The following is a 71,073-nucleotide window of genomic DNA, read 5'->3' on the forward strand; positions in this document are numbered from 1 at the left end:
AACCTTTTTTAAAAAAATATTTTATTAATTATAAGCACCAGTAATCAACCAGGATTGTGCTATTACTAATAGCCAATGCTTGGCTGAACGCTGGCTGTTGAATATCGGCCGATCATTTTTTCCGTCGACGGCGACCTCGTATGGGTAATCTTTTCTTTTAGCTTCTGAGTAGAGTTTTTTTTTCCAGAGAATAAAATATAAATAAAAGAACTAAGTACTAGTTTCTTCGTCTAAAAAATATCGTTTTTTTACCGAAAATATTAAAATATAAAAATATCGTTTATTTACCGAAAATATTATAACTTCGGCAAAAAGAGCGTCTCCGTATAAAGGAGACGTAGTGACGAACGGGTTAATACATTCAAAATATACAAAATAATAATTTAAAAAAATATAAATTAAAAAATAACCTTTTTAAAAAAATATTTTATTAATTATAAGCACCAGTAATCAACCAGGATTGTGCTATTACTAATAGCCAATGCTTGGCTGAACGCTGGCTGTTGAATATCGGCCGATCATTTTTTTCCGTTGACGGCGACTTCGAATGGGTAATCTTTTCTTTTAGCTTCTGAATAGAGTTTTCTTTTCCAGAGAAAAAAATATAAAAAAAAGAACTGAATACTAGTTTCTTCGTCTACAAAATATCGTTTTTTTACCGAAAATAATAAAAGATAAAATTATCGTTTATTTACCGAAAATATTATAACTTCGACAAAAAGAGCGTATCCGTATAAAGGAGACGTAGTGACGAACGGGTTAATACATTCGAAATATACAAAATAATAATTTAAAAAAAAATTAATTAAAAATAACCTTTTCTAAAAAAATATTTTATTGATTATAAGCGCCAGTAGACAACGAGGATTGTGCCATTACTAATAGCCAATGCTTGGCCGAACGCTGGCTGTTGAATATCGGCCGATCATTTTTTCCGTCGACGGCGACTTCGTATGGGTAATCCAGTACTTTACCCGGGATAGGCTTTTGCTTGTAGATACCGGAGCGTCGGTCGTCAATATGCCAAAGGAAAACTTAACCCTAGATGTTAACCTAATCTTAAATTCTTACCTGGTTTTATGGAGCTGGCCAACGAAAGATGTAATCCAAATATATCGACTGGAATTGGCGTTGGAAGGAAGGGTGCGGTTGTTAAATCACAATCACAAAGTAGAATAACAATAAAGTATATTTTAAAATTTAAATTCAGATTTAAATGGTTACACAATAAACACCCTGTTGCACACACACAATTATTAACGAACAATGTTAACGAAATATTAATTTGGTAATAGATGAAAGACTTAGACTTGTAAAGATTCCAGATATCAATAATCACTATGAATAAAATGTTTAAAATCAATGACTAAGTTTTATTAAAAAAGAAAGAGAATTTAGTAACAAAATTTGAATAATCTGACTGTAAATCAGGCTAAGTCGAAATACCAAGTTAATATTTATAAACCGTTGATAATTGAATTAGATCACTCTGGGCAAATGCCATTCAACACATGAACACACGATATTTAACAAACGCAAGATTTAGATATCCACAGTAAGTAGATTATTATAATTGAAGTTAGAGAACTAGAACAATTCTAGATAATCTAGACAATTTTTAGACACGTACTCGATAATCATATAAGGTGGACTGTATAAGTTCAGAAACGTTCTAATTTTATCGTATTTAAACACGTACTCGATGATCATATATGGTGGACTGACTTCATGGATGAACGCAGCATCCCAAGAAGCATTCGTTTCGGAAGAATGGGAGTACCTCCCACTTACGCAAAAATGCTTCCTCTACTACTGACTTCCACACCGTGAGACCCAAGTCAAGGAGAAGAATTCGCTGACAATCACAATTCTCGGAACCGAATAAATATTAATTACTATCAAGCGCGAATTCTCCGAAGAGAAATAAGTCTCACTTACATCGGAATTTTATCAAGCGCGAATTCTCCGAAGAAAGATAAGTGTCAGTTACATTGGAATGTTATCAAGGGCGAGTTCCTGGAACTGCGCCGTCAGCAAAAATTTACGTGCAGACAGACTATGAGTAAGGAATACAATAAAGTGTGAATATTTTATGCACATTAAAATAATAATTTAGAAACAATCATTCCACTATAACGTCGACCGATAAGTCAGTACTGGAAGAACGCAATGTCGGTATTACCGACATTTACTTATCGACTAACCCAGTTACCGACCGACACTGTCGGTAATGCAGATTCCTCTATGAACGACAATGGATTCTCGATGCTCTACTTTACCCATTCTACAAAATGCAATTTATCGATGGTCGTTCATAGGAAATACAGAATTATCTTCACAAAAAATAATAATAATGAAAAGAAAAGAATAATTACCAAATATTTAAGTATATAATAGGAAAGCAAAGCAAAGTACATTAACGTGAACGAAAGTTATCTATTATGATTGACCTAATAACTAATGTACATACAAAGTATCGAATTTATATACTAAAACAAACAGTAGGAGATATATATATATAAAAAAAAGAAAAATTTATCTCGCAAGGATTTACATAGTTCTTATAGAAACTATTTTCACGCAAAATTACACGAACTAAAGTTTACCAAATTACTTTTACGCAAAATTAAACAGTCTTATAATATTCAGATACGACAAAGTTTACCCAATTTAAAATTTTTGGGTGTAGTGCACGAAATTCGAATTTAGACGTCACTGGACGTGACAATTGCCTATTTATTTTTATATTTTTCATCGTCAACTTTTTCTCCTTTCTCATGTTCATCACCTTGTTTTTCTTCTTCCTTTTGATCTTTCTTTCTCTTCTTCCTTTTTTTTTTATTCACATTCAATTTTTCAATATCATTAACTGTCACTAATTCTTTTTTAATTTATCTTCTACGTATTCTTTCTTCTCGAGAATCTATTTGATCTACAGGACAAGCACATTCTTTGGATGATCCTAAAGGAAGATTTTGACTAGGAATACTTGTTTTTTTTTTTAAATAAGTTCGAGTTGAATCAATAGCTATAACAATACACAAAAACAATATAGGCATGAGTAAATTTATTGATTTAACTATTTATAATAACCAGAAAAAATTATTGTTGAAAATACTTACGTGAAGGTAAAAAACCTAATTTTTTCATCACGACAAGCTATGTTTGTACAACCAAATACACAGCAATAGACTTTACTTTTATTTTTTCTTGCTGGGAATTCCGTAACCAAAAAAAATTCTTTATAACAATTTTTTAGTTTAACAATACTAGTTATTTTCAATTGTACTTTCAATAATAAATAAGCAAGTCATAAAATTAAAAATATATATATTTCCACATAAATATTGTGTAGTTTAAGTCAGCTATCAGCAATTTTATTGTTTACTCATAAAACATATGTGAAATTATTTATAAAATTGTAGTACTTTTTATTTTTTATTAATATTTCCTATATAAACAAATTATAACAATATTTGAAGTATATTTGATTAAAAATTATTTAAAAATGTTGATACTGAGTTTGATAGTTTTTATTTTTTGAATCTAATATTGACACACTGTTTCAGTTTCAATAAATGGCATAATGATTTTTACATACTATCGATTGTTTTCTTCAAAAATATGTTAATGCCGTACAGTATTCTATGACGATAAAGTACCTCCTAAAACGGTAGTGTTATTTTTATTTGCCAAAAAATATGGACTGCATTAAAATAAACGGCATGATTTTTTCTTAATTCATTGACCCTTATACTATTTAAAACAACAATTACATTTAAGAAATTGCTTTATGTTATTAATGTACGATAACTTAAACTTTTACAAAAATTGACAAATATTTCATTTTTTGTTTTCTCTATATTTTTTTTCAGAACAGTTTTTTTTAACAGCAATAATACAGAACAATTGTACTTAGCAATATAATGTTAAAAAACAAGTTGCCGTACAGAGTCAAATGATTTTACAGCTATAAAAATCAAATATACGATTAAATTAAGTTAATTATTGATATACATTCAAATTAACAACAATATTTAAACGGCATTACTTTAATTAGTACTTCTTAGTGAAAAAAAATAAACTGAAACTGATGCCGTTTTTCAGATCATTCCCCAGACCCGTAGAAAAAGGTTGATTTTAACCCTCGATTTTTTTCCCTTGTTGCATGATTTTTGCACGGCGTTGCGGAATAATCAATTAGAATAGGTATTTAAATTGTATGAAACCAACGCCGTTCATAATCAAATGATGTAATAGACCCGGGGTTTTGTCAGAAAATCAAAATTTTTTTCCGACTTTGTGGCTTACTATTTCTTAACAGCACTACGTGTTTTCTCATTTTTTTCGATGAATCTATAGGTGGTAAGAATGCCGTACAAAATCATTTGATAAAAAAGCACTCGGTTATTTTGTGCTTTTTAATTCTCACCTGCACTCAGTTGGACAGCTTACAAGTAACAGCATAGTGCTACAAATTATTATTTTATGCCCTTATATTGTCCAATATAGGTTTCCTGCAAGATCATATGACCCATCGATTTTTTAAGTCGGGCCTGTAGCCTCTTTCCTCGTCTTCTTTCCTGCTCATAAGGAGTCCTGAGAAGGACTGGAATGCACCGGAATACCCCCTGGGGTATTGAAGGAGGCATTGTTGACAATACTGCATCATTAGCAGTTGTATTATTGTTTTCTTGATTTATAAAAGGTAATATTTATTTAAAAATGGTAAAGAGAAATGTATTGTACATGGGTGTATAAGTGGACGAGTCAAGGATCGTAATAAGAATGCTAAATTAAATCAGAGGAATACGTTTTTATTCACTGTACCACAGGTAATATATCCTTAATTGATAATTATAAATTACTAATATAAAAAAATGCAATTATGTAAATGTTTTTTACCTCTATTTATGCTATAGAAATCTCTAGTCTTGTGAAAAGTGCAATTTACGATAATAAATTACCATTTACTTTTAATTGGACTCTTTTAATTTAGTTTTTCATCCTTTACCTAACTGCGATTAGGTAAGATGAAATTGAATAGATTTACATAAGAAGTTGACGATAATATCTTGGAAATAATTGTAAAATAATAAAAAATGTTTTCTTATTGCTTTAACGCGTGAGTACAATAGTTACATTCCCGTGACACTAAACTAGGTTTTAAAAACCTAATCCTAGTCACACTAACGCGCTCTAGTGGCAAAAATCTGTCCCGTCATTATCGTAAATTTCTAAAGCATTGCGTTCGTCTTCCTGTTATCTAGGCTCCGTGGGAAACAAGGATATTTGTATGTTTTTACATATATAAATAGAAATAAATAGAAACGATTCGTATACGAATGTCTCGCTACCGTAGAAGTACTTTCTCTTTTCATTATTTCTTGATTATCACACGCGACATCCTCGAAACGAGATATTCAATTTACTCAGGTAGACCAATATACAAATTATGGTAAAAGTAAAAGAGCTACTGCGTCAGTCTAATTATAAACCTGAAAAAAACGCAACCGAAGGTAAATTGTTCTAGAAATTATTTATTAATAAAATTAATTAATTTATTAATTCAATTAGATAAGAACAATGATGTATTTTTTCTTTAATAATTATAACTAAACGACATCATTTATATAATATTGAAAAATAAACTGGTTTAATCTTATCTTTCTTTATTAGCATTTTTATAGATAGCATAGCTTATTAGCATTAGCATTAAACTTCTTTATTAGTATATTACAATAACAAGTAGAAGCAATGTAAAGTAAAAAGGCTTCTTTAAGAAAAAACTAAATCTAGTCTAAATCAGTCTTGGTATCTTATAAATACGCTCAAGCTCGTTTACTCATCTTCAGTTTCAGTAAAGACGCGAAGTATAAAGAAACTTACTTTTAAATAGCATTTTTGTAATTATCCAAACAAAAGCAAAGTAGTATTTTTAAACGAATTAAACAACTTGTACTATTTCTAATTTGTTCAATTCAACATGGAATACATTGCATACTTTATTGTTTCAACAATAATAATTATTATATTATTCTACGTAATTGAATATTTAATAAATAAATTTCGAGAATCTAACATGGTAAGAAAATTTCCAGGCCCTAAAGCTTATCCTCTTATAGGAAATATGCATTTATTTCTTGGTGATTTGACAGGTATATTTTATTTTCATATTTCTAATATATTATACATTTACACCATTTTTATTGAATGAATCTGTTTTAATATTAGATAAAATGAATAAATTAATATAATACTCCGCAACCTATTCTTCGCCTTGGCGACTTTGGATAGGATCAAAATTAGTTCTAGTCTTCGATGATCCTGAAAATATTAAAGTAAGATTTATTTTAAATTTACTGCACTTTTTTTTACAAACGATTAAATCAAATAATATTTTTTTTATTTCGTATTTAATTATTTCAATTTATTATTTTATTTTTCAGATTATTTTAAAAAGCTCAAAAATTGATGAGAAAAGTTTCCTATATTACTTTATGAAACATTTCTTAGGCGATGGATTATTTACAGCGCCAGGTAAATGATAAGCTCACATGGTTTCTTTTTAATTAATATAAAACAACTACCAAATTCAAAGTATAATTAAGTATGTTTTAAATATTTCTTATAAAGTATTGCTGGTAATAATAGTTTATTTTTTTACGTTTGCATAAAACGTCTACACACCCACGAGTGTAAATAATTATATAAAGATATAACTGTCCCTAATTTTTTACTAATTAATATATAAAAAAAAAATAGAAAAAGAAAAAAATTAAAAAATATTTTCTTATTTGAAGCGTCATTATGGAAAATACATAGAAGAATATTAGATCAAAAATTCAATTCCAAAATGGTTTTATATTATATGAAGTCATTTAATAAGAATTCAAAAAGGCTAGTAAACATTTTACAAACTAGAAACGGAGAGAAGGTAGATATCTCTCATTACGTATATTTATGTACGTTGGACATCATATTTGGTGAGTCTTGGAAACTCCAGAATTTTTAAAATATCAAGATATGTAAAAATCTATAACAAATTACTTTTTTTTTTGTACTGACAGATAGCCTATTGGAATCTGATCTAAATTTGCAAAATATCCCAGACTGCAAACTTGATAAATATATGAGAAAGTAATAATCAAAAGAAAATTATTATATTTATAATATAATATAGTATAACTTTATATTTGTCTTCTTATTAAATTTTATTTTTATTCAGTGGGATGGATATGATTATAGAAAGAATGTCAAAATTGTGGTTGTACCCAAATATTATATTTAAGAATTCATCTTTAGGAAAGCGGTTAGATGAACATTTCGCATACATTAATAATATAACAAACGAGGTAAGAATAAAAAAATAACTGTTTGTTCCAAATTTTTTGGTTGTAACTATATAATACAGTTTTAGGAAAAATTATATTTTATTTATACTTCATATATATTTATATATAACTTTTATTCGTTAAGATTATAAGGAAAAAGAAAGAGTCAATACAGGAAGAGAAATTTACCCGTGAAGGAAATGGTCCATATGCGAGTAAGAATAATCATTTTCAAAAATATTCTTTTAGTAATGTATTTATGGATAGTTATCTTTGATATAAATAATAAATAATTTGTTATTATTCCTAAAGATAAAGTAAAAAATACGAGTCCATTTTTCGACGCATTATTTGAATCATTTTACAATACCGGAGAATATTCGGAGGCGAATATTCGTGATGAAATAAACACATTTATTTTTGCTGTAAGTTTTATTTTTTTAGATTAGATAAGATTTATTTTTATTTATAAATTGTTCTTTACAATTTTTTTATTTTTTAGGGAAGTGATACTTCTGCTGGAACTCTTACATTTTTATTTTTAATACTGCATCGTATTCGGAAGTTCAAGTATATAAAGATAACCATTAAGCATTATCAGATTTATCATAATCTTTTAGAAATCAAATTTATTTTTATACAAAACTTGTATTATTTATTTGTCATTTTTGATTGTAGAATGAAGTTTATAAGGAGCTGTACGATATGTACGGTTCAAGCAATGAGAATGATGATCCAATTACATACGATGATACTAAGAAAATGTATTATTTGGAACGAGTCATTAAAGAAACACTTCGTCTTTTTCCTCCTGTTCCATTTTTTGGACGAACATCATGTAGCGATATAATAGGTATTCATATACATAAAAAATACTATTCTTATTTTTTTCCAGTATTTAAATTAATGTTTTATGTAATAATAATATGTATTTAATTATTATATGAAGTGAACGACAACATTGTAGTACCAAAAAATACTTCAGTATTTTTTTCGATATATTTTATGCACCGAAAGGATAAATATTGGACGGATCCTTTACGGTTTAATCCTGATCGTTTTCTTCCGGGAAATTATGATCCGAAGTGTTTCATTCCATTTGGTTCTGGGAATCGAGGATGTGTAGGTAAGAGCACATTATTATTCTGACGTTCCGCCACGATTCGCCACCCAAAATTTTTCGCAGTGATTCAAATCCAGTTGCGCGAGACATCATTCCAGTAGTTCACCAAATAACAATAGAAACAATTATAAGTAGTACATATAGAAGAATAATTATTACTCGTAACCCTCGAACATTCGTTCTCTTTATCGAAATAAACTAGTGGAAGGACTGTCCCGTGCAAAGCACAAGTCGGAACCATAGAAACATTCCTTGAAGAATGTTTTCCTGGAAGAATAAATACCGGTTTACACATTAAAATCCGACACTACTCCAAGATTTTCCGTGGCATCAGTAATATTTACTGCTGAACCCCTAACTTCCTTTAACCAACGTTCAAGGGCAATAAAAGAGTAAATAAATGCTAAAGGGTAAATAAATGCTAAAGGAAAAGAGTCACGTCCGAGACTCGCTATGTAACCAACTAAAAGGTGTTAATAGCAATCGATATGTTTCGATTTTCTCGCATGGGCCCACTAATAAAAAAGGGAGATCTCCCGGGAAATTCCTCCACCTTCGCAAGCCTGTCATAAAACCACCGCCTATAACGCAGGTAGGCAACCCTTACCTGCATCCTGGGAATGACCGTCCCCCTTGCAACCGAATGTTAACCCCCTCAAGTCATAAAACCTTTTCCCGCGACTGAGTGCCGCCAGGCTAGGAGATGCTGGCAAAGGCCCAACGAAATGTTACTCTGTAGAACCTTCGAGAATCAAAGAATATTCTAAAATACTTTCGCGTCGAGACAATGTAATTTGCGACATTATGCGCCTGATTGAATATATGTAATTAAGGATACCTTAGGATAAAGAATGTCTTAGGATAAGGTACAAATAATTAATTTCTAGAATTGCGCTAAGTACGTAGCTAATCGAAGGATAATATAATGCAAACGTTCGAGAATAACGAATTCATGGTTGACTAAGTATTAACGAGATGTAAATGAGAATAATTGTAATAAGCATAAGGAAGATGTAACACACGAGTAGTAAGCTACGAGGTTATATGTATATGTAGGGAAATGTTAGATATATAAATGTATTTGTAGTCTATGCAGACAAGAGAATTTTCTCGAACGAGGATGCCTGGGACGCTTGGGCCAGTTAGGATTAAGAGTGGGGGTACCAGAGCTACCCCCTCCACGAAGGATTTTCGGGGGCTATATAAGCCAGAGTTCATCGCCCCCGCGGGCACTTACAGTTCAACTTACGGTTTTCCATTCTCCTACAGTTTGTCACTTGCAGTTTTCACTTTTAACTTATAGTTCCTTTTACAGTCCACACTTATAGTTTTACACTTTCAGTTCTCACTTATAACTTATAGTTTCTCACTTACGGTTTTAACGCATAACTTACCACTTATAGTTTATTTCAACATTTATAAATTCAGTTAGTCATTTCGATACTTATAATCTAACTTATAGTTAGGCTTCGATTTATATTTGGACGTTAACTAATAGCTATCAGCTACTCAATATTTAAATAATTAACTTCGGGTCTTTGAGTGTCTCGACCCCGTTGGAAAGAAACCAGCCCAAGCGGAGGCCGTGCAATCTCGGAAGCAACCAGCAACTATACTAAATACTGTAAGTCACAAATCATTTTTATCATCATTTAATTGTTGTTAAACCAGAGCTGCTGTCCTCTAATCTTCCCCCTACTTCAAAACCTTCCTCAATCCACCCTCTTACCGTACGCTTTTTGCCAGATTATATCACTATTCTAAACGAGAAACGAACCAGCCCGGTTAAACTCGGTGAAAGCAGAGTGACCACAACAGGCATTACTATTACTACTTAACTTACTTCGTCCTCTAGGACGTAACATTATGCATTTCTTATTTAGTTTCTAAACTTTTTATTGCCAAAGTACATGCCTTTTTAATATTACTGTTTTAGGTAAATCATTTGCCATGGCACAAGTGAAAACAATAGCTGCTAGTTTATTGAGAAAATTTACTGTTGAAATAGATAATCCAGTATCAGTTAAAAATGTTAGCGTAAAACTTTCCATTACTTTGAAACCAGCTTAAACTATACTTTTGAGATTTATCAGACGATAATATTTATTATTTTTGTCAGTACTATGTTCCAAATAAAACAATTGTAATAATTAATTTTTCTAATAAAAAATAAATTTTAAATACATAACATTTTCAATTTTTATTTAGAATATCAGTATTTGTGTTATTATCTATGAAATATACAATATTACCAATCAGAAAAAAAAACACATTTGAAAATATTACATATTTTAACAAGTTAATCGTAGTTAAATTAATTTTACATTTCTTTTATTTTTCTTTTCTATAAAAAATATTTTATAAATTTTTATCTTGAACACATTGGATCTAACATTCATCAATACACACACTCATGCGCTTATGCATATCAATTGGAAAGGAAAAAAATGCAAACATGCGCGTATACGCTGAACGATTTTTATATATATTTTATTTCAGTTCTACTTTATCTATCATTTGAAAAATACTATTTATTAATTAATTACTTAGTACACAGACTTTCAGGTAAAGGACTTCAGTTTCCTAAAAAGATTTGTCTTCCTAACATAACAAAAATAAAATTTAAAAAAGAATTATGTACTAATATATATAACGATATATAACTAATTCATATATAAATAGAATATTATTTCACCATAATCTAATCCCAATTCATGTTTGATAAACGTCAAACCAAGACTCTGTTAGTTCAGTAAAGTCAGTTAAAGAAAGAAACGGTAACTAATCTAAAATCACAACCAAATATTAGCCCTTATTAGCCCTTATTAGCCAATCATAAAACCTGTTTATTAAAGTCAGTGTTGTTATAAATATCGTTTAAATTGTCTACATCTTGTTTGAATGTAATCGATAAATTGATTTAATCGTGAATCGAATTTTTCGATACTTGAGAATAAGATTAAAATAGATAAGAAAAATTCGGATTTGAACGTCTCGCCAATGAGAATTACACATACATTGTTTCTTTATTATTTCATGTGACATTTTTGAAATGAAATATTTAATTTAGTACGGATCTAGCGCGGGTGGGCCAATTTATAAATTCTATAAAAGTTGTTGAGAATTACTACGTTATTCTAATTACAAACCTGAAAACACGCGGTCCAACTTAAATTGTTCTAAAATATTAAATAAACATTTTAATAAGAAAGAAAGAACTATGTATTTTTTCTCGAATAATTAAAACTAATAAGAACTATTTATATAATAATGCAAAACGATACGTCAAATTTCTTAATATTTCATGAATTTTTTTAGATAGTAAATAAATATAATAGAAGAAGTAAATAATGTAATAGGAATATACATATATAGCTTTACGTAGTAAACGCTAAAAGTATGTATGTAAAAAGTATTACGTATATACGTTTACGTAATAATTTTCTATTAGCACAGTACAGACCCTTTTTTTACTTCTTCGAATTTTAATAATTACATGAATGATAAATTGCAAATATTTGCAAACTGGTATTTATAAATGCTTACAATAAATAAATTAATACAAAAAAGTATTAATGTGTTTTTCTCATTTTTTTCATGTTCTCATGTTTTCTCATACGTATTTAAACGTTATAAGAATTATACATTTTTTTATATCATTCATTTTCTCATTTACATTTAAAATTGAAACTCACTTTACGTAAGAAGAGAACATTTCATTGACTGTTCAGAGCATTCATGTTTATTTTATACATAAGTTAGTTACACTCCTTTGGAGAGGGAAGAACCTAAATGGGACTTATTGGCTAATAATAGGAGGGTCCACCTATCAGGATCACCTGAAGGAAAATCTTATGTTTTTGGGAAAGGAAACAATGCATAAAGAAACGTGATCTACAATATCGGAATGTTATTTCCTTTTATGGTAACGTACGTGCTTAGATATGAATCAGAAACCTTAAAACGGCCCGACACTGTATAAAGGGTTTTAGTCCAGTCAAAATAGCCCTGAAATCGGGTTTTTGAGCTATACGGCTGAAAAAATATGGAAATTATCAGAAAAATGCGCACAAAACTGTGGGCAAAGTAAAAAAGTTCTCAACCACCGGGAAAGGGGTGAAAAAAATTAAAAACTACCCCAAAATACGATTTTTGGATTATATGTTGAAAATATCAAAAAAAGTTTCAAATAAAAGTTGTAGAGTATAAAATTTTAGGCCTATCTCTCTCAGACCATTTTTCCCCTAAAACGCACCCTTTCACCCCTACGACGGTTCAAAGTACTCAAAAAATGAAAATTCAATAAAAAATATAAAAATTGGACTTTATTAAGTTTTTGAAGTGAAAACTTCTTTAGAATGGGAGTGATCTGAAAAGTAAATAAACGGAAACGCAGCTATGTAACGGCTGCTATACTGAATAACGAGAGAGAAAGAGACAAAAATATAGGATTGAGCCTGCGAGAGAGAGACGGAATATGGCTATACAGTTTTTCCTATTCTCGGTCTACTCTTTATGATATGCTTCGTAGTTATCGCTCCTGGTTAAATATGTGTGTGTTTGTCTGCGACTGCATACTACAAAGCGTGGACACGTATTCTTTCGATACTCGAAATGTTTGTAGGTAGGAGCGATAGAAGGGTAGAAGGAATAAACAGAGATAAGCACGTAGGTATGCGACAAAAGTATAAGGACTAAACGAACCAACGGTCGAAATAAAGAAAGAAGGTGCGTGGTCTGTTTTTATTTTACCAAACGTGTCATATCTTTTCTATTTAAAAATTTTTCTATTTTATTAAAAAATTAGTATTAAATTCTTTATCTTGCAAATATTATAATTAATAATTATAAAATATATAGAATATAATCATTGTATTGTCTGCAATATTTTACAAAAAAGAGTGATTACAAGATACATCAGAGAAAAAGAATTAGAGAATACTGTGGAATAAATGAAAAGCAGCTAACAAATTCCATTCAAAAGCAAGTAAATTACTGTCACATTTTTATATTTTGCTTCTTTATAAAATATATTTGATGCATAAAGACAAAATATGTCTATTAAATTTGATTTTTATATGTTTTTATGAAAAATATCCAAAGAGATGTACTGACCCATGCATATATGAAAATTATATTACAAATTTTGATATTTGCGTATTTAAGAAACTTATACTAATTTTTCAATAAAATAAAATTATTTTGAAGATGTTGAACGCCCAGCGTGAATCGGTGGAGCTTACCACGGAGCTGAAATTTGAGACTCGTAGTGTACACAGTTCGATAAGCTGAGAGAGCGATACGATTCAATGCATTTTTTTAGATTTTTCGTTGTTCAGATCTTTATTTAGACAAGAGTATTTAGAAAGATAAGTTTGTGGTCCATAGAATAAGGACGAGATATGTTATAAATAATAAGGGTCTCGAAGTGTGGTAGGCTACAGAGTTGAAAAAACATTTCTAGAGAATATCTTTATTAGATCTTTCATTGCATTTTACCAGAACCTTCGTTCAGTCTAGCAGTATTTTCCATATGTTTTTCGTAACGTCTTTATTTAATCTATCCTAAAATGTTTGTTATATAGCGCAAGAATGTAGATGAGAACGGGAAATTGAAAAGCATACTAACAAAAAAAATTTTATGGTGCCTATCTATAACTATCGCATTCAGCATTCCATATTTATTGCTTGAATTTGGAAAAGTGTACGTTTTATCAGCTATTCCACCCAGAGACCATACCGGTGACTTTTATTATATATGGTAATAATATTATAATAAATAAACTCTACAATTATCTTATACTCTTGAAACTGTGCATTCGTCTGATTATCTCGAAACTTAGTTTTTTAAAGGTTTCACTTCTAACACGTGTGATCTGCACACATGATTTTTTTTTTTAATTTCATACACGTTTATAATATTACAGAAATATTATCAAGCATCTATACGTTTAGTTTATAATATTCAATATTTACAAAATATTACATTATATTTTCGAATATATTCAATCAGTTCATTAATTGTATTAAACGAAGGTTTATGTTGCATTAGATTATACAATTGAATATATTCAGTCAGTCCATTAATTGCATTAAACAAAACTCCATGTTGCATTAGATTATACAATTGAAGAATCCTGGATTTTGATCGCTTAAATCGTATTATATGTTGAAACAGATATAACAGTAAAATATACGTACTTAAAATCCTTTCTCTGATTAACATTAGGGATATCAAAAATTTAGAAATTTAGAAATTTACATAGCACAATGCTACGAGTCTTTCTTCGACGAGTCAAAAAGGAACACATTTAATTTAAATTCAACTTTCAAAATAATTCTTGCATTTTTTCTGGTATTTTTTTTCTATTTTTAAAAAAATTGATAAAAATTTTACGTTCACTTTTGAAAGGATAAAAGAAATTCGAGAATGAACAGGAAGCAGTTTTTTTTGTTTCGTATGAATAGAAAGAAAATTGAGACGTAGATAACGGAGAGCGATTACTATTAAAAGCGTGCATACAAGATGTTTCGATAATAGCTCCAGACGATATTCTTAAAAGTAAAACCAAGAAAAATATTCTTTCTTTTATCGTGATCTGATAGTGTAAGTATTAGTACATGAGAATGATTTGTGTTCGGTGTGTGCGGCGCTGCGTGCTTATGGCGTACGTGACCAAAAGCAGAATGATCATACGATCAATTGTCATTCGAAAAGATGCGAAGTGGGGATTCGAAAGAAAGGAAAAATTAAGAAGAATAACGCTCCAAAAAAATGACGAAAGATGGGAATAACGCGTATCATATACAGGGTGGGTCAGCACATTTTACCATCTAAATTTACGTTATTATTATTACGTGTAGCAGACAATGTTTCACATGGAATTGAATGGCTTTGAAAGGGGTTCATACTGATGGTACTTTTTTTTTGTAGATGGACGTGTAAAGGGCATATGAAGGTCATTAATGTTTTCTTAAACGGAATCATATATTTTTTATTGCATCATCTGATGCTCTTTCATATTAATTACAAAAAAGTAATAATCTATTTATGTAAAAAAATTATTACTTAAGGAGATATTTTAATTTGTATGTCTATTTACAAAAAAGGTTCTATGTGGCGACCATTTGCATCAGAACACTTTCTGAATCGAGAAATTAATGGCTCATTAACGTTTCTTAATGTATCTGATGTTATTTTCTTGCATTCATTGACGATACGATCCCTCATATCGGCCATTGTAGTCGGAGTCTCAGCGTAAACTTTATTTTTTAAGTAGCCCTATAAGAAAAAGTCAAGGGGCGTTAGATCTGGTGATCTAGCCGGAAAATGAATGAGCCCACCCCGTCCTATCCAACGATTTGGGAAGTGTTAGCCGCAGTTACGATAAATCCATCCGTTAGCTCTCGCGAAATCAAAAGACAAGCTGGAATTAGCCACAAAAACATTTTACGCATATTGATAAAGCACCATTTTTATAGAGCAGTTAATTTCCTACAAAAATTTGTATTGTGCACTTCTTAATAGTCATTTATTGTCGAGTTATAAAATTCATAAACAAAAATGAAATTTGTCTTAAAATAATCAAACTTAAATCTTCAATATCATTCAAATGGTGAGGTTTACGGAAAAAATATAAGATACTTTTTTTGTAGAGCATTAAATTTCCTACAAAATTCTTTCAGAACATTTTTCTGTACAATCAATTAATAATGAGGTATGAATTTTATTCTATTGGACTGAGAAAAAAATAAAAAACTGCTATGTGGAGGATCATCCTATTAAAATTAAGAGCTCATATTTGGTGAAAATTTTTTTAAGGTGTCTAGCAACCCATTTTTCCGTGGCACTTGTAAAAAAAAAAATAATTGATTTTTTTGACTCACCCTAATGTACATGTATATGTATATGTATGATCTCTCATTATATCTGTACCAGATCCTTTGTTCAGTCCAGCAGTATTTTCCATGTTTTTCGTAACATCTTTATTTCGTCATTCCTAAAATGTTTTGTTAGACAGCGTAAAAATATAGATGAAAACGAGAAATTGAAAACCATGCTAACAAATAAAATTTTATACTTGAGTTTCAAAAAAAGGATATTCTATATTTATTTAGTTTAGTTTAGTTAGTAGTTAAAGACGCATTATATTTTCCTCGATAAACATCCTACGATTTTGGTGTCTATCTATGACTATCGCATTTAATATTCCATTTTCATTGCTTGAATTTGGAAAAGTTAATTTTTTATCACCTATTCCACCCAGAGACCATATCGGTGCCCTTCGATATATATGGTATTAATATTATAATAAATAAATTCTACAATTAACTTAGTCTTGAAACTGTGCATTCGTCTGATTCTCTCGAAACTTAATTTTTTGAAGGTTTCACTTCTAACACGTGTGATCTGCACACATGATATTTTTTATTGTTAATATTTTTTAATAACTCGTTTTATAACTGTAAATAATATAAAAAAATATAAAAAATTATTTTAAATAAATTTCTGTACACATTAGTTGTTCTTTCACAAAGCAGTCGTTTTGACTGCTTTGGGTAATATAGGTATATATAAAGTCTCGGTCATTCAAGTATTAACCCTTTCCCGTACTTTAGCGAGTCTGACTCGCGATGAGATACTTGGACCAAACATGAATATTGCGATTCAGACTCGCGACCAGATACTTAGGCCAAATGTAAACATAACAAGGCCGTTACGGTCATGTTTGAATGTTAATACCTTATGACAATTAGTCACGATTCTTATCGTTGCTGTTACGAACCATTTCAATTATTAAAATTTAAGAAATCCCTTCAAAATGCAAGATACAAAAGTGTTAAATGAAGGCATTGATAACAAATCCTCTAATAGTGACGCGATTATGCCAGTCGCAAAGCGTATAAGGCGTATGATTATAGATGAAAGTAGTAAAGAGGAAAGTACGACACAGCAATTATGGATTTGGTAAAAAGTAAAAAACACGCAAATAGTTTGGAAGTATTCTGAACATCATGGAATAAAAGCGTCTGTCTTGAATAATTTAAGCGACAATCCAAGATTACTAGATCTATTCTTTATTACATTTGATAACAAGTTTTGGAAAATTCTGATTACGGAAACAAATCGCTTTGCAGATGAGACAATACACGACGAGCGTAAAAAACGGTATGTGGACGACACTTGTTATCCTGTCACTTTAGACGAAATCAAGGCCTATTATGCACTATGTATTTTGATGGATCAAGTAAAAAAATCAAATATTCAACTTTATTGGATGTTTGTCGCAGGGAAATGACCTATAAAATTTTTTCGAAGTAGTCACCAGTGTACTTAGGATATAAACAAACAAACAATTTCTCTAAACAAAGTTTAATAATTTAGGTGACATAAATCTCAAAAAAAATAATTCCTGTAAATCTAACATTTTTTTTAATCATTTCTATAGTTTTATCATTTCCCTAATCTCATCATCCAAAATATAGTGATAAGATTTTTAAAAATCTTTCAAAAACCTTTTTAGAAATCATTTGCAAGTTTCTAAACGCGGACTTTTCCACCTTGTAGAAATATTTTTTAGAAATCTCTTTGAAAGACTTAAAGCTTTCCAAGAAATGTTTAAGAAAATTTTTAGAAAGTTTTAATGTTATGTGGGGAAATAGGAATGCGCGAAATGTAAAGTGGCTTTAGGAAAGTACTAGAATGTTTTAAGTATCATACCACGGAGGATTTGTAGAGTTGTACATATTTTCTTTTTAGATATTCATTCAGTTTTATGATTAATTTTTTTTAAAATAATATGCTATTTACTTTTAGGCGTAGTATTATTACACTTCTGAGAGGACCAAACTACATTTGAAGACGCTTCTTGACATATTGTTTATTCATGCAATGCAATTTTGAAACAATATGTAAACAATGATTACAATAAGAAATGATATGATCAAAACAGAAAGGATTAATAATTAGATTAAATTACTATATTGTATTTTGGATATAAAATAATAAAATCTTTGTTTATTACAGAGAAACAGTTCATGTGTTAGTAATACAAAAGAAAACCTCTATCAATTTCTAAAACATCTTATAAAACAACATTCAATGTTGTTATTCACACTGTTGTTTCTCAGTTACCTTTACAATTTCGTTTTAGATTCTCAATTAATTCTACCTGTGCACTTTGTGACTTATATCAGCTTACATCACGGAGCTTAGATAGAAGGAGCATTTTCACTCGTACCATTGAGTAAATTTTTAAAATGTTCAGCAGCCACCCTGTTTCTCTTGTAAACCCACAATAAATGATTGAATCTATTTGTTTGATTTATTCATTTTAACTTTCGATGTTTGCTAAGCTTTAGCGATTCCTTCGTTTCCATCAATGATTCTAAGAGCTCTATTGAGGTAACATTTGATCCTTTTGGTGGCGTAACCAACGAATAAGAGCACAGTAACCTAAGTACTTGCCCAAAAATTATGGGATCTGAGTGTTCATTGCATCCACAAGCATTTCTGATAATTCTAAAGAACAGCTATAATAGATCGCAAACATAATAATTGTTAACATCAATTCCAATGTTACTGTATCATCAAAGATTACATAAATTTGATTATAAATACTTACTTCCAACTTATCTTGATTGAGACAAGCAGTCATCAAATAATCAAAATTGCTTTTTTCGTGTAAAAAATTCAATAAATCGATTGTTCCTCTTAAAGTTATTTTGAATCCTGTTAAAGTGCTTTTAGTAATTGCAAGATAGTTATTTCCAGGGTTATCATCATAATCTATCTTTTGCATTTTCTTCAATTTAGAACCTCTTCAGCTTCAAAGCTTTAAATTCATTTTCTGATATCCTTCTGGGTTTATATGTTGCGTTATTAATTTATAGGATATTTTTAAGTTGGATCTAAATTGAAGTTCATGTTGATATAAAACCTCCCAATGACTTTTTTTGACCATTCTATCTGGAGTCTGAAAATAATTTAATACTGTAATGATAATCACCTTAATTGACAAAACCATTGAACTCCATTGTTTTAGTATTTCATTTTACCGCTTCACTTAGAAGAAATTTCATCAATTAATAAAGTACCTGCAGAAATAATAAAAAGAAAAAAATAAATATAGAAACTTTGAAGACAATTAAATCAGTTACTCAAAATGGAATGACTATTCTACAGTATTTAAGACAGCAAAAAAAGCATTTTTAGCCTATGATAAATGGTTGAGTTAAAATGTAATAGATTTTAATATTATGTGATTGTGTTCATTTGATTAGTTTTTTAAAACAACTATTCTCAGCAATGACAAGCTAAATATTATTATCTCTGTTGCAATATAATTGTTTATTAATGGGTTTTTAGAATCTAAATTTAAACATATTGTTGCTTAATGTTAGTGAAGCTGTAATTTTTGTTTGCTGATTTTGAAAATACCTTTATTTTATTAATGGAGTAAAAAATAGTAATATTATTTAACATTTTATTTTTAGTTACCAATCAAAAAAGATAATTAGTACAGCCAAAGTTTATTTGGATTGTCATAAAATAAATTATATCCCTTTTGGCCCAACTTTCCATTCGTGATGCTTTCAAACGAAGAGTATCAAATATTGCTTTGGGAAAACCAAATGCGCTGTCTAGTTTATTAATATATCTGTTCAATGTGTCTTTGCAAGGTAATGGTAATATTTGATGTTCGCGTAATTTATCGTAGAGCGCAGGACCTTCAATTCGAATCATGACATTCATATACCGACTCAATAGTACGACGACGTAAACATTTTCGTTTCGTATGAAGTTTACATCTTCTTTCTTTTTCTTTGAAGATATTAATAACCTCTTCCGTAATGTACGACAAACCGAACACACATATTCTCTTTTCAATCGTTTATATTTTTTATCGGATAGTAAAATGCCTTGACATGCGGTTGAGCATCTATTAAAAAAATAGTAAAACATTAAAGCTTAATATATTAATTTTCAGTTGTATCTTAAAACTTGTATTTGACAAAAATGACGAGTATAAGATAAGTTAATGAAGAATTTATATAATCGTCAATGTACTTCCAAAATAGCTACAAAGCTTCATACAAGAAATATCAAAAGTTATTACAAGAGATCGATTTTTAAATTTTCCTTCATTTTTTGATTATTTTACGCAACAAATTTTCTCCAGCTAAGACGATTTAAAGAATGACCAAGGTTGTTTTGTAACAAGTAGTAATTTTCTTGGAGCAAAAAAAAGTTTGTTGATTCAAGAAAATTGATATTCAAAATATGTTTCGTTTTTTAAAATATTTTCATCAGTCAAGAATTTTTTGTTTTTTCGTACGACAAGTATATACCTGTCTTTTATAAGAATTTAATGTACTGGAAAATATTTATTTTAAAAATAAAAAAAAGTAATAGAAACAAACCTTCCGTTAACTCCAGCACCGCTACAGAACTGACAAGTTTCTATTTCTCGTAGCATATTCCAAAATGATGCTACCGATATTATTGAATAATTCAAATTAATAGGAACTTTCGTTGCCAAGATAGTTACCTATAAAAAAAAAATAATTTAAATAGCGACAAATGAAATCATAGCTTGTGGTCAAGCACGCACTTATAGTTAACTTGAAATACCTGAACGGTCAAATCATCACCAATTTTAATTGATAATTTTGTTTTGGCCAACACCAATTGTAGGACACTCCTTGTCGCTTACATTTCTTGTTTCGTGCAAATACTCATTATCAGTACAGTGATTGTTGGTACGAAAATGATTTGATGAAGTTGTATCACCATTCGTGACAACATTTGCCATTGCCATTGCCATTGCAACATTGGAATTGCACCCTTTTTTAAAGCAACTGTAAACCTTGAAAGTTCAAAGAATTTGCCATTTTGCAACTTTGTTTTTTCAAAGTTTTTAAGAATATCGTCACTGTTAAAATGCAACTCGCAGATCAAATTTTTGTGACAAGGTTGTTGAGATATTGCTGATCTCCATAGTTGCAACATTTCGGGGTCCTAGTTTGCATAAAACAATAACAAATATTGTAATTATTAATTAATGTATATATCACCGTTGAAATTTATTGACCACATCGATATAATTCAATTATTTACATTGAAATTGATATTGTACTATTCGTAATATTAAACTGCTAAAAAATTTAATTTTTGTTAGACAAATAATTTTTGTTTAACTGATAATATATTGTTCATAGGCTACCTTAAATATCATATGTAATTACTTTACTTTTTTATAAACTTTGTAATAAGCATTGTTTATTCATATACATTTTATTTTATATTATTTATTTCATATGGCAATTTTATATACGTCAATTTTCAAATACTCGCCAAGTGTATATTAAGATAATATACTACAGTCATTATATAGAAAGAACATTAAATGAAGATCAATTGAATTATATTTTGTAATCAATTTTATTTATTAGGAATAATTTAAAGTTACTGATATATGTAAGGTTATCTTACCTTTGGTACTTTAAATAAAGCTGTTTGTCATTGATTTAACTCCGATTTTAATTTCCTTTCAATTAAAGAGCCATTAAAACACTTTTTCATAGCACACTTTTTTACCATTTTCAACAATACTATTTTTATTTCTTAAAAAACGTAAAAATGTTAAACATCGTTAAAAAATATTTACCGACATGTATGTTTACGAATACGTAATGCTCAACGGTTTTTTGTGATGTCGCTAGAATCGAGGTGATCATCATGCCCGCCCTAGTGGCAGAAAAAAGTATTGGTGTTCGGTAACTTTTTTAGAGGACACAATTTATGATAAATTGCCTATATCGAGCGTGCCTCTTCTATCTAACAATAAGCTCCGTGGCATACATTGCTATCGACACACCCCGTATCGATTCATCCGATTGTCTTTGATACAGTAGGAAGTCTACTTACCAACCTGATTTACGCACTAAATACAATTAGGCTAAGGATACTTTCCTTACATAATTTAGAAACTTAAAAGGTCTCTTATACATATATATATATATACACTTCAGCATACGTCTCCCGACATAGAGATAATATTGATAGAGGAGGCAAACCATAGGCGGCTATGTAAGTAGAAATGTCTCTGCATAAACTACAGCGAAAAACGAAAGGTTGATGTTGTCTCTCTCTAACTCATGCGGTACCGGTGCATGCGGATTAGACTTGTCGTGCCACATATTCATAGAGATTCTATGCACATTTTACGGTTATGGCGTGTAGGGGTAAGGAGTAACATCTCTTATGGGAAAAAATGTGAAAATGTGTCCAGCGTTTTCTATAAATAATAGTTCAAAAACCTTCCAGAATGGCGCTAGTGAACTTAGAAGTATGGTATGAATGTAGCAATTGTAAACGAATTAGTAAATATAACCTTAAAGAATTATTATGAGAAAACAACGTGTAGCTAGAGTGATTTTATTTCGTGAACTGTGAATAGTACGTTTATTGATTTTTTATCATTTAATTTTATGAAAAAGTATGTGAATAAGAAAACAGTTGTGAGTAAAATTTGTGTTGTGAAATTTGTGCTCCTTGTTTATTTCTCAATTCTACTCTAATAATATTTGGCGCTTTCTTTAAAATTTACTCTCTAGGTACTGTGGTACCACCATAATTGAATGCATTCCGACGGACACTTTTCATATACAGAGATGTTACTCCTTACCTCTACCCTCCATAGTTTCGGTGTAATCGGTCTTATCGTAAAAGCTCGTTAGATGTTTGTTATTGTTTACTAATTATAAAATTATTACAGTAGTACGAATTAAAATAGAAATAATAATTTGTGAATCAATTTGCTACTGTAATGTAAATGTGATGTAATGTGAGTGAAAAATGACTAAGTTCTGTATTGTGTGTAAAAAACAGTATGTTCCTGGTGACTGCAGAAGTACTTTTCATTGGTAAGAAAAATAAAATAATTGTTAAATATAATAATTTACTTGTTATATAAAAGTGTGAAATTTTCATGTGCAAAGTTATAATTATTTGTGTAACGAGTTTTATTAATTTAATATGTGAGGTTATGTAAATGTTATCAAAACATCTTGTGTTATATATTTTGATAGCAAAAGATAATTGTATATTGTAGTTTTCCTAAAAACAATGAACAACGACAGAAGTGGATGACTGTTCTAAACATTTTCAAATATCCAGTAAATGCTAGAGTTTGCAGCGATCATTTTGATAGTAATTCTTATCACTTACATAAAGATAATAGCAATCATTTAAAAAAATTACTATCAACGGCTGTTCCAAAATTAGAAAGAGAAGCTCCTGGCGATCTTAAAAATAGACAAACATGCACTAATTTATTACAAATTTCAAAAGAGACAAAGACTGCAAATTTAAAAAACAAAAAGGTAGAATTCGTACTAAATGTTTGCAAGGCTGTAACATTAAAAAGGTATTTATTTCATTTTTATTATTATATATTTTGTAATATAATTTTCAATTTAATAAATATTCATTTTTTATTAATTCTTTTGAAATACGTATTATGCTTTTTAGAAAAAATGATTGTGATGCTGACGTTATAGATCTTAGTGAAAGTAAAAAGTTTTGTGCAGATGAGACAGGGTGTCATGCTGCTGCTAATAATAATATTATTACAAATATTAAATCTCAAAATAAAAACGAGCAATGCTGCGTTGCTGTGAGCGATAATAATTTAAAAGGGTAATTATTTAAAAGATTTAAGTAATTTAATTTTATTATTATTAAATTAAACTCAAACTTTTTTATTTATAGAAAATGCACAACTCTTGATTCACAAGTGCATGAAAGAGAAAAGTTATGTTTTGTAAATAATGCTATTAATATACCGCTTTTGGATAATCATTGTATATCAGATCACGATTATTGCTCAAATACAAAAGAAAATAAAAATAACAATTCAAAGAGGTAACTATCAAATATTTTAATTATTTTTTAAATAATATTTTTCTATATATAATTATTATTTGAAGGAAAATTTCTACGAGTGAAGTTGACGAGATACTTAATCCAAATAAAAAACTGCGTTGGAAGGATGGCCAAAACACTATCTATTTTACAAAACAAAATTTTACATCTGATGAAGCTTGGAACAATTTTATAAAGTTCACTATCAGAAAAAAGCAGCAAATACTAAATTTACAAACGAAAGTGAGAAGAAAAAATAAAATTATAAACAGCTTGAAAGATGTTATTAAAGTTCTTAAAGAAACAAAAGGAGCAAGCAGCAGCAGATTATCTACAGGTTTTTCATAGTACAATTTTTTAAAATTTTAATAAAATGTCCCCCACCCCACCCCACCCCTAATATAATATGTTACATTGTATAATAATAATTGTGTACGTCTTTTTTTACGATTATTTTTCGTTGTAAAATATTATTTGCTGTTGTAAGATAATTTATCACTATTTTAAAATAATTTTTAAGTTTTACTTAAAAATTTTTGTATATATTCATTAATTTTTAAATAAGTTTAACTGCAGATTTTCAATTTAGTGATTCCGAATAGTAATATTCGATGTTCATTAACAAATTAATCAGTTTTAGGGTAAGATAGATGTATCGTAGATTACATCTAACAGTACAGTTAATTATACTGCTGATTTCACAAGTTTTATAGTTAATAGTAAATTACACTTGAATAAATTAATCCACTGATGTATGGATGATCTATAAGCTTGTTTATTTGTTTACGCTTAAACTAATAATTTCAAACTTATTGATTTACGTGATCCTTACTATTTTTTGGCTAATTATTCTTGAATAGAAAAACATATAAATAAAAAAGTTATTGTGTGGCAAGATTCGAACTCGTGCCGTACTAAAATCAGCTACCTTAACCTCTACTAGCAGATTAATGGGCATGTACCGTTCAGCGCAAGTTAGAAAGAGACAACCTCGACCTCTCATGTTCTATCTCTTTTTATTTCGCCAACAGGTTTTATGCTGGCTTATCTGCTCTATGTGTAGTATCTCTATGCGCTTCATAGTCAGTTTTGTTCGTAACACAGACAGTTGAACACTATTTGATATGAGATTTTAGTTGTGTGTTAAATTAAGTTGTGTGTATATAATGTAGTTGTGTGTTACATTTTAAATGTGTGTTAAATTGATTTTAGTTGTGTGTTAATTTTGGTATCATGGCTTCTGATATATCTTGTGTTTTTAATTGCGATGATGTTTCCGGTAAAGTTCTACAATTCACAGAAGAAAGTTTACAAAAATGTCGTGATCAACTTTGTGTTCGTGTTGCATTAAAAATGAAATACAACGATGTCGTTTTGCCTGAGCAGGTTGACGACACTAAAGGATATCATTCAGTTTGCCGAAAAAATTTTGTGGCGATTCCGAAAAGATATATTGATAAATACAACGCTCTGCAAAACAAATCTACCAGATATGTTGATGTGACACCAGTTGCTTCCACATCATCTGCAAGTGTCTCGGGTAAGTGTAATATTTAATAATTTCCAAAATAGTTAATAATCGAACATAGTAAACAGTTCAGTATAGGAAGTAATAATTAACTGACGACAAATTCATATTTTTTCTAACGTTCTTTTTGATCATACTTGATTTTGTACAAAGAAATAATTTTTAAAATGAAAAAATAGTATATTATGCAACTAGTGCGGAAGGTTGTCGATTACCAGTTGTCGATTCCTCTCCACAAAACAATACTGAAAAAGTTAAAAAAATTTAAGTAAAGGGTATAGCCGGATAAGTATGGGAAATCTGCCCCCGTGGCTTTTTTGACTCGCACTTAGGGGATCGATTTGGTGTCGAATAAAAATAATTCACCCCAAATTTTAGCTCTTTTACTCAAACGGTTCTCGAGATTTTCAAAAAAAAACCTGTTTTTTCGATTTTCTTTTTTTTTATAGTAAAATTCAAAACTAATCAATAATGATTTTTTTCTAGTTCTTAGGAGTCTAAGACATGAAAAAAAAATATGATCATAATATTTTAACGAAAAGCCGATTTTTGATGGACGAAAGAAAATTAAATTTTTTTAGCTTTTTTGAAATATGTCAGTCACCAAAATTTTTCAGAAAATGTCTTTTATACTCCTCTACACTTAGGAATTTTCTTGAATTTTTTGAAGTGTTGGAACAATATGAAAAAAATTAAAAACTCATTTTTTTCTAAAATCTCAAGTTTTAACTAATTTATATTTTTTTTCAGTTAAAAAAAATGTGAAAAATTATTTTTTTACTCAAAATACACAATAACATTACTTATCAAACATTTTCAATCATTTGGTTTCACAATGATTACGTAAAAACTATTTTTTTTTTAATACGTTCCGAGCTGACGCATTTTAACGCTATATATCGGGATTTTCACTAACCAGCAATCATTTTTTCTAAAGTTTCGCTTTAAAGTTTTCTTTATTTTGCTTTGTTGTTTGCTTACAGTTGTAGCATTACAACCACTTGAATAAGTAAATTTTTTCATTGAATCTGTCTGTATATTTCTCAATTCCCTATACTGTAGGAAAAAAGTCTAGTATTCAGCTCTTTTCGTTATATTTTATTTTCTGGAAAGGAAAATTCTATTCAGAAACTGAAGGGAAAGTTTAGAAGGGCCATAAAACCATAAACAAACATAAGAATTATCGGGATATATTGGTGCAATAAAAACCCTTTGTGCAGTGTCGGGACCCTTTGAAGAATTTCGGATTCCTATGTAAACATATGCGGTATACCATAAAAGAGATAACATTCCGATGTTCCAGATCAAGTTTCTTTATGTATTGTTTCCACTACCAAAAACTATAGGCTGTACCCATCGGTGGACTATGGGGTGGATCCTTATGATATTGGTCAATAAGATTTATAATCTCCTTCCCTCTCCAAAGGGGTGTAGCTCATTTCTGATATAAATATGTGGAAAGAAGTAAGAAAGTGTCCTTAGTCTTCAGTCCTCAGTTAGTCCGTCTGTATCTGTCCTTAGTCAGTCCTTAGTCAGTTATCTTCAGTTTTATATTTCTTTCTCTGTCTGAAAACCTCACAATACATAATTCAAATCTTTGTTTCAGAATGGATTTTGATAAAAAATGCATTAATTGTAACAGATATTTGCGAAAAACAGTTGGATATAAAAAAGTTATTATGACAATTGATGAGGCTAATATTGCGACAGAAAAAATTGGAAAGAGAGTCTTTATTAATGATACCTTTTGTGGTAAGTGTCGAGTTATTTTAACAAGACCACCTATACTTAAGAACACTGAGGATTCATCTCCAGATCAAGTAAGTATTGAAAGTCAGCCAATTTCATCTCAATCCTCATCCACTACTATTTCATCTGTATCGTCAACTGAAGATCCTTCATATGTTATTGAAGAAAAAATGGAAGAAGAATTAGAATTTATGGAGTTGGGTTTTCCTCGAATTGTTGCTACTCACAAATACTGTTGCATTTGTAGATCATCATCAAATATCAAATCTGTTCCATTTGAAGCACGCAAACAAGTGTTTTTCAAAAGACAACTCCTTATTCCCGAAGGAAATCGGTGTTGTAAAGACCATCTTATAAAAAAGCGGTTCTACGATGAAGACATTAACAATTTTCGAATTTATTCGAACACCAGTGTATTTGAAGTTCGTGATTTGGAAAAATTACTGGGGCAGCTCGCTATTGGTACTGACTCGTTCCTAATTGATAAAATTGGAGATCACTCGTTTTCAGAAAAACAGTTAGAGGCATTTACTAGTCTTACCTGAGAAAAATTGATAAAACTTCGTGAAAAGTTAACATCGATGAGAAACTCAGTGAATCGTAATATCGTTCAAGCTCTTGTTATTTTTTTATTCAAATTACGAACCGGAAATTCGAATGCATTAATATCTTCCGTTTTTGGTTTAGTTCGGGAACAAATTGTATCTGACTACTGTGATGACTTCGTTTGAAAAAGATGTTTTACCTCAGCATTTTGGAATTGATGCTATCAGTAGGGAGACATTACTCACTAATACGTCAAACACTGCTAAAAAATTGTATCAAGTAGAAGATGACCAGTTGATATTCATTTGTGATGGAACATATATTCGTCATGAAAAAAGTGCAAATAACGAATACCAGAGGAAATCATATTCTGGTCAAAAAAAGGTTCCTTTGTGTAAACCATTCACGATATGCACTACGAATGGTTTCGTTATAGATATGCTTGGGCCATATACAGCTAATATGAACGATGCTGAAATTATGAGAGTGATCTTAAATGACCCCAATGGTCTGATTAAATTGCTGAAAAAAGATGACATTATTGTGGTTGATCGTGGCTTTCGTGATGTGATTGTATACTTAGAAGAATTAGGGTTCAAAGTGCTAATGCCTGCTCTCAAAGGAAAACGCAATCAGTTGACCACAGATGAATCGAATAAATCCCGTTTTGTTACCAAAATTCGTTGGGTTGTTGAAGCAGTACATGGCAATATTAAACAGAAGTTTAAGCTATTAGATCATAAACTGGATAACAAATTGCTTCCAAAAACTAGTGTTTTTTGTCGAATCGCTTGTTTTTTGCACAATGAATTTGGAACAAGACTTGATTCTGATCTTGATCTTACAGAAAAAATAATTGCTGCCATGAATTCAAAAAAAGATCAAGAGAATACTTTAGCCTTGGAGATAAAAACTAATCGTTGGGCCAGAAGAAAAGTTCCCTTTGCAATAATAACTTCAGAACAATTAACTGACTTTCCAGAATAATCAGAGCAAGAACTCAAAATTCTTTTCACTGGATCATATTAAATGTCTCAAGCTGTATCGTATTTAGCTGAGATGATGGATGAAAACGGAATAATCACATTCCATTATTTAAAAATTACACGTAATATTATAAAATTCGAAGTCAGATCTCGACATATTAATTCGAAGACATATCGTTGTTTTATTGAATATCAGCCAGATAAGAACGATATTTCCGGAATAACTCGATATTGTTGTGATTGTGCGAATGGTAGACGTACTGTTGGATGTTGCTCTCATATTGCTGCTATCATATATTATTTATCTTACGCTCGATATTTGGCGAAAATTGTAAGACCTGCTGAGATCCTGAGTCGCCTGTTCATCGATGAAAAAATTAGTGTCGTAGTGAATGAAGACAGTGATGAAGACTAATATAGTTACATCTTTTATTATAATTTTTATTTTTGTTGCATAAGATTTAGAATAATATCTAACCGTATAAAGAATATATAAGTACTATTTTTAAATGTATTTTCAATAATCAATAACCCTTCTAATTACGTTAGACGGAATATATCTTAATTGTTTTATAATAATCTTTATGTTTATTTCTGGCAAAGTGTATTTTGAGTAAAAATATAATTTTTCACATTTTTTTTTTAACTGAAAAAAAATATAAATTAGTTAAAACTTGAGATTTTAGAAAAAAATGAGTTTTTAATTTTTTTCATATTGTTCCACCACTTCAAAAAATTCAAGAAAATTCCTGAGTGTAGAGAAGTATAAAAGACATTTTCTGAAAAATTTTGGTGACTGACATATTTCAAAAAAGCTAAAAAAATTTAATTTTCTTTCGTCCGTCAAAAATCGGCTTTTCGTTAAAATATTATGATCATATTTTTTTTTCATGTCTTAGACTCCTAAGAACTAGAAAAAAATCATTATTGATTAGTTTTGAATTTTACTATAAAAAAAAAAAATAAAATCGAAAAAACAGGTTTTTTTTGAAAATCTCGAGAACCGTTTGAGTAAAAGAGCTAAAATTCGGGGTGAATTATTTTTATTCGACACCAAATCGATCCCCCAAGTGCGAGTCAAAAAAGCCACGGGGGCAGATTTCCCATACTTATCCGGTTATACCCTTTATTTGCATAACGGAACTTTGTTTTTTTTAAACAACGGAATATCGTTTCCCTCCAATTTCCGAGTGAAGTTTCCTTGCACCAAGATCGATGGCGTATTCAAACAGGAAATAAAATAAATGAAGAACCAAATATTAATCTTATCGTCTAAGATAGAGTTTTTAAACAAGAAATAAAATAAAGAAAGAACTACATATGAATCTTATCGCCTACAATATTGACACTTTGATTGTGTTCTTTTTATCGTCAATTTTTGTGTGGTAAGTATAATTTGGGTGCGACAAGTAAACTTTTCGGACTCAAATTGACATTTATTTTACTCAAAACACGTGTTGTTATTGTAAAGTAGGTAAACAGTGACCGAATTTCCGACCCCAATAGCGATCGAAAAGATAGTACTTTCCCCGCATGAGTACCTAATAAAAAATATATTTCATTTTTCTTTTAAATAACATATCAAAAATACGGTATTCCTGTATTTTCTAGTATTTTTGAGTTTGCTCCAAAAATTTTACTAACTAGAAATGAGTAGAGCCAGAGAGGCCTTGGAAATTGTCTCAGGTAGTTGACCTTGAGCTAAGGGTAGCGCACAATCGTACGTACCCAACGAAATGATTTTCTCTTCTCCTGGGTGAATGCCGTGCAATAGGCATGTATGTGACCTCATTTTTTTCTATATACTTTTTCAAGATTATGTTATGAATCGTGTATTAGTTATGCAATCTATTCTATTCAGTATCATACATTAAAAATTATGATTGAAAATGATCTATTTACAGATAGTAGCAATACAAGACCGGGAATGGATTCGACACAAGTTGTATCCGCATCTGTTCAGTTTGAAGAGGACGAAGCGAGTGGTGGGCAGGAGACAAGTGTTCATAAGGAAGTAACTGATGACGAGGAATCGAGTGGCGATAAAGAAGCAAGTAGCGATGAGGGCATAAATAATGAGAAACTTGGTGATACAATTTGCATTTTTTGCGATAAAAACCGTAAAATTCGTAAATATCGTGTCGTAAAAAAACATGCGTGTGTTATTGAAAAACTGCGAAATGATATTTTTACGATTGTAAATGCTTGTATGGACAATGAAATGGAGAGAAAATTGGAAGCTGCACCTGTAAATAGTACAGTTTATTATCATAATCGTTGCAAAAAATTATATCTTTCTAAAGCTATCCAACCAACAACTCCTAAAAGCAGTATGGAGAAAAGAAAACAATTTCATAGATTAGCGTACGCGAATATTTGTGACTTGGTTGAGAAAAGAATTATAAAAAACAAAGAATGCTGCTTATTACAGCTTATCACAGATTTTTACAATGAAATTCTTGAGAAATTTTATGTTCAAGAATTTAAATGTTACAATGTGAAATATACCAGTCAACATCTTTTAGAAAAGCTAACAGCAACTTTTGGCAAAAAAATTCAAGTCATTATTACGAAAAAAAAAGGTTAATTGCTCCTACCGATGGCTGCGTTATTACTGACGAAACTTTTTCAAATTTATATGATACTGAAATAATATCTCGCGCTGCATTGACGTTAAGAAAGAAAATTTTGTTATTAAAAAAAAGAACACTTTCATGTGATTTAAAAGTCACCGATATTATCGAAGGGGAATGTGAAATCCCAAAAGATCTGACGGATTTCATGCGTCATCTCTTATGTGGCATTGACTCAAGATCAAGAAAAAGCTATGCCAATTTGCGTAAAGTAGATTCTTTTTCCCAAGATTTAATTTACGCGATACACCACGGAAAAATCAAAACATCTAAACATATGACTTTAGGAATTACACTTAAAAGTATAACAAGTAGTCGTAAAGTCCTTGATCTTCTAAATAAGTACGGTCATTGCTGTAGTTACAAAATCATTAAAAAACTTGAGACAGAAGTTACTGCTACTACATGTAGTGTATCCAATATTTCTTCCGAAAATGCGATACTAGCTCCAAAACGTTGTACAGGAGTTGCATATGATAATTATGACCGTTTTGTTGAGACGTCGAGCGGTCAAGACACGTTGCACGATACAGTCGGTATTTTTTATCCAAATATTGAAGATACTGACATCATTAACCTGGATCAAAGACGCGATAGTACAAACAATTCGGAACAACCTGCTGCCAAAAGAAGAAGAAGTTTAGATCCGATTTATGACTTTGTTTGGTTCAAAGGTCAACAATTACCATCTTCAATAGAGGATATTATTATGGAAAACGATAATTCAAAAGGTAAATTTTGATCGATGACTCTTTATTAAGTATATAATTATTTTCATTTATTTAATCACGTACTTTTTTCAGCTGAAGAAGACGAAGAGGACAAATATGATAGCGATGAAGATCCAGAATATGATGATGATGAGATGGATGAGAATAATCAGGACGATGAGGATGACGAGGAGGAAGAGGATGATAAAGATATCGAAACCGATTGATTATTATTAATGATTTATTAAGCACGATAAAATTTTTTTTTAATTGTCTTTGCTACAAATATATTTAGGTTTTTTACATTTTTTTACACAAATTTGTATTTAATTGATCAACTTATGAATTTGTAATTATATTATACTTGACCTTTTTAACTGTTTTTAATAAAGATAATAAAATTCATGTAAAATTCTGTTAAAATTTAAATTAAAAGTTAAGTAAATGTATGAATTCTTCACAATTGACTTCTGACATTTTAATAGTACGTTCTTTGTACCTCTATAAATATGCAGGTAAATCGTTAGAAGTGGCATGAGTCATGTACGGGGTGAAAACTGGAGCAGCCCCTTAGCCGGCGCGCCGCGCCACACCGCGTTTTGCACCATCATAATTTGCACCCCAATTTCTCACGAATGCCTCCACGTTTTCATCTGACATTATGCACATAGTTTTCTCTATATATAAAAAAGACATACGCAAGTTGTCAGATATTTCCTTCCATCTATAAATTTTCAAAAATTTTTTGCAACTTTTCCAGATTCTGACACCCCTTTGTCATCAACTTAAACGTCTGACATTTTTCCCCATGCTTTCTCTCATTTTTTTGGATATCTACGTAAATTTCAACCATTTCTCTAGTCATTTATTTTATTACCAAAATTAACAATTTTGGCAGCCCGCCCCTCCCCTTTAATCTTCCTGACCGCCTTCTGACGATCGGGCTACACTTTTGTCGACACTGTTCCAACCTTTTGCAGATCAAAAATTCTGTGCTAAGTCATTTTCCAAAATCGGTTGCTAGCTCTCCGTCTATACCTCATCATTGATAGTCTCAATACCTTTGGCAAAATACTGATCGATTGGATGATCGAACAAGGAGTTAAAAAATTAATCATTGCTTCAAATATGTCAATACGAGATCACAAAAACTTGGTCTTTAAATGGCACAAAAATGGAGAAACGGTCATTGTTCGACATGAAGTGGACTTAAGCAAAGAAACAAACTTTGAAAAATTACTTAAAGTTTTAATAATAGGTCAACTCGATGGTATATTCGATCTACAGAGAACGGAGATAGATTCGTCGATTTCTTCGTTAAAGTATTTTAAAGTTACTGAAATACTCGATAAATATAGTAGACGTCTATGTCCTTCACTTGTAAAATTCTTTATTTTCTCTTCACTTAACTTGGACGAAGATAGTCTAAAGGGTTATACCTAGTTAGAATTTTCAAAAAATCGATTTTTTTTGCATTTTCGGAATGTTCATATATTTAAGTATATTTTCTGAAAATTTGAAGTCAATCCGATAAATATTTTCGGAGATATACCTGAATTTGTAAGGCCACGTCAGAGTGTTAGAAAGCAGGTAGAGTAAGAACCGGAGTAGCAGCTGCATTCACGACTCCGCGAGCTAGTAAAAAAAATGCAGAAACAGTTGAAAAAGGCGGAAAAAAAATTGTAAAAAAAGTAATCTCAGGGAAAGGTAAACTCACGGCTAAGCTAATAGATTAGTTGACAGTTTACTATGATTTGGCAATAAGGAGCAATTGTGATTCTATGGATAATATGTATACTGCAATTTGAGGAACATATTATCACTATTGTTTGACTGATTAAAAGCCTCAAGACGAAATGTGCCCAGGTGAAGAAGGTTCATGGTTTAGTTGGCAGCAAGCACTAGCAACAGATACATTATCTCCTTACACCCATGATTATCCAACTTTACCAGCTGATGCTGCTGAAGCTATATATCCAATTTATGAAGACCTTAGCAACGTAAAATTATTGGAAAGGTGTGTTGGGGGATTTACACAAAACAATAATGAGAGTTATAATCAGTTAATATGAAAAATAACTCCAAAAATTGTTCCGTGTGGCTCTAAAGTTGTTGAAATAGCGGCTTACATTGCAGCTGGAATGTTAAATGAAGGTACAAAATCATTATTGTACTTTATGAGTGCATTAGGACTTTAATTAGGCACCGCAACTCATGCTTATGTCGAAAAAGAGGACGCAGAGCGTGTGATCTCCGACGCGAGAGCGCATAGGAGTACGCGAGAAGGAAGAATGACTCAATGACAACACCAGCTAGACTTATTAGAAACTACCGATACGGCAAAAGGTCCTAGAATAGATGATATCATGTGAGTTGAAGAAAAAAAATCATGTGTGCAGATCACACGTGTTAGAAGTGAAACCTTTAAAAAACTAAGTTTCGAGATAATCAGACGAATGCACAGTTTCAAGAGTATAAGATAATTGTAGAGTTTATTTATTATAATATTATTACCATATATAATAAAAGTCACCGGTATGGTCTCTGGGTGGAATAGCTGATAAAACGTACACTTTTCCAAATTCAAGCAATAAATATGGAATGCTGAATGCGATAGTTATAGATAGGCACCATAAAATTTTTTTTGTTAGTATGCTTTTCAATTTCCCGTTCTCATCTACATTCTTGCGCTATATAACAAACATTTTAGGATAGATTAAATAAAGACGTTACGAAAAATATATGGAAAATACTGCTAGACTGAACGAAGGTTCTGGTAAAATGCAATGAAAGATCTAATAAAGATATTCTCTAGAAATGTTTTTTCAACTCTGTAGCCTACCACACTTCGAGACCCTTATTATTTATAACATATCTCGTCCTTATTCTATGGACCACAAACTTATCTTTCTAAATACTCTTGTCTAAATAAAGATCTGAACAACGAAAAATCTAAAAAAATGCATTGAATCGTATCGCTCTCTCAGCTTATCGAACTGTGTACACTACGAGTCTCAAATTTCAGCTCCGTGGTAAGCTCCACCGATTCACGCTGGGCGTTCAACATCTTCAAAATAATTTTATTTTATTGAAAAATTAGTATAAGTTTCTTAAATACGCAAATATCAAAATTTGTAATATAATTTTCATATATGCATGGGTCAGTACATCTCTTTGGATATTTTTCATAAAAACATATAAAAATCAAATTTAATAGACATATTTTGTCTTTATGCATCAAATATATTTTATAAAGAAGCAAAATATAAAAATGTGACAGTAATTTACTTGCTTTTGAATGGAATTTGTTAGCTGCTTTTCATTTATTCCACAGTATTCTCTAATTCTTTTTCTCTGATGTATCTTGTAATCACTCTTTTTTGTAAAATATTGCAGACAATACAATGATTATATTCTATATATTTTATAATTATTAATTATAATATTTGCAAGATAAAGAATTTAATACTAATTTTTCAATAAAATAGAAACATTTTTTAATAGAAAATATATGACACGTTTGGTAAAAAAAAACTATAGACAGGAATATTATCGCACCGATAATAAAGATTATGAATATATATCGAATTTCAACGGACCTTCCCTGCTTTTTAGAATTTTGTTCTCATGAAAGACAACCGACCTTGGGGTGTAGATAGCTGAAAAAAACTAACATTTTCAAAATTCTATCCATCAATATAGAATGTCGAATTCGATAGTCATAAATAGAAACAAAAATTATAGAATGTTTGTCGACAGAAAGATACGCCGTCCTAATCTAAGTAAATAAGGAAATATAATATTTTTTTTTTGAAACTATGGTAGATGAATTTTTTCTTTTACATTTTTCACATTTTTTGGGAATTTGAGATATCTTTATAATGGGTTTACACACATAAGTATTTTTTTTTTTTGTAGCAACTAATACCTTAAGATGCTGTAAAAAGAAGGGAACAATTGTTGTCGTATTTTTTTCGTTTCATCGGGTTTTGAATTACAACGATTTTAAAATCTATTTCTATTTTTGTTGTTTTATTTCAAAATATTAAAAATTCTTTTTTAAATTTATTTTTTATATTTTTTTTCCATATTTGTAAAATAAGTTATATTATTTTATTCTTATTGGAAATATAAAGTAATTAAGGTTTATTTGTTTTTGTCACGTGTCTAGTTTCTTCTATTTAAAAACTTTTCTATTTTATTAAAAATTATTATAAATTTTCTAAATACACAAAATTATAATTAAAAAACATGTCTTTGGATATTTATAAGAAAAATATTCTACAATGTTGTTTAATTTTTTTGCTCTGATGTATCTGATAATCATTTCATTTTTTTGTAAAATATTGCAGACAATACAATTATTATATTCTATATATTTCATAATTGTTAATTATAATATTTGCGAAATAAGTAAATAATTTAATAATATTAATTTTTCAATAAAATAGAAACATTTTTAAATAGAAAAGAAATACCACGTTTGGTAAAATAAAAACAGACCACGCACCTTCTTTCTTTATTTCGACCGTTGGTTCGTTTAGTCCTTATACTTTTGTCGCATACCTACGTGCTTATCTCTGTTTATTCCTTCTACCCTTCTATCGCTCCTACCTACAAACATTTCGAGTATCGAAAGAATACGTGTCCACGCTTTGTAGTATGCAGTCGCAGACAAACACACACATATTTAACCAGGAGCGATAACTACGAAGCATATCATAAAGAGTAGACCGAGAATAGAAAAAACTGTATAGCTATATTCCGTCTCATTCTCTTGCAGGCTAAATCTTATATGTTTGTCTCTTTTTCTTTCATTATTTAGTATAGCAGCCGTTTCATAGTTTTTTAGTATAGCAGCCGTTTCATAGTTTTTTAGTATAGCAGCCGTTTCATAGTTTCGTTTCACAGCTCCGTTTCCGTTTATTTACTTTTTAGATCACTCCCATTCTAAAGAAGTTTTCACTTAAAAAAAAAAAGGTCATCAAGTTTTTAAAATTGGATCGTACAGGCAGAATTTTGGATCGTACAAGGCTTCAAATTATCGTACGCGTACGATAATTAAGCCGTTTATTTTGAAAGTGGCCTAAGTCCATTTTCCAAAAAAATCGAGTTAGTTAACGGTTACTATTACTATTACAGTAGTAATAGTTACATTTTTACATGATCTTTTTATTCTGAAGCAATTTGTTACAAAAATAAGTAAAATCATGAAGATTTTGTTGCAAGAAAATTTGACGATTAACGGAATGATGAAAAATTTATTTTGAAAGTGGCCTAAGTCCGTTTTTTAGTTTTTTCCGGTTGTCATGGTTACGTGTACAACTTTATGTTATTTATCAGTATAATGTAGAAATCATAGATCACAAATTTTTAATATCAGGACATTCGTTTTTACCAAATGATAGAGATTTTGGCGTGGTAGAAATGTCATTGAAAAAAATAATTTACTATTCGTTCCCCAAGATTATTACAAGATTATACAAAAGTGTCGGAAAGGTAATAATTTTATTGTAAATGAAATGAGACAAGAAGATTTTGTATTAACAAAATTATTAGAAGATGCAATTTTTAAAAGAGTAAAAAATTCTAATGGAGAATCAATAAACTGGCTAAAAATATGTTGGATGCGTTTTGTCAGAAATGAACCGTATAAAATTTTCTATAAGACATCAATGAATAAGAATGAAAATTTTAAAGTCCTGAATTTATTACCACGTCGGGGTAGACCAAAAAAGTTCGAAAATATTGTATTGACACCATTGTATAAAAATATCAGACAAATTACAACAGCAAAGTTCAAGGACATAATGGACCTATTACGATATATACCACCGGAACATCATGATTACTTCAAATCCCTTTCACACGCACAAAATGTAGATGAGTAGTAAATTGTTTTGTAATAAATTTATGTTTGTAATTTTGCACGTTATGTAGTTAATTGAATCGCATAAATTATGTTCCTGAAGTGTTTTAAGGATATGTAAAATAAATTCAGTATTGTTTTTTTTCAATTTGAAGCATCTTAAATTATGTTGAATGGACTTGGGCACCTTCAAATTTTATAATGAATCTGGTTGTTAATTTTGAAAGTGGTCTATTTCCATTCGTGGTTAGAAAACGCATATTAATTACTTAATAATTGCCACTATTTTAATAAGAAATATAAATTTGAAGCCTTTAGATACACTTAAGCAGTATAACTCGTTAGTATCTTGTACGTATATTTTTAAATTCATTGAAACGCAAACCCTTAAATATCTCGATTTTAAGATAAATGGACTTAGGCCACTCTCAAAATAAACGGCTCAATTATCGTACGAATGGGATCACTGCCAACGCAGCTTGGTCTCTCTACAGTCCTATGCCCATCGGCGGACCATGGAGAGTGACCCTTCTATTATTGGCCAATCAATTTAGAGAGGGGATTGCGTAATCGACCTTTTCCCTATAAAAGGCTTCGGAAAATCAGCATAGCTTTCATTCGATCACGATTCTCGATTCAGATCCATTTAAAGCAAGAACAAGAACAACTAATCGACTCACCAACAACGTAAGCATCCAGTAGCTTACCGTCGGGACAACATTTCTACAAGCAGCAACATAACAGCGAGCATCACCATAATAATAATATACAAAGAGACAACAACTAATAAAGGCAACAGCCATCGGTTCATATTGATTCACATTTCTTTCGCATCCCATTAAGACCTTTTTACGATAAATAAATAACATAGTACCGATCAAGGCACCTGTACGCAACAATATTGTTAAACATTTTATTGTTACAGAGGCGCAAAATCAAAAAATAATAGTGACAAAAATACGTTTGGACTAGGATATAATGTCGTGATAAATTTATTACATGAAAGTAATTATCTAAATTAAGGATATCACGTCTTTGTTGACAACTTTTTTAGTAGTATTAAATTAGCAAGATATTTATATTCAAACAATACTTATTTAACCAGAACTATCAGACGAAATAAAAAATGTATTCCCGATCACTTAAAAATAGTTAATGTAAATGAACCGAAATATTTAAAAGATAATAATGTGCTCCTTTGTGCGTATTGCGAAAAGAAAAGCGTAAAAAAACCAGTAATACTAATTTCAACTAAATACGAAAATAAAAATGTGACGATAACAAAGAAGAGACACGGTAGAGAAAGGAATTCAACAAAACCAGCTATCATTCACTCGTACAACACCTTCATGGGAGGTGTAGACGAATCTGATAAAATGTAAAACACATATCTTGATGAACGGAGGAGAACCGTAAAGTATTGGAAAAAGGTTGCGTTCATTATCATGATCCGCATGGTTTTGAATGCTTATATTATTTATAAAAAAAAATGTGAATAATAGAGCAATGACCCAACTAGATTTCATTTCGCGAATTATTTTTGATATTGGGCGTGAATGGATTAAAGAGAGAAGGGTACGAGTTTTTCATTGTGATTTTTTAGACGAAAGTAGGCTATGATTAGTAAAGTTGCCACAACACAATTTACGTAATTGCGTAGTGTGTAGCACTAAAGGTAAGCGAAAAAAGATCACATCTGATTTTTGTACAATGTGAAAAGGGAGTTCATCATACCTGTTTTCATAAACATCAATGTTTTACATGGGTGATTCTCAAATAGCTGTGATTTTTTATGTCTAGTACTTTATTTATCATTTAACATATTTTTTTTTATCAAAAAATTATAAAATTCATACATTTGATAGTATTCTACCGTCGACAATGACTATTGAAGCATAAGTAGTCATGGATCATAAATAACTTACAGAAATACACCGAAAATGTCAGTACCGTGGCATGTCCGATTCTCGTTTTTCAAACTAAATGTATACATTTCTATAAGGATTTGTTTTATAATTTAAAGTTTAGCTTTTATAACTTAAATCTAATGTATATTCCATCAAATTATATTGCAATTATACCAAAATATTGATTTGCAGAAAGGAATAATTGTCATTGATTTATGTCCTGGAATTTTATTCAATTTTTAAATTTAATATATTTGCCGCCTAAACGCCATTTTCCATTAAGTTTCGTTCGCTCTCTCTGGCTGCATTTTAAGGAAAGACTATTTGTGTATAATTTACAGCTGAATGTTTATTTTTTGCCCCGATATTTTGATAGAAATAATTTGTTTTGTTTTGAAAAAGGTAAGTCATAAAATTATATGTCAGTACCATGATATTGAAATTTACACATATTAATACAATATTTAGATTAACTATTCAGAATATATATTTAATTTTACGTGTACAATTGAAATTGTTTGGAAAATCATTTTAATTATGTACAAAAAATAAGGTTAGGTTAATTATAAATTAAAACGTCAGTACCGTGGATGTCAGTACCATGGTAAAAATAACAAATAATTTTCAAATTCATGTTTCCTTAATGTTTTAATTTATCAGTTGTTCTAGTTTTATGAAAAATGACTCAAATACTCCGAACAAGACTTAAAAATATACCTGGGCTCCAAAACTTGTGTAATAATAAACCGTTTACAATAAGTAAAAAACGTGTATTGATACAGAAGAAAAAAATTACTAAATTTCAGTAAGATGAAAAATTAAAAAAAAAAAGAGAAGCAGAAAGGTTACGGCGGTAGAAAATTAAAGAAGATTATAAAAATTTTTGTCAAATTTATTGTCAAAATTATAACAATATTGTCAAATATTGTCAAATATATATACAAATATTGTCAAAAATATAACAAAATTATTGTCAAAAGGAACGAAAGAGATACGTACAGCGGAAATTTGATAATAAATTAAAATCAATTGACCCAGTTGACAGAACGTGAAAAACGATGTCGGCGGAAATTACAAAATATGTGGCAAAAATCATCACGGCTAAAAAAAAAAGAGAACTCCAAACCAATGCTCCGGAAGAAAACAACAACGAGATGAATGGTAACAACAACGACATTAATAAAAATATCTCTAAACAGGCTTCGGTGGGTAAGAAACGAATTAAAAAAAATTTACGAAAATGTTATCGTGATAATGGTACGACATGATCCTGCTGCAATTACTGCCCATTTAAAGCAAGTCCTTAAATTCAACCTCTCACAGTTTCCGTACATAAAAAAAATACATTTTATGAGTAATGGCCCGACAACTCAGTATCGAAACCGTAAAATGTTTTACATTGTTACTCAATATTTTCCGCTTTGCTATCCTCAAATTCACTTTATATCATACAATTTTAGTGAAGCTGGGCACGGAAAAAGCGCAGCTGATGGCATTGGAGGCGGAAACGTTCAGCTGATGATCAAGTGAAATTTGGTAAGAATATATCTTATTTTGACCAGTTGATAAGAACTTTGCGTTACTCCACTAAAAAAATACATATTGACGTCGTCACTGCTCCGCAAATTGAAACTATTGATACCTTATTGCCGGAAAAATTTCGTCTCTTCACTGGTACAATGAAAATGCACCAATACACTTGGAGTAGGGAAAACCCTGGCCTAATACTTTTACTAATACTATTCAACTCATTAAGTTGTCTCGATTGTCAACCTGGCATAATATATGAACATTTCTCGATGGGACAAATAAATTACAGTGATAATCGCTTGCCATTATTTTCTGCAAAGGCACAGAAAATGTTCAAAGACACCGTAGTCAGTGGTGAAATAAAAAAACCAAAAGTTATTCCAAACTCTTCGACGAAGTTTAAGAAATAAGGAATGATCCACTAAGGATTTTGATAAAAAATTCTATTATAGATTAATATTTAATTATTTAAAAATTGTATCATTGTTTTTTACATTTATAATTGTTGAAAATCTCATTTATTAACTCATTTTAAACTTAGTTATATTCAAATATAAGTATAAAAATTTTTATTCTAATTCTATCATTAATAAATTTTAAAGATTGTTAAAATCAAGAAAGAAAATACCAAAAAAGTCTTTGTATCATTATCAGAGTATTATAATTTATCATTCGTTTTATTATTTTAAGATTTTAAAAAGATTTAGGTAAGTACTTTGATTATTTCATTTACTTGTCAGTACCGTGGAAATTATGTCAGTAGCGTGGCATTGAAATTTTCAATTTTTGTCCTAGTTTTTTGTCTATTGAGGTTGTAGTAAAACTACATTACCGACTTAATTCTGAGCATAATTGGGGAACAATAGTACCCAAAACATAAGTTATAAAGCATTCTTAATTTTTAAAAAATTTTGAGTTGTAAAAATCACAGTTACCTTATAAAATGGTTTATTGTTTGGCATTTTGTTATTTCAAGAGTCGTGTACAGCTATCCCTTCAACAACACGGCTTCTCCTAACACAGTTTCGCTATAACAAAATTCATAATTGCGGGAACCCTCCTACAACACGGTATCCTATAAAACGGTTTTCTTTCCAAAAATCTTTATACAACACTGTACTTCTACAGCCGCGGCGAGGCTTACCGTCTTAAAGATACAGTGTAGCGGAAAGTACTTCTTTTCATCTTAATGACCTGAAAACAACAGTATCTCATGCTGTTGTGAACTGAAAACATCAACGTTAAGGGACCATCTCAGTGTGAAATTTAAAAAAAATCGATTTTTCTTTTTTTGGTCTCATCTTGAAGTACATAATAGTTGTGCGTGTTCTGTAAAATTTTCAAATTTAAATTCGAATTATTACGGTCGCTACAACCTTTCTTGGAAAAAGAGATTAGAGCGAAAGAGTAACTCCTCTAAACTTTAAACGCGTTTTTATCAAAATGCCCTTTTTACAAACGGTGTCACCTCTCAGAGGGAGAGTTTTCAAGCTATCGACTTGGAATTTTTACGGAATTTTTTTCACTTTATTCTTTACGTCCCCTATGAAGCTTTTTTTTTAATTCTTCCTATTTTTTCACACGAAAAACTGTTGAAAAACAGGGCTAAATTTCTTACTTTTTCTTAAAGCCGTCGCCATTTTGTCAAATTTAAAAAAAAAAAAATCTCTATAGGGACATAGCGGCTTCCCTACAGATTAATAATCAATTTGATTTTTTTTTTCAGATGCAAACTGCGATCACAATCGTTGACATCGATTGCCCGTATTTTTTTTTACTCACTTTTTAAAATAATTACTTACAATAAGTAAAAATAAATAAAAACGAATGAAAAAAAATTTTTTGTATTGTTAAAGAGTGGTCTTATTCGAAAAAAAAAACATTCCGATCCCCTCTTCCTATCCATCCGAAAAAAAATCACGAAAATTGACAATTTTTTGGCCGGTTACACTGAGATGGTCCCTTAAATGCGTGTTGGAAGAAGATATAACTCTCTTCAATTAAAATAGAAAACGTGCATGAATCGTCACGAAATGAAATTGGTTGCATATCAGAACTTGCTAAATCAATCGGAGGCGAAGGTTTTGTGGAAATGGCTAGTGTGGACGTGCAAGGTTTATTAGTGGAAGAAGAAGAAGTTGACGAAGTGGATTTGATGGAAATGGTATCCGAAACCTTATATCAAATTGATCCTGAGGACACTAGCACTGATGAAGATTGTGCTGTTAATAAGTTAACATTAAAAATATTACAAGAAGGCCTAAGCTTAGCTGAAAATCTCGAGTTATTTTTCTTGAATGCAGATCCTTCCAAAGAAAGGAGCCGAAAATTCAAAAGGAAGCATCAAAACTGTCTAGCTCCCTATCAAAAAATTTACAATGACCTGGTGTTAAGAAACAACAAGCAAAGTAAAATTACAGATTTTTTAAAGAGAGAAGAAGATGCAAGAACTTAAAAAAAAAGGAAAACGTTCTGAAAGTCAAGGCGATATCATTCCACCGAAAAAACGTTCTCGGTTGATTAAATTGAGCAGTGACGACGAAGAAATAAATTAAATTAAAGTTACGTTAAATAAGGATAATATTTTTTAGTTTGTATTATTCATATATTTATATTTTTAATAAAAATTAAGTTGTTTATATATATATATATATTTGTTTTTAAAAAGTTTTCGGAACGTAACCCCCTTTTTGCATTGGCTCTGGGTCTCAAACAACACGGTTTCCAATAACACGGCATTTTTTAGGAACCTATCTACCGTGTTGTTGGAGGAAGACCTGTACCTTTTTTTCAATGGAAAATAAGTGGCTGAAAAGAGAGTACAAAAAAATTATGGATAACTGCAAAGCAAAGCAAGACGACACGTAGATTCATTATGGTCTTAGATCTGGAAAAGATAAGTTGAACCATAAAACATTTTATTTAAAAACATATTTAAAATCTTGGATAAATCTCCATAAATATATGAAGTTATATCAGTTATAGAATTTTAAATAATTCTATTTCATATTTAGTGTTCATTTGTGTACCTTCAGAAATGCATTTAAACATAATTTAAAAAGTAATCATTTAGGACATTCAAATAGAAGAAAATCTTAAATATTTCTCGTTAAATCCAAGGATGATCACTTGCAACAAGAAGAAAACTATATTAATCATACAATCAAGTGATATAAAGTAGCCTAACATATGAATCGTCCAATTCGTAGATGTCCTTTTCAATTGAATTCTCTATTTATTTTAATCAAATCTCTATCTACTGTTGCAATAATTTTAAATTTAAACGCGTGATTTTACATTCACATAAAATATATATAGTGCAGGAAAGGTTCTTGAGGTGGACATTGGGAGTAGACTGGAGGACACCAGGGTACATGGTAAGAGAAGAAAGAAAAAGAGATAAATTGGGAACAAAAGCAGCGAAGAGAGCGTAGTAGTATGAGGAGAAATTAAGGAGAGGAGAGGGAAGTAAGTTGGCGAGAGAGTGCTGGAAGGAGGCGCGGGAGAGAGAAAAGGGGGAGAAGTGGAGATTCCAAAATGGGAAGAAGGGAGGAAAAGGTTTAGAGAGAGGATAGTGCAGGACAGGGAGGAGGTTGTTAAGAGTTGGGAAGAGATTGAGAAGGAGGAAAGAAGGCGGCAGGAGAAAGAAAGGTGGGAGAAAATACAAAGCTCCAGATATAATAAATAGTACAAGCTAGTGGTAGCGGAAGGGTTACCAAAATACTTGGAAGGCAAGTGGAGTGAAGAGAGAAAGAGAAGAGTGGCGATATTCAGATTAGGGAATGAGATGAGGGAGGGGTGATACTGGGAGGAGGAGGAGAGGAGAAGATGCAGGGTGTGTGGATGGGAGAGAGAGACATGGGAGCATGTGTTGGAAGGCTGCAGTAGAACGATAGGTGAGGAGGACGGGAGAGGAGTGGAAGAGAGAATAAAGGAGATTTTAGATGAGAGTGGAATAGGGGAAGAATGGATGATGAGGGTTGAGAGTATAAGAGAGGAGAAGGAGGGACAAGGTTGGGATTGAGGGAGGAGGAAGGGAGGAAGGGAGAAGTGAGGAAGAGAGTAGTGTTAGGGTAGGTTAAGGATATAATTATAAAAGGAGTGTAACCCTTCGAGGAAACAGTAAAATGTATCTATATATATAAAGAGGAAAAAAAACATTAAGTTACAGAAAAAAAGAAAAAAAATCTATTAAATTTAATGAAGTACTTTTACATTGCATTATTTAGAAAAGAAAAAAGACAAATTTAATAGAAAACACGACGAGTTTACAGTAAATGATCTTAAAGACGAAATAAGAGAAGAAAAATTACTTTAATATTTACCGAACGTTACTTAAGCTTCAAAATTTTATAGTAAGGAAATTTTTAATGTTGTTGACTCTAATCAACTAAACACAATATGCATTTTTTTGACGATATAGACACGAAAGTGGTGTCCTAAGGAGATAGAATGGTCCATCATCTCCAATTACATCTAGAAATTAATGACGAGCAAAAAAGTAATATAATAAAATATAAAATATGACTAGAGAACTATTCTCGAAAAGTTCGAACTTGCTGTTGAACCTTTGAAAATAACTCAATAGCCTGTAGTTGCCCTTTTCAGCCACAATTAAGTGGGGGCCTCTTCGGCATTAAACCTCTTCTTTTTTTATTCCATGAAAACTGCATTTGGACATTTCCTACGTGCGAGCAAGATAAAATCTTTCATACTAATTTTGCAAATGAACTTGTATTTTGTTATGATTCTAATTCTCACACACAATTATTGAAAAATTAATTTACATTTCACGTCCACTTTTCTAGCTCGTGGACCATCAATGAACTTAGAGTTCATTGATCATAAATGAGAACATTTAATCGAATGCCCAAGCAGGTAATAATTTCCCTCGATGACCTAATAACACTTCGCACTTTTAACGTCGAGTAATAGAACCGAATTGAAATAAATAGTGCAATAAATTTAATGCATTTTTTTGCAATACTTTTATTTCATTAATTCGTTATATTTAATTACATCATATATTTCTAGCTGTAAGAGGAAATCGCGATAGTGCGAAGTGCTAATCCTGAAATACTTAAAACTAAGTATCAAATGCATCAAAGAATTTGCGAATTTGATTCGACTCTATCTCGTTCGAGATAAAATCGAAGTAGAAATGAATCTTTCAAATACCTGGTTGCAAATACCTTTGAATCATGATACATAATAAAGATCACAGAATAGTCACAAAATAAATTAACAAATCAAGCATAATATAGAATGAGATGATAAAATTTTGTAACAATTCTGTATAAACCAGGAGGCGGAATTTCCACTCCGGAGTGGAAGCAAGAAATGTAATGCCTTTCCTGAATCCTACCCACTTAACACTTTACCGACCGGTAGCGGTTTAAGAATCTTATACCCTTCTCACCGGCCACAAAGCCGCATATCGTCCGAGACACCGGCTCGGTTTCGGCTTAGACTGTCGCGCGGGAATATATGCGCTTTTCTTATGCTCTGGTAAAATTGTACGCTTTGTGTTATTATAGGATAACCAAATTTAATAAAATCTTTTATTTTAATGATATTAGTGCTAAACAATATTTATCAGTTAGCTCTGTGGAATAAAAGTCAATTAATCGGCTACCGGTCGGTAAGCGCTGAGAACAAAAAGTCGATTAATCGACTGCCGATCGGTAAAGTGTTCAAATTAAAGTTTTCACATTCATTCAGAGAAGTATGCTACCTGCCTGCCTATTATCCATATTTTTACCTATTTTAATAAAAAACATACATACCCACCCACTCACTCCACGGTTCTCACACATACCACCAGGGTGCAAAAGCCTAAACTAGAAAGCATGCTCTGGGGCAACTACGACACCCTAGTTCAACCACGTTTTCTAAACTTATATGCTAATGGATATACGTACGTTTTGCTGAAATCGACTGCCAAGGCTAATGATTATTGCATAAAAAACTAAAGCAAAAATACAAGTATACACTAGTATATATTTATATGCATACTAGTAATATACAAGTATATCAAAGTTTCCACAAATAAATGTAGTAACTTTACTATGCAAACAATTATCAAAAAATGAGAAATATTTAATACAAATATAAGAATACAGAAACGCGTATGTTTCACATCATACGTGATATGTAGAAGTAGTGCTTTGAGTATTTAATGATGTATTAAATGAATAAAAAAAATAATGCGAAACGATGTACAGTACACACTACCTAATACACACACACAGGTGTAAAGTACATCGTGCAATCACTAGACAATAACAGCCGCCAATAGGGGAAAAAACTAAAATTAAGCCAACGCTAACTGTTTCTCACCCATCTTGTAACACCTGGACACACGCATAGATGAAAACGCAGACAGTATGGTTCTGCATGAATTGACGGAAATGCAGAAATGGATGCGTTACAACGCTGCTCAGACGCACTTGGAGCGCTATGAGCGAGAATGAGAGGCTTTCTTACGCTGTATTGTAACACTGGATGAGACATAGCAGTAGACCGCTCCATTCGCACCATCAACAGAACAAGAGGATAACACAGAGTAAAACAAGGGCTAGTATGATTCATGAGAATACTAACTTCACCCGATACCAACCACAGAAAGCGACATCTAGCGTAAGGTCCAACGCAACCACAAAAACAGTAAGACCCCCACCTGTGCATATCTACAATATAACTATCATGGACTTACTAAAAACTTTGATCAATGAAAATATACAAAATGAAAACATCTTGGCCAGATCCAATAGTTGCTACGTCACTGTCAATGCCTCTAGTACTGAGATACACTATAAAATAAGAGAAATTCTTAACAAAAAGAACATTAACTATTTTACATACACCCCGAGAGAGCTAAAAACTAAATCTCTTGTGCTCAAGGGTATCAATCTTGATTTCCCCGAAGAGGATATCGCAGGATTCCTTACAGAACGTACCAAGGATGACTGCCACATTACTAAAGTAACAAAAATAAGATATAATAAGACTGACTCGACAAGAGGATTTTATCTAATACAGCTTTCGCCAGAGAGTAATGCAGCTGCTATTACGAGAATTAAGCATGTACTGTGTCAACGTGCCAGGTGGGAGCGTTTGAAGAGGAGAGGCGTCTTCCAATGTATGCGTTGCCAAAGAATTGGACACGCTAGTAATAACTGCGCACTTGACTTCAGGTGTGTTAAATGTGGTGGTAACCATGGACCTATAAAAGAGGGCATGGTTACCCGGTTATAAGTGATAATGCTAACAATATGCTCAAATGTGTAAACTGTGGCAATAATGACCATCCCGCCTTCTATGGCGGATGTCCTTACCTGGTGATGGCGCAAGATAATAGACGCGAAACCAGAGAGAATGCTAGAATTAAAAAAATAGAACGGGTCAGGAGACTCGTTAACCCTCAGTTGTCCTACGCCAAGGCGGCTTCAGGAGAGCGGACCATTCTGCCATCGTTATTGGATCAGAGTCGAAACAGCTTCCCACCTCTACCTAATCAGAGGATCCTTAAGCCACAAGAAGAAAATAGATGGGCTTCTCAGAGTATTCAGCCCTTGGGACCTAGAATCCCCAGCAACAATGCAATACCAGAAAATACACTGAGTTCAGTTAACCTCAACCACACTGATCAGGCAAACAATGTTATCAATAAGTTTCTGAGTAACTTCAAAAACTCAATGATGGAAGTACTAAATCACCACATGGAAGCATTAAATAATAAAATCGCTGATAATACCAGGAAGATTGATTTCCTACTATCTCAGTACGACTATTAATCTGGCCGAAGATAGTCAAGCACACCTAAACGGATCGTCCCAGTCTATCGACGTCAAAAATATTATTTCTATTTGCGCAATTAATGTTAATTCACTTTGTGCCAACAAAAAAAGATATGATCTACTCGATTTCGTCACCAGATATAAGATTGATGTTGCTTTAATTTCAGAGACAAAATTAAATGCCAAACATAAATTGAGTTTTAATAATTTTTCGCTAGTTAGAACAGACAGAGGGAACGGCAAAAACGGTAGAGGAACAGCAATCCTGGTCAACAACCGAATCAACTATACGCAAATAACGTACCCTAACTCACATTGTAATAAAGTGATCGAATACTGGGTCATCAAGTTACATATACTGTAAAGGTGAGAGAAAGACGAAGAGTGCGAGTGTATGGTGTGCATGAAAACAATTGATGAATGTGAAAGATGTGTAAGAGTATGCAGCGATATGGATATGAGTGTGAGTGCACGCAGCGATATGGATATGAGTGTGAGTGCACGCAGCGATATGGGTATAAGTGTGAGTGCATGTAGCGGTATGAAAATGAGTGTGCTAGCAAGAAAGAAAAGCGAGCGTGCACCCCGAAATCTCTCGAATATTCCCGAACCGGAAATCGGGAAGAGGTCTTTTGTTTAATCGGTCGGGAATAGTCTGGAGATTTCGAGAATGATTAACGGAAGTGATTGGGACCATTAGTGGGGTGAATGAGTATATAAGCACGGCGAAGAAGGCGATCTTCGCCTTCTTGATTCGGTGTGACTAGTGTGTATTATACGAGTGTTTTCTAACTATTATTACTTACTTTTTCTTTCCGATTCTTATCTCAAACCTTAATATTTAAGTATTTCTTATAATAAACATTTTTCTTATTTTTATTCAATAAATCTTACATTTTTGGAGGCTCGTCCGGGATAGAATCGATTTCACAAGCGTGTAAGTGATTATTAGTTGGAAACGTTAAAGTGTCTAGTGCATCATGGAATCGAGGGGGACATCACAAGATGTGTCTAATACGACTGTTGTGGCAGCAGAACCAGACGTCGATCAGATGAAGTACCTGGAGCTGAAAGCCAGCTTGAAGAGAATGGGCTTAAGCTCAAAGGGTAGAAAGAAGGAGTTAGCGGAACGCTTACGAGCAGCTAACAATAAAAAACACGATGACGATGATGATAACGAGGATTCGTAGGATGATGACACCGAAGACGAAGAATCTATTATCATCGACGAAAAAGAAACTTCTGCAAGGGCAATGCAGATGTTGTCTTTTAAAGACGTTGAAGAGTCGGTCAACACATTCAGTGGAGACGGAACAACTATCGTTAAATGCTGGTTAAAAGAGTTTGAAGAGATGGCTGAAATATGCCAGTGGGGTAATTTACAAAAAATTATCTATTGTAAGCGGTTATTACGAGGACCGGCGAAATCTTTCGTGCGGTATGAAAAGTATTGTAAGTCGTGGAAACAATAGAAGAGGGCATTAGTGGAAGAATTTATGGAAGTAACGAACACATATAAGGTACATGAGACACTTAGAAGACGACAAAGAAAAGCAGATGAAACTTATCAAGAGTATATTTATGAGATGTGTGAAATTGCCGCTCAAGCAGGTATCGATAAAACATCCACGATACAATATATTATCGACGGTATTCAAGACGAAGAAATAAATAAAACAATTCTGTACGGAGCTACAACGATCTAAGAGCTAAAGAAAAAAATTGCATTATACGAGGTCATGAAAGAAAAAATGAAGAAGAAGACGAAAACGACAAAGACGCAAGGAACACATGTTATCAACGAGAAGGGAAAGCAGTCATGCGGACCACCGTCGGAGACCAGCGGCGAACGTTGCTTTAGTTGCGGAGGGTTGAACCATCGGAGACGAAGTTGTCCACTTAAGAATAAAGGAACAAAGTGTTTTAAGTGCAACGAATTCGGCCATATTTCAACAGCTTGTCAAAAGAACAAGAAGCAACGGGACGCGTCGAAGAAAGTGTGTGGTGTGAGTATGGAAACCAAAGAGAAATGTGTAAAAGAAGTGCAAATGGGAAACAATATAATTACGGCGTTGATAGACACGGGTAGTGACATAAGCTTAATAACAACAGAATAATATTTTAAAGTAGGCATACCGTAATTAAGTACAGAGATTTTGCGTTTTCGGGGTGTGGGCTCTGATCTAATTAAAACATATGGCGTGGTAGAAACGAGTATTATTATCGATAAGAAAATGTATCCGATCAAAGTTCACGTAGTTTCCGATGCTCTTTTAGATCATAGTTTACTAATAGGCAATGATTTTTTGCGGAAGATGAGTGTAACGATAGACGCCGGTAAAGTTTCCATTAGTGACGCAAACGAGGTTGCGAAGACAGACAACGAAGTACACGAAATCTTCAAAATCAATGCATTGAATGACTGTAGCGAAATAGATTTGTCACATATTGCAAAAGCGGAAAATAAAGAGAAAATAGAATCAATTATTGAAAATTATCGACCAGAGAAAGTCCGTGAAGTAAACTTAGAAATGAATATCATGTTAAAAGACGATGAGCTGGTATATGCGCGTCCAAGACGGTTATCACCGAAAGAGAAAGACGAGGTAGACGCCGAGATAAAGAAGTGGCTGGACGACGGTATAATACAACCATCGTTTTCTGATTACGCTAGCCCGGTTGTATTAGTAAGAAAGAAAGACGGGTCGGGAAGATTGTGTGTCGATTATCGTAAACTAAACGATAAGATTGTAAAGGATCAATATCCCTTACCGCTGATCGAGGATCAGTTTGACGCTTTACAAAACGCACGCGTGTTCACCACAATAGATTTGAAGAATGGTTTTTGCCATGTGTCAGTAAATAAGAGCAGCCGAAAGTATACAGCGTTTGTGGTGCCGAATGGTCATTATGAATTTTTAAAGGTTCCGTTTGGATTATGCAATTCACCTTCTGTTTTTCAAAAGTTTATTAATCTGGTATTTGGAAAATTGATAGCTTCGAAAAAGGTATTGACTTATTTAGATGATATAATTATACCCTCTGACAACATCGAAGACGGGATGACTAGCTTAGAGTTAGTTTTAAAGACGGCAAGCGAGTTCAGACTGATAATTAATTGGAAAAAATGCGAGTTCTTGAAGAGACGCGTGGAATATCTAGGACACATAATTGAAGACGGTCGGATACAACCTTCTGTTGTTAAGACAGCCGCGGTCGCGAGATTTCCTAGACCGACTAATTGTAAAGGGGTACAAAGCTTTCTCAGTTTAACGGGGTATTTTCGGAAGTTTGTACCGCAATATTCGATAATTGCAAGACCGTTGTCTAACCTATTGCGGAAAGAAGTAGAATTTAAGTTCGGAAGCCAAGAAGAGGAATCCTTCAAAAAATTAAAAAAGATATTGTGTAGTAAACCGGTTTTGCGCCTATATAGGGTGAACGCCGAAACCGAGTTGCATACAGATGCGTCCGCTAAGGGATGCGGTTCTATTTTAATGCAGCGAGATAACACTGATAATATATTCCATCCGATATATTACGTGAGTGGAAAGACCACACCTGCCGAAGAGAAGTATCATAGTTATGAACTAGAAGTGCTCGCGATTATCAAGTCATTGCGAAAGTTTAGAGTGTATCTACTAGGGATAGAATTTAAGACAGTTACAGATTGCCGTGCTTTTACACTCACTATGCGGAAAAAAGATTTGTGCGTTCGCGTTGTGAGGTGGGCTTTACTTCTCGAAGAATTTCGGTATACGATTGAACATCGGGCGAGCAGGCAGATGGTGCATGCGGAGGTGTTGAGCCGCAATCCTTTGCCGACGGTAATGTCTGTTCGCGAGGACGAAAGTGGACTCATAGCTAGCTTCAAGCGAGCGCAGCGTGAAGACGAAGGTCTGCGCGGCATAGTTAACGGTGTTAAGGAAAATAAACTAAGTGGTTATATTATAAGAAACGAGATATTGTATAAAGATGTAAACGGTGATATGCTGGTGGTAGTACCTAGGGCATTACAGGCGCAAGTTGTTCGTCGAGCGCATGAACAAGGACATTTTGCGGTAGATAAGACTGTAATGTTAGTAAAGAAAGACTATTGGTTCGAAGGAATAGGCAACGTCGCGGAGAAAGTAGTGCGAAATTGTGTTAAGTGTATTTTGGCCGAAAGAAAGAGCGGAAGAGAGGAGGGTTGGCTGCATCCAACCGACAAGGGAGAGGTTCCCCTCCACACTTTCCACGTCGACCACCTTGGACCTATCCCCTCCACCAAGAAGAGCTATAGGTACATATTCGTAGTGGTAGATGGATTCTCGAAGTTCGTATGGTTGTATGCAACTAAATCTACGGACCAGCTGAAGTGTTACGTCATCTACAAAAACAGGCGAGTGTGTTCGGAAATCCGAAACGAATTATCTCGGACAGAGGAACCGCTTTCACATCAAATGATTTCGAGTCAAACGACAAATTGCCTACGATTGCTTACGATAGTGATCAAAATGCGATAGCTATCTTGCTAGATACAACCAATGCATTTGGTGGTCTTTCCCCAGCGTATGTCGCTCCTAGCAGACTCAACTTCAAAAATACTAATTGGAGAAAATTTTCAGAGCACCTAAAAAGCCGATACACAGAACAGATCCCATACAATAGGAACCTAACCATAGGGGAGATCAACGAGTACATCACAAAACTGGAGGGTACAATACTAAACACCATAGATGCAGTTGTTCCAATCTCTAAACCACGGATAAGAAAGGGCTGCTTAAGATTTGTGAACACCAAGATCAAAAAACTACACAAATATAAATCTAAGCTCATTACAGCATTAGCAAAAATTGACAGGCAAGAAGTAAGGTTAAGAATTACCATTAGGACCCTAATTAAATTTACCAATAACCAACTGGTTAAGGAGTTCAGACGGGCAGAATCATCCTATTGGGAAGCACTAGCAAAGGATATCAACTTCCGTGACCCGAACAAGTTATCCGGGTTTAAATCAAGGCACTCGACCACTCATGCCATTCATAAATTCGCGTCGGATTTGAATAAATACTTACTCAATGGCATGCCGATTGGGACAGTATTATTAGATTTAGAAAAAGCTTTGGACTCAGTCTAGCTTAATGGCCTGATCTACATTTTATTGGAGCGTAATTTCCGGAAGGAACTAATACTCCTCATCTGTGACATGTTACACTGGAAATCGTTCGTAGTCTGGAATGGTACCCTCACTTCCACACTAACTTTCTGGGTAAGGGAAGGACTCCAACAGGGAACAGTAACGGCCCCAATTCTGTTCAACATATATAATAGTGAAATATTAAATCTATTCGATTTGAACTCAGGTAACCAAACTCATTCCAGTGCTTACGCCGACGATCTAGTGGTATATGTTGCTGACAGGAAAATACCTATTATACAGCAAAAATTAGAAAAAATAATTAACGATATTAATACCTATTACAAACTCTGGAACCTACGGATCAACCCTACCAAAAGTGAAACTATATTGTTTCGCAAAACGGTCAACGAGATTTCACCACTTACGGTACCACTAATTAAAGACTTTAGTATTAAAATCAGTGACATTAATACAGGCACATCCAACGAAATCCCAAGGAAGGATCTAGTCAAATACCTGGGAATCAACTTCGACTATCTCCTACGGATGAATAAACACCATACTATTCAAATAGACAAAGCGAAAAAAGCTTTTCGGGCCAATGCAAGAATCTTCTACAATCGTCACATGATGCATAAAGCTAAATTAATTTGTTATCAACTACTGATCCGCCCAATCATTTCGTATGCGGCGCCTATCTGGTGGAACACAGGCCCATCAGTTATGGAGCAGTACAGACGCTTTGAAAGATCTTGCATTACAGCTTGCTTAGGAATGTACAGGACAGCAGATTCTAATTTCACCAAACGCATCAGCAACACCACACTATATAATAGGGCCGGTAAACCTCGACTTGACATATTTAATATAACGCTAACTAGGAATTATTTCAGTAACCTACGCAACATAGATAACGTTCATTTAAAGTCTCTTAAAGTGGAAAACTCAGCGATGGAGTGCCGAATGGCGCGCAGCAATTATTAGCCCCCTGAACTTTTTACCAACCTGGATAAAAAAGGATATGTGGGAAATCCAATGTCCGGTGGCCGAATGGCTAGTTACCTTTCACCTTTTTTATTTGCGATCTCTCAGAACAGATTTTCTTCAACAAAATACAGAATTTATACACACACGCACAACGAGATACAGAATGATAAATTGATACGGAAGAGAGAGTAAGCGCAGTCGACTGATAAGCTTAGCGAGTGATATCGAACTCTTGTCGAGAAATCCGTTGGATCGATGATCTCCGAGAAGCAGTGATCCCAGAGACTTTAGTTCGTTTGATCGACACAGGGGCGCAAAATTATCGTACGCGGCAGAAAATTATCGTACGCCCCGGGAAAATTTGAAATCCGACAAATCTCGGACAAAATTTTGAAAAAGTCGGAAAAAGTGTCCAAGTTGATGACCTTTTTTTTTAGGTAGAAAACGGTTCGATAGCTGCAAGTCCTATAAAAAATAATAATTAAAATTAATTTACGAAGAGGAAGAATTTTATATTTGAAAGTTTCATTTAATTAATTCTCAATTACTTTAAATTAGTAAGTAAAATACATATAAAATAAACATATTAATTGTTAATCATACTTACAATGATTCAATTAACTTTCCATACAACTGTTTCTCTTTTAATTCTTCAATGTCTTTAATTGGTGCTTCTAAAACATTTAAACAATTAATCTAAAATACAAGTCACGATGTTAATTAAGAATCACAGTGAATATAATTAAAGAAAATCATATTAAAATGTTACAATGTTTTCAATTATTAAATTTATTGAAAGTATAAACATAGTTATTCAATATAATCACAATAAATATAAATATAAAATGTAACTTATATGTATTTGATCAAATTTTAATTAATTTATGAATAATTTAAGGTAATTTCGTACCCATTCAATAATTATTTGTAACCAATCCATAATTCAATATATGAATACACAAACTCATTCAATTAAATTTCAAAAACCGTTTTGTTTGCTTTGACACTCTATCGTTCTGTTCAAGATCCGTTTAATTTCAAAAATCTTACTTGAATTCAGTGATCCCAGAGACTTTCGTTCGTTTGATCGACACAGGGGCGCAAAATTATCGTACGCGGCAGAAAATTATCGTACGCCCCGGGAAAATTTGAAATCCGACAAATCTCGGACAAAATTTTGAAAAAGTCGGAAAAAGTGTCCAAGTTGATGACCTTTTTTTTTTTTACTCATCAATTTCCCAAACCCTATCATGAAAACGATGAAAACGATCATTCGACGGGAGATCGTGGTGGTGGTAGTGATGGTGGGAGTTATGGTGGGAGTCCGTGTGTTTGGGATTTCGAAAGAAGTCGAGTGTAACCGAAGTTGGCGGGCACGCCGGAGTGGCACACTATGAAAGCGAATCGTGTCCATGTGTTCAGACATGGATAACTTTCATTGTCTGCAATCCCAGTGGCACAGGGAGAGGGTAAGATTTACCCACGATCTGATAGCACAGCATCCAAAGACATTGTGCTAAAAAAGCAATCTGGACGGATATAGAAAATATACCGAACGATAAATGGGTCTACTTGAGAGCCTTATCACTTAAAGACCATCAAAGTCTGGATAGACTGTCGAAGAATTACTGGTGGCTTCAGAATGATGCCAAACACATTGACGAGATTAGACGAAGAGCCAGAGAGAAAAGACAACATCGTTCGCGGCTGCAAGGAGAGCAGCAGCAAAGGGTATAACAACATATCAGATATTAAGACTGAACAGCCTTAGCTATAACAGTATTATACATAATAACTTTTATAGTAGGTGCCTTAGGCACTGTATTCTTTAGACATAAGTTGTAAATAATGTAAATATTGTATATATGTCCCCATCACCTTCCATCCCTTTTCTTTTTCCCTCTTCACCCCTCCATTGCCCTAGAGGCTTACCAAAGATGTAATGGTTTTTTATTTTTTAGTTTTCCATTGCAATACCCGATGATCTCATAAGACTGCGATACGTAGAGCTTAAGAATATAATGTTTATATACCATTATTGTTATTAAGGAGTTTTGGAGAGACGCTTCAAGCAATGAAGACTACCAAAAATTATATTTTTATACTAGGTGACCCGGCAAACGTTGTTTTGCCATATAAATAATTTCCTAGTAATTTCTAGTGTAGACAAAAAATAGCTTACTTATTGTAAGTATGTATGTATGTTAGAATGTGTATATTGTATGTATGTAAGAATGTGGTATATGCGTGAAATAAGCATGGAGCGCTGTGAACGATGAGGGAATATAAAAATAACAAAAGGCAAACATTATTTTTAAGTTATTATAATTTATTCCTTAAAATTATATATCATTAATTAAACAATTACGACAGTAACACTATTAAACAATATCAATCTCTTAATGCTATAGCGTGAACAATATTTTTTGTTAGTCCATCTTTAGCTAACACAAACAAACTGGATGGTTTACCCACTCGAGAGCATGCCACGTATAATTGTCCGTGTGAAAAACATGGTGTTCTCAAATCTAATCCACAAACAGACATCGTTTGACCTTGGGATTTGTTGATAGTCATTGCAAAAGCCAATCTAATCGAAAACTGAATTCACACTCACAACGTGCCTTCACGCGATTGGCAAGTGCGCTTCCGGAATCCTCGCCGCCCATAAAGTAGATTTGTAAGAATTTATGTGGTTCGTTTGGCATTGGCAGCAGTGAGCCCATTTTATGATAAACTTGGCCTCTGATTTTGAATGTAGAATTGAATTGTTGACCATTTGCATTAGTATTTCGAACTATTTCTGTTGCTCCGAACAATGTCATTTGAAAGCATGAATTGAATCTTCGAATTGACTTCAGGAACACGTTAGAATCTGGATCCGTGCCGATAAGTAAGCCGTTCAATGGTTCAGGTGGTGTTTCAATTTCAGGTAGTTGCACTTTTCCTGACGCGCAACACATCCCAGCTGGCTCATTTTTGAATTTCAGAGCATGACAATGCGGACATTCCTTGTCCATAGCACCAATTACCACTTTTGAATGAGCATAATATTCAATATCGGGCTCATACTGGAATGCTAGACGCAGGAATGAATCAGATATAAATGCTCGATGTACCTGTTGTCGTTGTTGGTCATTTGTTCTTCGTCTATTGACTGTGAAACGGCGTGATTGTCGTTGTTCTAATCTTCTGACTTCATTGCGTTCAGCTCGTGTATCTTCTGGCTCTTCTTGATGCAATTGCGCCATTCTGACACTTGCATCAGTATTTTGTTGCTGGATTTGTTCTTCTGTTCTTTCGGATCTGCTATTTCGCAACTTTCGAGCTTTACTTGTACTGCGGCTCAAATCAGCCCCTTTGCGTTTTCTTGGCATTGCTCACTGTACAAAACATACATAAATAGAATTAATGAAATTATTTAATGATGAAAAATGTTAGAAGTATAATTAGGGCCAGGATTTTAGCCGCAGTTTTGAAATGATTAGTTTTAATTTATGAAATTATAACAAAAATATAAGTTTTATTGAAAAATTTTTCAAACAAAAGTAAAAAATTAAATTTTATGAAAACATTGTCTCTTATAATTTTGTCATACAACCAATATTTCCATTGACATTTCAAAATAAAGATTCATAATGATTGATTTTTTGGAAACTATGAAAATCCTAATTGTTCAATTACATTTTTTTTAATAAAATTAAATTCAAATTACATTTTTATAAGATCAACAACATTTTCGATATAAATAAAAAAAAGTATACTTACAACACAAAATCCGTTGTTATTGGAAGCTCGTGTCACGTGTTGAGTATTTTTAAGGTTATAAAATCACTTGATTAACTAATCGTGCAAAATACACTCAAAATTGATAATTTAATTATTATTGATAAAATAGGAATGATTAAAAGTTAATATGAGAGTTACACTGAGATAGCAAAATAATAATTGTCAACGTTACTACTACACTTGATGCATAAACAATAATGATGGCCGACAACTGTGTAGGGAGTGAGAAAGAAAGGAGACCGGCTTCGTTCTCATCCCTACTCCGTGCTGTTTACTGGGTCAGAAGTGACACCTGTAGACATCTGGCGGGGATAACTAATTAAATGACGATAGATCAGTTTTCGACCGGAGAGGAAAAATGATTAAATTACTAAAATGGCTATTAAAAAATAAGGGTTGATCGTAGAAGGGTGAAAATTTAGGATTGTATGTATTTTTGTATGTTGTATCATAAAAAAATAGAAATTAAAAATTTTGTCTAAAAAATGAAAAAAAGTTTAGGGGTGGACTACCCCTAACATTTAGGGGGGATGAAAAATAGATGTTGGCCGATTCTCATAGATACCGGATAAGCACAAAAAATTTCATCAAAATCGGTTAAGCCGTTTCGGAGGAGTATGGCAACGAAAACTGTGACACGAGAATTTTATATATTAGAAGAAGAAGATATTATAGTGTTTAAGCTGTTGTAAGGTCGTTTATTGCCTACTTATGTATATTGACAATGTTAAAAATAAACAACCTTTTTCAAACCAAAAAACCAAAAAAATCAACAGAACAAGCTCTGCTGACGGTATACTACGCCTTCCATATCGCTGGCAACGGGTACACAACGCTGGTGACTACTTAAAAGAACAGAAACAGGTGCAAACATGTAAGTCTTTTGTATCGGTTGTGAATAAATAGTTGCCATTATTTAAGTTTCAACCTACGTATATAAAATAGAAATATTTTAATTAATTTTAATTTTAATTTAATAAAATTTAAGTTTAATTCATTTTTATATAGAATATATATATTTTTTAAATATATGTTAATTTTTAATGCTGTAATGAAATGTACGTAAATATTAATTCCTCTCCTCTACCAATTTTTTCATTCAAACAATGTTTGTAAATTTTTTAAAAATAGCGAACAAAATAATAGCGAACAAATCTAGTGTTAAATGAATTTGTAAATGAATTTAATTAATAAAATGTTAATACCATTCCAACGATGATCTGAAACACAAATAAAAACAAGATTATATAAATCGTTGTTATATAAAAATTACTATAATTATTGAAAAAATGTTTAATATAAAAATTGTCTTACGTTTATTCTTCATTGATGAATGCAAGATGAATATCCTACCCCTATGATGACGATGAGCACAGGTTTAAACAGAGTAAAAGAAACTTACGAGTTTCTTAACCGAGCAAACGAAACTTTAATATGCGACGATCAACACTGAATCTACTTGTCGACTTTTTTATATTTTATTTTAACGATACAACACGCGAGTAAGTCATTGCCTTCACGCACGGTTGCAATGATCTCCTGAAGCAGAAAAAGAAAAAGAACAATTAATATAATCGTCGTAATAAAAACCCATTGAAATTATCATAGTAATGTTTGATAGTAAAATGTACTTACTTTTAGTCTTCGTTGATGACTGCAGGATGGGTATCCTACCCTTATAATGACGATGCATAAAATAAAATTAAATAAAAAATCTAAAAAGCTGAAACATACTAAAGACTATATTACAATATTTCCTCTAAATTATTTCTGAATTCAGGACACACAATAAAACCATTGAATATTTTTGATAAAATTAATATAAAATAAAATAGAAAATAGTAAATAGAAAAAAATAATTTAATAATCTGAGAATTGACATAATTAAAAGTTAAAATTATTAAATATTAAAATTTATCAAAGTATGCAACTATTTGCTTGCTAAATTACATACCAAGTATGTAATGTTAATAAAAATATTAATTAAAAATATTTAAAGTTGTCTATAAAACAGTAATTATATCAGCAAACTCAATAAAGAGTAACATAAAAATAATAAACCAGTTCTTATACCATTCTGTGCAATGAAAAACTTTTTTAACTATTAAAATCAAAACGATAACGTTAGAAATAAAATTATTAATTAATTTAATACGCCTCATTTTCGTTTATGTTGTCTTGTTGAAGGATAGAAGGCGAATAGGAGGTACGTTACTACATAACCTTGGTAGAGGAGACCTTAGGAGTGTCGAACGCTTGGCTATTATACTTATGTTATCAAATGTTTACGTTTTGTAGTCGACTCGAGAAATACCTGGAAATATACATAGACATTTATAATAGCCTATATGTAGTGTGTATTGTTTTCTTATTCTTCCTCTCTCTTACTCTCACTCCTTCTCATTCCTTCTCACTCACTCTCAATTTCTCTCACTCTTTCTGTAGTATTTCTATATGCCAAATATACTTAAAAAAATAATGCTCACCTCGACGTATATAGAGAAGATAAAAGAGCTGCCACAAGGTAAAAAGGTTAGGTATGTGAATTCGTAATGTAACTCTCTTAATGTTTAGAAAGCTAAAAATAAGTAAAATATGAAAAAACTCACGTATAAAAATTTTGCATGTAGCTATCATTTGGTATATAATATTTGGTATATAACATTTTTTATATATCATTTCATTATAGACCGTGATATATTATTTGATATATAACATCATTTGATAATAGGAAGATGTAATTTAGAGAATTATTTGAAAAAATAACCTGAAATTAATGAGATGACAAAATCCGCTGCATCAAGTATACAAATGACAGATTAAAAGATTCGAAAGATTCGCCATATTGCTGTGCATAAAACAGGCGAGTAAGATTGCCGCGAAAATAATGCGCGAAAATATTGCGCAGTACTTCTTTTTTCCACCTATAATAAAGAAAAATATCGAATGATTAAAAATACAATATAGGAGCATAAAAATTGTCAAAATATACTCAAAAAATCAAAATGGATCCTTATATCCTTTATATATTGTAATAGAAAGATGTGTACCTTACAAATTGTCTTTTAATTACCTGATCTTAATGGGACAATGACACTCTGATGTGATCTCCACGAACGACGCCAAAAAACTAAAAAACACGAACGACGGATTGGTTTTGATTGGATAATTCAGTTTTTTGAATTTTTTGAATATGAAATGACCAATCACAACTTCCTACACGAATGGAATCTGACCTTCTTTATGACCACGCTAATCAAATTACATACGATAATTTATTTATTAAATAAATTAAAAATAATTTCTATTTTTCTAATAAATGAACACGTAACTTATAAATATTCTAAAAATAATGAATAGAATAAAGACAATGTAGACATTAAGAAAACTTTGTCATTTAGCACAAAAGAATACAATCGTATAAAAGAGAATTGTTGATATAAAAATGCCTAATATGAAATGCAGCATATGAAAGAATAAATTGCCAAAATTTGTATCGATAAAGAATCCTTACAATTTAAATACTTTTAGAGATGCATAAGATGTACATTGTTTTAAATATATTTACAATAACTTTTATACACGATTCACACGAAGATCATTCTACATAATCTTCTATGCTATGAGATACTGTTTTTATTCAACATTATCTTTTTTCTATTCATTATTTTCAGAATAATTATAAGTAACGTGAAAATTTCATTTGTAATCGATAAAAGAAACATAAATTTATAGTATATTAAAATTATTTTTTATTTAATGAACGTTAAAACATATGAAATGTTTAACTCTTCAAGTGCACATGGGGTGTTTGATAACCCAACAAATTTTTGATCTCTCAAAAACGGTACTGAATTCGAAAAAATAGGTTATTTGTCGCCATCTAGTGTTAATTCAGATGGGTATAAAACCTATTCTATTTTAAAAAGGACGTATCAAACTACTTTTAAAAAAATGGCGAGGTCTAAATATTAAATAGCGGCTTCAGGAGACGCGTTCAAACACGTTGGGGTGTCAAACACCCACAGTACACTTTTAACTAACTTTTATCAAATGTGCACTTCAAGAGTTAAACCAATGCATATATATAGAAACAATCTGAAGCATGCAAAATTATCCGGCCAAACATAATTTTTTGATTATGTAACATATAAAGGGTGCAAAATGCAAATCCAAATATATCATCGTAAACTATTTTTATTTTGTTATAAAACCATGTAATTAGACAATTATATATAACAATTCATAATTATTTATAACAAGAATAACAATTTTTGGTTTTTCATAAATATCCGGCCAAACACCAATTTTGCACTACCCACATAACATAAAAACTTTCTAAAAATTTTCTAAAACATTTCTTGGAAAGCTTTAAGTCTTTCAAAAAGGTTTCTAAAAAATCTTTCTACAAGGTAAAAATGTCCGCGTTCAAAAACTTGTAAAAGATTTCGAAAAAGGTTTTTGGAAGATTTTCTGAAACCTTATCGTCATGTTTTGTTAAAGGTTTCTATAAATATGTTTGAAAGGTTTTTGAAATATTTTCGAAATGATTTTTATAGATATATTTTTGAAATATTTCTGAAATATGTTTATAATACTTTTATACTGTATTTAAAATTACTCATAAGTCTTTGTAAAATATTTTTAAAACATTTACTTCAAATGTTTCAAAATATCGTTCAGAAAGCTTTCAAAAAATATTGTTGTAGTAAAAATGTTAGCACCAGATACTTGCAGCATGGGATTTTTGAAATGTTTTGCATTATTTCATGAAAGGTGTGTACAGATATATAACTTCCTACAGGTGATTAAACCTACCATATACCCACTATACTTTGATTTCTTTTTATCACCTACATTTCAAATGTTAAAATTGATACAAATGTATAACGACCATAAATTTCTGTTTGAAAAACATTTCAATGATAATTTTAATATTTTAAATTAAATTATGTTGATAGAATTAGCTTTTATTACAATTACATAATATAAAAAATAAAATCAAACTAAAGATACACTTACCATTTTTCATTTATTTTTAATGATTCTATTTTTTTAAGTACAAAGCAAAATTACAAAATTAAAATTTTTAAAATTTTCTTGTTTTCAATAAATAATGCTACATACATTTAAACAAAGCTACATTTGTTTAAAAAAATACATGTATTTTTTCCACAGGGACTTAATTATATAAAAAACTGAAAACTATATAAATAACTAAATAATAAAATAACTATTTTAAATCAGTGTCACTATCATAGAGTGCGCTTAACTCTAATGGTTTGAAACCTTTACTTGTGGAAGAACTGTAACAAAAACAAATGGATTCTTTTAATATTATAAATTATCTTCATGTATGAGGAATTTATAAAAAGTTACAATCAAAATAATGATTAATTTTCGCACTATTAATTCATGTTTTTACATAAATCCGTGCGTGAAATCTGCTTTCACGTACAGCTGTTTTTTGAAAAACGCTTTTTGCATATGTCATTACATAAAATACGATTCACAACTTTTGTTAAAATCATTTTTTATCTACGTTACAAAATTTATTATTTAAATATATTTATTGAGAAAGATATGATACAAACATAAAAGTGCGAAATCACATCAGTTAAAATCTAGTGAAATGTGAAAAGAAAAGTTTAAATAATTTATCAACTTTTTTTGCAAAATGCTAAATTTAAAGAAATGAATAAATTACCTTCTAGATTTCTTTCTAAGTCGTGTTCCAGCTGAATCGAGCCAGGAAGAAACGCTTTCTTTCATTATTTCTTCGTTAACTCCATTGTATTTTTTTTGTACGGCCTCTGTGACAATACATACACAATAATAACATATATTAAATTATCATTTTATACTTAAAATTGAAAGAATATTCATTAGAATTTAAAGCAACATACCGTAAATGCATTTACATATCATAAGATCCTTGAAGCACTTGTTGGGTCTATTCGTTATTTTATAATACTTTTTCCCTGACCCTTATAGGAATATTCAACTAAAACCCTATCTGTAACGAGTTTTGACAAAATTGTAATAATGCCATCTCGTGCATTTTTGCCGCCAATAGATTTTATAAAAGTAATCTGTAAAATTGTTAATAATATATCAAGTTGATACACAATTGACTTTTATGATTTGGAAATGTTATTATAAATAAATTATAAGATGCACAAATGATGATAGAGTTGAAAATAATATTATTATATCTACTGAAAAGTTATAAATGGTAAAATTATTATTTATATTTATTCTATCCATGTTTTGTAAAATGTAAGTAAATTACGTAACCAAAGTGGTGATATCTGTCTGTGTGTGTGTCTGTGCATGCGTGCGTGCGTGAAAGTTATACGGCTCATTTTATTCAAAATCGAAAAGGCCTCCATTTGTTTGATTGAGATCAGACCACATTAAGGGCCTTATTAATGCCTTTTTGAAGCACTTAAAGCTTTGTCTGCAAAAACCAATTACAGGAGTAGAGAGTGTAAAATTTTCTTTAAAATTATTTACATATTAACAAAGAAAAACATTTTTTAAGGTCATTACGAAGTATAAAAAATGAAAAAATTTTTAATACTCTTTTTTTCATTTCTTAACTGTTATTGCTTATTATATAAAAATATATTTAAAAATCAATAGCGGAGATCGAAAAAGAGCGCGCAATTTTCTTTAAAATGAGGTACCTAATGTGAAACAATCAAACAAATTAAGATTCCTTATTCAGCTAAAAATCTGAAAACAGCTGCCAATATATCGGTATTAAGTTTCCTCCACCTTTTTTTTATGTATTCGTACTTTATTTTACAACGTTTGCTGCACGTTGTAAAATAGTACATTACGATACATGTGATCTAATTAGCTCTTTTTTGCACGACTAGTACACAATACGAGCGTAACGTAGCAGAACGAGTGACATAATCTCGCCGTACAACGATGAGCTTCTTAGTTCATGAGTATCGTACAAAATTTTATAGCACCGGTGGCATAAATTTTCTATCATGACTACTCGTGATATCGATAGTCCATTATTGCACCCATTTACATTTTTGCTGCGTTTGTAACATCAGTAGTGCATTTTAATAAAGAACGGTGCAATAATGGACTACTTAAGGTAGTTCGAGCGTTGGGTAACGTACTTAGCCAGGGGCCCCAAGAGGGCTTTAATTTTTATTCAATTAATATTTAAATTTATGGTTCAATTTTTATTTAGAGATATATAATTGACTTGTAAATGAAAAAATTCATACATAAATAAACTTAAAAATACAAAAATTGGTAAAATCCACATTCGCCCTTCTTAAGTGAATGTATATGTACGACCCTGGTATCGGAAATCTGGCCACATCGCAATATAAAACATATTAATATGTTTGTATTTTAATTTTAACTGTTTTCAATTTTTCTTACATTTCAAAGTGCGATGTTGTCAGATCGTCAACGCATGCCCAAACGACGTTCTTCAACGCGTAAATACCTCGTTTTTCAATGACTTTTCTCTTTTTGTTTATAAATTAACCTGGCTACCTGTCATCATTTTAAAACAATGAAATTTTAATTAAAAAATTGTATAACTTCACCTTCATTTGTAAAAATCTGTCTTTTTAGAAGAAAGCTATCATGTATTATGTTTATTAGTACATCATAATCGTACATCATAAAAAACAGAAAAAAATTAGCTTTAATTTGATATACAAATAATAAATGTTCATTATGAGGGTATAAATGTATTAAAAAATCATACCTGTTTACACCTGGCTACGAAGAGGTGCGGCCAAGTGCGCAACAGCAACCGTAATTTTTCAAAGTCTTTACATATATTGCCGTGAAATGGATATTTTATTTAAAAAACAAGTGAATGAATTTTGTTCCCAAAAATTAATTAACAATAATTTAATTAAAAATACTAGCGGCCACATTTTGATAGTCAATCTGGTAGATATATATTCTTCTAATCATAAATATACTTAAAAATTAGGTTTTTAGCAAAAACTCGATGAGTGCACTAATCTTGCAGCTGCATCTCGGATTATTTGATTTCTTATTCGTGTTTAGCGTGCGAGAAAAACAAGAAGTTTCGAACGTACGAAAATCCAAAATTCACGCACGCTGTAAAAAATATGTTATGAACAACTCGTGAGAAAGGGACATCATCATGCACAATGTGGGTTTCACTCGATGCGCTCATGGCACCCCCATCGTTCGTAAATGATTTTCCTCTCTTATTAGTTATTTAATATTATACTATTATATAAATAAACAATTACCAAAGCTAAAGCATTTTTCTTCTTTAATAAAGCTGCTTCTGTGACCTCCATTTTTTTTGCTTTATTGTCCACAGGGAAGAAAGACTCTACAAACATTCTACCATCATCGAACAAGTCCGTGCTGGATGCTTCTGACTGTATTCTATTACTTTTAAAATTTTTTATTCTTCGTTGTAAATTACTTACTGAACCATCAATTTTGTTTAAACGTTGTAGCAATATCTTCTGTGCTTCTGCAAATAAATTAGGTTAGCATTATAGCTTACATTAAAATTGAGTTAAATCGTATAATTAAAAGGATAACGAAAATAATTATAATTTTTCATGAAATTTTTGAGTACAGTACAATTATTAGAATAAAAATATCATGCTCACTTTGAATATTTACTTTAAATTGATTTCTTTACCTAATTTCAATAGCTTATAATTTCATAAATCTAATAATCAATGATGCTACGTATAGAAATGAGTAAATAAAAACAGATTTCGTAAAAGTTCGTATGTTATTTTAATTAAGTTGTAATAAAAAAATCCCATTATCAGTAAAAAATTAAATTAAATTTAGTGCACCCTCCTTTATAACAATATAAATATGTACCTTTTATTACTTGAAGATATTTAAGAATTTTTTCTTCAGTTTTTATGTTCCCTTCACAATCGTTCGTATTAACAAATTTTTGGTCATGATTTAAATTTTCAATTTCATCGTCACAACTTTTGCTAGATAAATCATCTGATTCACTGCAACTCAAACTACAATCAATATTATCATTTATTTTTTCAGAAGTATTCATGGGATGATCGTCGCATTCTTCATTAATTGCGTTTATTTCGGTGTCTTTAACATCTATAGAATACTGAACTGCATGATAATTTACTTCAATTTCCGTTGAAGTATCTGAAAAAGGAACCTTGCAAACTGCATGCATTTTGACAGATGATTTATCTTTTGTCATTTCATCCAAAGTTGGATCTTGTTTAATTGTATTTGTTGATGATTGTTTGCATTCTATTGTTTTATCTGTACTTGAAGTTTGTGGTTCGCTTGTAACATGTGATGGCAAAGAAACTGAAGTTTCTATTGCTGCAGCAATATTACGTAAATCCTCATCAGTTTGTTTTTTTGCCAATCGACGAATATGTCTTGTACTATATACTTTATCATCATATTTTCTTCTTTTCATTCTAGCCTATTAAAATAATTTAACATGTAACATCTTTATATCATAATTTGCAAATAATGCATGCAGCAGTGAAATAAAGAATAAAGAATAGAGATAAACAATACACCACTAAATATTACAACATCCACCGCATTCAACTGAATCTACCCAACTACTTTTTCTAAAATGTAGAAATGTTTTACTCTTTATATTTTTTTTTCAAACACGACATGCTGGAGAATTAAAACTCTTAAATAATTTTTTACCTAAAGTGAAAGGTAACTGCAAATGCCGCTAACTTATTGACATTACAGTAGCTGTATAATTCTAGTATTATGCCTACTACGTACTAGACTACATCTAGTTTAACTCTGAGCATACGTCGAGCAATTGCTCGCCCAGCTGTGCCTCAGGCTATTGCCTATTACACGTGATGTTGAATGCGTAAAACCATTGCGAAGAGAACAATGACCGTAGGTGTTATGATCATTGGGCTTGGAAAAACCCCCTCTTCACCATTTCTGGATCATCAGAGAGGTAGACCGTCCTAAAGCTGGGAAGTGACCCACTTAGCCGTTTTGCTTGCAAATCATTAAGATTTACCAGCAAAACGTTGTCCAGCGAGGGCCACGAGGAGGCGGGGTCACCAGCAATTGCTCGGTCTCATGCAGGCTAGCATCAGATGTTATTGCTAGTATTTGGGTAATTTTGCAACCCAGCTGTATCGGTACACCAAATGGTGCCTGCGAATACGTCTACAGCTTCTTTTACAGGGATAAGGATTGCTTACATTCTTATGCGTATGTCCTTGTTCTTTAGTACTGTAACTGAAAATGCATTAAAAATGCCAAAAATTTCTTTGGATACTAAGCACTTGTAATCACATGGCCACATATGGTATTTATCTAATATAGCCTGTTTTAGACTAACCCTTGAATCATTTAGGAGCACACAGTCAAAGATGATATGTCGGACTGATTCGACTTCACCACAGTTGCAAATATCAGTGTCTACTAATTTAAGACTCTTGAGTTTCTGTTTAATATTTCCGTGTCCTGTAAGGAGTTGGACTATGTAATGGTTATGTTTTATCCATTTTGCATTTAACCTGTTTTCTATGTTTTCATAGAACTGGAATGTCAGCCTACCTTTCTGGCTATCATTCCAGTTCTGTTGCCATATTCTTATTGTTTCTGTTTTAATTTCAAGGAGTCTTAACTTAGTGTCGCTTCTATTTACAGACTCAAGTGCTTCGAATCTTTTTGAGAAGTGTTGAAAAGCCAAGTTTTTGCGTTGATAGTAAAGACTTACCTTCTCAGTTAGTTGAAGTCCTATAGGAGTTGCTCCTGCTATTACGCAAAGAGCATCCGTTGATACTGTTCTATATGCTTTAGTAACTGCAATTAAAGCATATCGTTGTGCTTGATTTAGTTTCCTGTGGTGATGGGTATTAAGTTTGTCAGCCCAGCCAGCTGCAGCATAGGAAATAATAGGTATAAAAACTCCCTTGTACAACGATTTCATGATAGAGTTGTTTAAACCCCATGTACTTTTCGCAACTCTGGCAAATTGGCTGAAAATGGTCTTACTCTTGTTATAAATGTAGTTAACATGTGGGGTTATGTTCATTCTTGTTCCATATGTAACTCCTAAATATCGTGATTCTGAAACCATTTTTAGTGATCTACTTCCAAGTTTAACGGTTGGTGGTCTTCTTATATCTAAGAAACCTTTAAGAAGTATCATATGAGATTTTGTCACTGATAGTACTAGTTTCTGTCTTGTACACCAGCTATTCAAGATTAAAGTAACCTCATTTGCCTTAAGCTCAAGAGCTTTTCTGCTGTTACCTTTCACTATTATAGCAATATCGTCAGCATATGCAATTACTTCGTTTCCTGTATTAGAGATTTCTTCTAGAACATCATCAAGGATGATGTTCCACATTAATGGTCCTAATACGGATCCCTGTGGGCAGCCTTTGCTTACAACTTTAGATATCTGGGTAGTATTAGTTGTAATCCTTGCTATTCTATTTGAAAGATAGCTCGAGATAAGGTTATATACGTTTCTGGGGCAATCTCTACGTTTGAGATTGCT

The 71,073-nt window shown here is 31.6% G+C and overlaps 9 protein-coding genes, 1 long non-coding RNA gene and 1 pseudogene across 21 annotated transcripts in view; 8 read left to right on the forward strand and 3 right to left on the reverse strand.

Annotated features, from left to right (window-relative positions):
• The first annotated feature begins 6,820 nt into the window (after positions 1–6,820).
• Positions 6,821–10,564, forward strand: LOC107073425 (cytochrome P450 4C1-like). The gene is made up of 8 exons (XM_089176807.1): positions 6,821–6,986; positions 7,071–7,140; positions 7,229–7,355; positions 7,480–7,549; positions 7,647–7,759; positions 7,837–8,187; positions 8,352–8,460; positions 10,394–10,564. Exons 1-6 carry the CDS (start codon positions 6,857–6,859, stop codon positions 8,182–8,184), a joined length of 858 nt encoding a protein of 285 aa, XP_089032933.1. The 5' UTR covers positions 6,821–6,856; the 3' UTR covers positions 8,185–8,187; positions 8,352–8,460; positions 10,394–10,564.
• Positions 10,565–15,053: 4,489 nt separating this feature from the next.
• Positions 15,054–18,589, forward strand: LOC149031023 (uncharacterized). The gene is made up of 2 exons (XR_016178107.1): positions 15,054–15,269; positions 15,392–18,589. It is a non-coding gene; the product is annotated as an uncharacterized LOC149031023 (long non-coding RNA).
• LOC107073429 (uncharacterized) lies at positions 18,442–22,160 on the reverse strand. 6 transcript variants are annotated; one of them, XR_001476743.2, is made up of 6 exons: positions 21,953–22,160; positions 21,092–21,478; positions 20,881–21,008; positions 19,958–20,399; positions 19,083–19,554; positions 18,442–18,990 (listed from the first exon to the last, which is right to left on the reverse strand). XR_001476743.2 is itself a non-coding variant. In XM_089176972.1 (5 exons), exons 4-5 carry the CDS (start codon positions 19,257–19,259, stop codon positions 18,787–18,789), a joined length of 381 nt encoding a protein of 126 aa, XP_089033098.1. In that variant the 5' UTR covers positions 19,260–20,399; positions 20,881–21,008; positions 21,092–21,478; positions 21,953–22,142; the 3' UTR covers positions 18,442–18,786. The 6 variants fall into 6 exon arrangements, 1 of the variants encoding a protein (XP_089033098.1); XR_016178106.1 differs by having other exon boundaries at positions 19,083–19,433; positions 19,898–20,399; positions 21,953–22,159; XR_016178105.1 differs by having other exon boundaries at positions 19,898–20,399; positions 21,953–22,159.
• Positions 22,161–22,387: 227 nt separating this feature from the next.
• On the forward strand, positions 22,388–31,884 carry LOC107073428 (uncharacterized). 2 transcript variants are annotated; one of them, XM_089176969.1, is made up of 8 exons: positions 22,825–22,980; positions 23,077–23,169; positions 23,238–23,385; positions 23,574–23,888; positions 23,993–24,160; positions 24,233–24,385; positions 24,451–24,722; positions 31,099–31,884. In XM_089176969.1, the coding sequence occupies exons 3-8, from the start codon at positions 23,318–23,320 to the stop codon at positions 31,779–31,781; spliced, it is 1,659 nt and encodes a 552-aa protein (XP_089033095.1). In that variant the 5' UTR covers positions 22,825–22,980; positions 23,077–23,169; positions 23,238–23,317; the 3' UTR covers positions 31,782–31,884. The 2 variants fall into 2 exon arrangements, with proteins under 2 accessions (XP_089033094.1, XP_089033095.1); XM_089176968.1 differs by lacking the exons at positions 22,825–22,980; positions 23,077–23,169 and adding an exon at positions 22,388–22,549.
• LOC149031024 (uncharacterized) lies at positions 24,733–27,519 on the forward strand. Its single transcript, XM_089176973.1, has 2 exons — positions 24,733–25,925; positions 27,217–27,519. The coding sequence occupies exons 1-2, from the start codon at positions 25,619–25,621 to the stop codon at positions 27,309–27,311; spliced, it is 402 nt and encodes a 133-aa protein (XP_089033099.1). The 5' UTR covers positions 24,733–25,618; the 3' UTR covers positions 27,312–27,519.
• Positions 27,536–29,872, forward strand: LOC149031025 (uncharacterized). The gene is made up of 2 exons (XM_089176970.1): positions 27,536–28,262; positions 28,350–29,872. The coding sequence occupies exon 2, from the start codon at positions 28,380–28,382 to the stop codon at positions 29,193–29,195; it is 816 nt and encodes a 271-aa protein (XP_089033096.1). The 5' UTR covers positions 27,536–28,262; positions 28,350–28,379; the 3' UTR covers positions 29,196–29,872.
• A 91-nt stretch (positions 31,885–31,975) lies between the features above and the next one.
• On the forward strand, positions 31,976–33,004 carry LOC107073427 (uncharacterized). The gene is made up of 2 exons (XM_015334065.2): positions 31,976–32,558; positions 32,631–33,004. Exons 1-2 carry the CDS (start codon positions 31,976–31,978, stop codon positions 32,762–32,764), a joined length of 717 nt encoding a protein of 238 aa, XP_015189551.2. The 3' UTR covers positions 32,765–33,004.
• A 1,323-nt stretch (positions 33,005–34,327) lies between these two features.
• LOC149031026 (uncharacterized) lies at positions 34,328–34,909 on the forward strand (annotated as a pseudogene).
• Positions 34,910–40,588: 5,679 nt separating this feature from the next.
• Positions 40,589–44,472, forward strand: LOC107073430 (uncharacterized). Its single transcript, XM_089176974.1, has 4 exons — positions 40,589–40,715; positions 40,974–41,474; positions 41,774–41,849; positions 43,570–44,472. The coding sequence occupies exon 4, from the start codon at positions 43,936–43,938 to the stop codon at positions 44,296–44,298; it is 363 nt and encodes a 120-aa protein (XP_089033100.1). The 5' UTR covers positions 40,589–40,715; positions 40,974–41,474; positions 41,774–41,849; positions 43,570–43,935; the 3' UTR covers positions 44,299–44,472.
• Positions 44,473–58,059: 13,587 nt separating this feature from the next.
• LOC149031027 (uncharacterized) lies at positions 58,060–59,822 on the reverse strand. Its single transcript, XM_089176971.1, has 2 exons — positions 59,520–59,822; positions 58,060–59,134 (listed from the first exon to the last, which is right to left on the reverse strand). Exon 2 carries the CDS (start codon positions 59,126–59,128, stop codon positions 58,325–58,327), a length of 804 nt encoding a protein of 267 aa, XP_089033097.1. The 5' UTR covers positions 59,129–59,134; positions 59,520–59,822; the 3' UTR covers positions 58,060–58,324.
• Positions 59,697–71,073, reverse strand: part of LOC107073423 (retrovirus-related Pol polyprotein from type-1 retrotransposable element R1) — a 13,343-nt gene continuing 1,966 nt past the window's right edge. The window contains exons 1-9 of one of the 6 annotated variants that reach the window (XM_089176963.1): positions 70,563–71,073; positions 70,285–70,445; positions 68,409–69,000; positions 67,811–68,043; positions 65,447–65,632; positions 65,248–65,353; positions 61,176–64,846; positions 60,855–61,079; positions 59,697–60,760 (exon numbers count right to left, since the gene is read on the reverse strand). The exon at positions 70,563–71,073 is cut by the window's right edge and continues 1,966 nt beyond it. In XM_089176963.1, the coding sequence (XP_089033089.1) occupies positions 65,501–65,632; positions 67,811–68,043; positions 68,409–69,000; positions 70,285–70,445; positions 70,563–71,073 (1,629 nt within the window). In that variant the 3' untranslated portion in view covers positions 59,697–60,760; positions 60,855–61,079; positions 61,176–64,846; positions 65,248–65,353; positions 65,447–65,500. Of the gene's footprint in view, positions 60,761–60,854; positions 61,080–61,175; positions 64,847–65,247; positions 65,354–65,446; positions 65,633–65,837; positions 66,001–67,810; positions 68,044–68,408; positions 69,801–69,903 lie in introns of those variants that run through there. The other 5 variants (XM_089176962.1, XM_089176966.1, XM_089176965.1 and 2 more) reach the window with 5 other exon arrangements.

Source organism: Polistes dominula, unplaced genomic scaffold, assembly GCF_049000335.1.
Source record: "Polistes dominula isolate Pdom_NZ unplaced genomic scaffold, Pdom_raw_medaka contig_12, whole genome shotgun sequence".
In the NCBI taxonomy this organism is placed as follows: Eukaryota; Metazoa; Arthropoda; class Insecta; order Hymenoptera; family Vespidae; genus Polistes; species Polistes dominula.

What these genes read in the sequence shown, in the direction of transcription:
- LOC149031024 (XM_089176973.1), top strand. Translation starts at nt 25,619, where the DNA reads ATGGCTTCTGATATATCTTGTGTTTTTAATTGCGATGATGTTTCCGGT. An exon ending in ATCATCTGCAAGTGTCTCGG is followed by an intron (nt 25,926 to 27,216) that starts GTAAGTGTAATA and finishes CCGATGTTCCAG; the next exon opens with ATCAAGTTTCTTTATGTATT.
- LOC107073427 (XM_015334065.2), top strand. Translation starts at nt 31,976, where the DNA reads ATGCGTCATCTCTTATGTGGCATTGACTCAAGATCAAGAAAAAGCTAT. An exon ending in GGAAAACGATAATTCAAAAG is followed by an intron (nt 32,559 to 32,630) that starts GTAAATTTTGAT and finishes TACTTTTTTCAG; the next exon opens with CTGAAGAAGACGAAGAGGAC.
- LOC107073425 (XM_089176807.1), top strand. Translation starts at nt 6,857, where the DNA reads ATGGTTTTATATTATATGAAGTCATTTAATAAGAATTCAAAAAGGCTA. An exon ending in TTAATAATATAACAAACGAG is followed by an intron (nt 7,356 to 7,479) that starts GTAAGAATAAAA and finishes TTATTCGTTAAG; the next exon opens with ATTATAAGGAAAAAGAAAGA. An exon ending in TAAACACATTTATTTTTGCT is followed by an intron (nt 7,760 to 7,836) that starts GTAAGTTTTATT and finishes TTTATTTTTTAG; the next exon opens with GGAAGTGATACTTCTGCTGG.
- LOC107073429 (XM_089176972.1), bottom strand. Translation starts at nt 19,259, where the DNA reads ATGCAAAAGATAGATTATGATGATAACCCTGGAAATAACTATCTTGCA. An exon ending in TCAATCAAGATAAGTTGGAA is followed by an intron (nt 18,991 to 19,082) that starts GTAAGTATTTAT and finishes GATCTATTATAG; the next exon opens with CTGTTCTTTAGAATTATCAG.
- LOC107073428 (XM_089176968.1), top strand. Translation starts at nt 23,318, where the DNA reads ATGACTAAGTTCTGTATTGTGTGTAAAAAACAGTATGTTCCTGGTGAC. An exon ending in AAGGCTGTAACATTAAAAAG is followed by an intron (nt 23,889 to 23,992) that starts GTATTTATTTCA and finishes TATGCTTTTTAG; the next exon opens with AAAAAATGATTGTGATGCTG. An exon ending in CAGCAGCAGATTATCTACAG is followed by an intron (nt 24,723 to 31,098) that starts GTTTTTCATAGT and finishes ATCTATTTACAG; the next exon opens with ATAGTAGCAATACAAGACCG.
- LOC149031025 (XM_089176970.1), top strand. Translation starts at nt 28,380, where the DNA reads ATGACTTCGTTTGAAAAAGATGTTTTACCTCAGCATTTTGGAATTGAT.
- LOC149031027 (XM_089176971.1), bottom strand. Translation starts at nt 59,128, where the DNA reads ATGCCAAGAAAACGCAAAGGGGCTGATTTGAGCCGCAGTACAAGTAAA.
- LOC107073430 (XM_089176974.1), top strand. Translation starts at nt 43,936, where the DNA reads ATGGCTAGTGTGGACGTGCAAGGTTTATTAGTGGAAGAAGAAGAAGTT.